We start from the raw sequence: 72,089 nt of genomic DNA, 5'->3' as shown, positions 1-72,089 counted from the left end.
GTTGTCCCCTCCTTCACGTGAAGATTTGGGGGGGGAGCCATTGTAGGCATGTAAGCAACCCCCCCAACAGATCTCAGCCATGGATTCCTCCAGTTTTTCGCCTCCGATCACTAGTCTTCATTCGTGAAATGGCTGCCTGGATACAGAGATTAGAAATCAGTCTTTCTCTCTCCTCCTCCTCTCTACTCTAAGAGGCTGATCACACACAGAGAATGAAGAAGGAAGTGGGATGAAGGATGCTTGTCCGAGATGGACTGCTCCAAGCTCAAAAGGATGCTGAGAGGCAATATCCAACACTGTTGGGGAATTGATGATGGGTCCATGGGCTGCCCCAAAACCATTTTTAATAACACGCAACACACAAATAAGTGGTATGCTCAATTTTTACGAAGAAAAATTCATTATTTTAATGTTTCATGATGGCTTTAATGATGTGCACATGGAAAGAAAATTTGTATGAATCATGTTTGAAGTATGTTTAAGGGCTGCACATGATAAAATACAAAACCTGTAGTTGTGCATGGTCGTAATTAATAATTTAATACCCGAAATGCGTCTTTTAAGAGGAAAAATAAGAGTTTCTTTTGTTTCGGGTTGGGAAATGGAGTTCATATGGGATGAAAAACTGATGAAAACCAGTGTTTAGTCTATATGCTTAGTCAAGACACATAAATAAAAAAATACCACATTTTTATGAGCAAATAAATGAGAGAAAATAGTAAAAATAAGGAAATTTTTAGTTTTTGAGCCTAAAAATTTAGAGAAAAATAAATTTTATGCTCGTGAACATATAACAAGGTTGAAGTATGAGGGATAAGCCTCAATCAAGCCTTATTTATATGTTAGAGTATGTTTTTATAGTTTTTTACATGAAAAACTACATAAAAATGAACATTACACCTATTCAATGAATGCAAAACCTAAATGGTAGGAGGGAAGAGGGGTTGCAAAAGTGAGTGGTCATCCCTTTAAAAAAATTAAATTTTGATTTATTTGATCATGCAAAGCATATAGGTCAATCATCATTTAAATTTAAGAGAGACTGGTAGCATGAGGAAACTCGATGCTAGTCTCTAGCAATGCCACAATTACGAGTAGTTTAAAAATCATTAAAGGATTGTTTTTGCACCTCATGTTGCTATTATTTTATCATAAAATATTTGAGCATGAGGTGTGTCATCCAGAATTGCATTATGCACATCACATGGTAACTCCTAGATGCATAGCAATCGATTGCCAAACATGTGACCTATGTTGAGTTGTGAGGAAACCCAAGCTGTAGGCTAGACGATCGAATCTTTAGGAAATTGTCAAGTGAGGAAATTTATATCTTGGAATGTTTGAAATAAATAAGAGCGGAGTGTGTTTGTATGTGTTTTATGTTAGAGCAGCGCATATTGGGGCCAATCCCCGAGGTGTAGGAGAGCTGCAGGGGGGCCACAACATCTAGCCGGAGAGGGGCGCCTCCTTTATGGTTGTATCACGATAGTGTACTACACCAAGATGTGTGGGATCTCCCTTTGAGGAGTAAGGAAGGGCAATCGTTGGACTACGTTTCACTACAAACGCCATATCTACATTAGCAATTAGGACAATGTGTCCCTTGGATGCTCCTGGCCACGAGGCCGTGTGGGGTTGTCTTGTGAGTGTTAGAGAGCCCTCGGCTAGTGCCTATAGCCAGTGTCAAGCCTGTTTTAGGTCCCAACGATGAGCTAATATTTGTGTGGCACTCCACCCCCATGAAGTCCTCAAAAGCTACAAAGAACATTTGCATAGCCCTATTCTCTAGCAGCATATAATCCCTTACATTCCATTCTATCGCATGCACCATATGCTCGTTTGGTGCATCCCTCGGTTCCCAATGCAACCATAGATATTTTCCTAAGCACCAAAACTTAACAAGGAAAATGATGAGCCAATCGAGTGCATAGACATCGGACTCCCTGCTATAGGAAAATTGTCATAGTGGCTCATAGATCTTGAGAGGAGCAATCCATGGCCTTCTTCTCCTTTCAAGATCTCCTTTTAGTCAATGCTCTTCTATGATATGCACCTCTATATCAAGAAACCCAATATTCAATTGAGAGCTAGCCTCACCATGCTAAGAATGAGTATTAGACCCCAATCAATGATACCCACCCTGGGGGTGTTATCTCTAGTAAAGTTCAATACTATATTATTGGCATGCAAGCTCAAATGGATGATGCTAGCACTATGTACAACTTTCATTTCATCCATGAGTGCATGGATTATATCTAGCATGTCAATGACACCTAGGATTCTAGCTTTCATGCTTGCATTAGGCTCCATGTTAGAATCAAGTTTGAAATTGTATGGAGGCTTGTGGAGGTGCTCAATTGTTCTCCTCCACTTGCATTGATGGAAAGGGCCCCACATGAGTATGTCATTTAATAGACCACTATTGAAGAGAGGGAAAACTATAGCCCAAGGGGCTTATAGGTGAAGGCCATGCATTGCACAATCCACATATTGACATTTTCCATTTTGTGCTCAACCTGGAATTGTTGCAACTTGGCATTATCAAATCCCTTGTACATTTTGGTGCAATATACTAAATTTGAAGGGAAATAAGAAATGCTCCATATAGTGACTTCCATGCACTCTCCAAAGGCACCTTGGCTTAACACCTTGCCAACCTTGAGTGCATCGAATGGGATACTAATTGTTGGTGCACATTGATAATTTGGCAATGTGCACATAATTCTACCCACCCTCGATGAATCAACTAGATGCCTTGTGAAGCTTGAGCTAGTACTACCACTTATGGTGGCCTTCAGTTGCTTGGGAAAAGTGGTTGCACTTGATGGGTCTTTCACCCGCTTTGTGTGCCACCTCCTCTTTCCACTTTGTTTTCCACAATATCAAATTCTCCTTGGCACTTGCTCCTCAATATCTTTTAACATCTTAAAAGCACATTTTCCAACAGTGTGTGACAGAGATGTAAATTATTCTCGATGTCACAAACTGCATCAGCAAGTGTGGAAGACCTTGTTGTTGCAATAGTGTGCGCGTAGCTGCACATGCCCCATTGAAAATGTCCATAAGAGGAATTTTGTTACTATTGAGATGAATGATATTTGCTCCTCCGTGCTAGCTCATATAGCCTGCACCAAGAAAATGTGCAATCCTTTTGCAATATTGAATGCTATCTTCCTAACTTATAAACTCTCAAGTCTTTATAGTGAAGGAAAATAAATGTGTAAGTATAATGGCAAACCCTAAATCTATGAACTACAAGTGAACTTCACTCAAATATAGGATTCTATGTATGAAAACTCACAAACATAACTCACCATTGACAAGTACATGTATATTAAAACAAAATGTTTAGAATATCCTACAGTAAAGGAAAACAAGCATTTAAGCATAGTGACAAGCCCTAAATGTATGAACTACGTGTCAACATCACTTAAATATAGGATTGTATGTATGAAAACTCTCAAACAATCTATGAACTACAAGTGAACTTCACTTAAATATAGGATTCTATGTATGAAAACTCACAAACATAACTCACCATTGACAAGTACATGTATATTAAAACAAAATGTTTAGAATATCCTACAGTAAAGGAAAACAAGCATTTAAGCATAGTGACAAGCCCTAAATGTATGAACTACGTGTCAACATCACTTAAATATAGGATTGTATGTATGAAAACTCTCAAACATGATTCACAATTGATAAGCACACATGTATGAAAGCACGTTATTATAATTTTCAATGAAAAATCACAATTTCATGGTACAACAAATGTTGGAAATGCCACGTAAATTGCATTAAGTCATATGATATTAAGTTCAGAAACACAATAGAGAGAGAGAGAGAGAGAGAGCGGAGAGAGAGAGAGTCATATTTCTATTTTTCATTTTAAAAACACAATTATATGCTACCAATTTTTTACAAAATAAGTGATGTTACCGTCTTTGTCACTTGACCTATAGCATCATTGGAATTTGCATGGCATTAAATGCTTGTGTAGTTGGTGTTGTTGCCTTAAGTTGTTGTTATTTATGTTCAAAACGAGAGAGAGAGAGAGAGAGAGAGAGAGAGAGAGTGTGTGTGTGTGTGTGTGTGTGTGTGTGTGTGTGTGTGTGTGTGTGTGCACCCTATTTCTTTCTTAAGATAAATAACTTAATTTTTAAGTGCAATTATATGAAACAATTCTAAGATGGTTGCATATATTGTTCAATTAAAAATACATTTGCATGATATCAACTGAAGTTAACTTAGAGATGCATATATTATTTGATCAAAAAGTACAATTATGTGAATCCACCCTTGAGTTCAAAAATGCAAGAATATTGCAATATTTCAAACAAAACAACACATAGGTGAGGACATTGCTTGGCGCTAAATACATGACCTAAATGCCCATCCCATCAAATAATACCAAACAATTAACATGCCAAGACACAAATTCACAATTGAGTGCCTATTTGAAAATCATATTTTGGCCCAATACACATCGTGAGACGACAAAGGTATCATGACATGTATATATCAAATACACAACACATGCCGATGTAGGTATCTCACAAGTGACAACACAACACATATATGCACAAAAACTCTCACATACAAGTAATGCATGAAAAGGGAAAACTGCCTCATGACATGCACATTGCATGAAAATCCACAATCTTCCCCTTGCTATGCATGTATACGAAGTGTATACACAGACACCAAATGAGTGATAGTAGAGGATTGTCTCTTCAATTCTCATGACATGCATATGCCAAATTCACAACGATGTTGACCAAATAGTCCCTTCTATCACACATATATGTGTATGTGTGCACATGTGCACACAAACATACATATACATTAAGTGGTAGGACATGATTGCCTCATGACATGCATATGTTAAATTCATAGTGCATGCCAATCAACATGCCTACCCTACCATTCACATTACACAATATGAGAGAGAGAGAGAGAGAGAGAGAGAGAGAGAGAGATTACCCAAATATAAATTAGAAATAAAGCCTTGTGGGCCTCCATGCCTCTCTTCTATATATTTTCAAGCTCATCGACCTTTTTGTCGGCCCCTCGGACATCTCTTTTATATATTTTGAAGCCCATCATGCTTTTTTTTGGGGGCATGGGCTATTTTTATATCTTAGTGGGCCCTCAAGAGCCATCCATAAGAACCACATTTAAAGTAGCATGATGGAGTGCTTGATCTCAAGGATCTATGAAAATTGCAAGTAGATACTTGTACTTTAGTAATACATTTACAAGATCCAACTATTGAACCTTGCATTGCCCTCTAGTATCATAAAAAAGTTCCTCAAAATTGCATACAAAATGTTAGGGAATGTAGCAATTTTACATTGCCTACTAATGTGGGGTACTAACCTTAATGCTTACACATGTTTTGTGAACACCACTCATGGATATTGATAGAATTGGTCATAGTCAAATTTTTCTTTCCTTGTAGCCCATGGAAGTTTGCTTGCACCTTTGAAACTTTGAGTCTACAATGTTCTTATCCTTCTCCATTTACACCAAAACTACTTTTTTCACAATGAAGTCTTCTCCTTCTCCACAAAGAAACTTCTACATGCCTCATCTACCATTACTTGTTCCTTATCTTTATACTACTTTAGTTCACGCTTACATACTTTATTTTTTTGGTCTTGCAAGGGTTTTTGATACATATTCCAAAGGAACTTGTGATTGCAACAAAGATTGATAAGCTTATATTACATTGGTTGTTGATAACATTGATATATGTGACTATTGTCACATCTAAGCATTTGCAATAACCTAATAGACCTTGTTCCCTTTCCCCAGCATAAGACAACAACGAAGAAATTGAATTAAAATGTGGCTTTAGCCTAGTGCTAGGGTCATGCCCATACAAGGAACCATCTATCCAAATATCAATATTTTTTTTCCCTCAAAAGGATATTGGGATGTTGTTGTTGCATGTAGGCCATGTTTACTCTAAGGGGTTTTTGCAATAGCATACTCTTCATCCACATGAACATGTAAATCCCCTTTCCTCTTATGGTTAATTACATCCATAAGTAGTCCCATTAGGAATATAGATTAAGAGATGAAATAGTTATTGATTTTCTAAGTTTAATATTACTTTGAAAGACTAATAAACCAAAATGGAGCATGAAAATGCTTGAATGAACATAATAATATGGTTAGGTACCTTTAGTTATGAAGAAAAGAAATTTGGAAAGAAGGAAAAATTTGAAATTTTGGGATTATATTTAGCATGCCCTCTTAACATGCCACCTAAGAGAAGTAGTGTAGCATCAAGCTGGTAATTGGACCTTGTGTGGGACCCAAGTACCACATGTCTGGAGTGTGAAAATGATACATTGGTTTGAAAATATTCTATTTGAACATGCAATATAATTGGCCATCTTTTGGGATTGAAAAATACATTTTTGTGATTGTTTTTTAAAAAATCTTTGTTAAGATAAAATTTAATCTATTTTGCTTATGTAGCACTTTTAAAGAGTGCTAGCATTATGTAACTCCTTTGATGGATCCCGTTTTGGAGGGTGAAAATGGATAATGTCTTGCTCCAGTAGCTTCACCAAAAGATGAAGTTAATTACATGGGGCAATGAAGCTAGGGTTAGGGCAGTTGGTGAAGTGTCTAAGGAATGTGGAAAATGAAGGTCGCAAATCTTTGGGTTGAAACAAGTGTAACTTTTCTTGCACCATATCATTGACATTAGGGATCTTTGGAAAATTGTATCAACCATGGACTTGTGGATTATAATGTGTATGTCACTTGGGGTAAGGACAATAAAGCTCATTTTTCCTCTTAAAGCTTTAAGTTATGATAGAATGCCAATGTTGCAATGTTATCCATCTCTAGGATAGTATATAGCCACTCTGGTTAAAGCTTTCATGTTTATTGTGGTTGATAATTTAAGTACTCGCCTCAACTTTCACCTGCTTGAAGTTGACAAACTTGTCGAAGGGTATCTTCTTTGTCCTATTGCTACCCCTTCCTTGCAATGCTCTTAGTTGCCTAAATTAGTGTCTGCATACTTCTGGGGGGTAGAGCCTTTCAAAGCTTTGTTTCATCATATGCCTTAAAATCAAGCACTATGACCTAATCTCCTTCTAGCACATGGTACTTTTTCTATAGCTTCATCTAGATCTTGTTGTTTTTATATCCCCTATAGTCAAAGGATGATCAATCGTTTTTTGAGAAGAAGCTTAAGGGCACTTAACAATCTTAGGTAGCACTCTTGCGCTTTTAGTGGCAACTTGATGTCCTTTTTGTGCAAAGCCATATGAGGCTTCTCCTGCTCTAACTATATTCTCAAGTTTTCCAATTGAGTTTGCACTTCTTTCTATTCTATTTTAATCTCTCCTAGCATCTTATCCTTTGCTTCTATTGCAATGTCTTTTCCCATCAATCGACTTTGGAGGCCTCACAGAGTTGATGGTTTGCTTGTACCATAAACCACTCGTAGGCCGCCTAAGTGTCTCCTAGTCTATCTTGGAGCTTTTATTTACCTTGAGGCACTTCCATTTTATCTCTATTAAGCTCCTCACATAGCACTTCTAGGGGTTCATGGTTCCCTGCTATGATTAGTATCAAGTTGGACTCTACCTAGCACAACTTGTTAGCTTGCAAAGTGCATGTGGCTTCTTCAGTGGTTCTAATATTCTCCAAATTGGTAATTTTGTTCTACAAGCCTTGTATTTGATATACTACAAGCTACTCAAGCACTTCTATGTCAAGGATTTGCAAGCTTTCAATTGTCTTTTCTTTTCCCTTACATGAGCTAATGTCCCCCTTCTTTACTATAATTGCTTGAATTTGTTGAACAAGTGTGTGGTTGATTTCCTATCTCTACTCAACAAATGACTGTAAAATGATCCTTTGACTATTTTGAGTGTATTCTTTGAATTGTTTTACTCTTGGAAAAGATGTGTTTACTATCCTCCCAAGTAGTCTTTCAATGGGAGATAACATCTATCATTTGGTTGTCGGGGATTCCTAGATCGATTAGTTTACATGCTAGAGCATTTCGAATATATTGTCAAGTTGAAGAAATCAATCCACAACTAGGATATTGATCTTCCTAGCCAAGTATATGGCCATTTGATAAATTGATTGGCAAGTGGAATATGGCTTCAATCTAGCTCATGACGGTGGCTTTGTGACACTTGTCAAGGGTACTACAATAACAGCCACTAATTCATTCTTGGTCATAGCATTATTTCTTACATGGCTTATAGTAAGTTCTTGCAACTAATTTGCATTGGTTTATCTTGGACCAAAGAAATTTTTTCAATAGACCTTCTATTCATTTTGTACGTATCATTGGCTAGCTAGGTTTGGTAGGATACAATAGCCTATTAGTCAAGTCTCCCTTACTAAAGGTAGGGATAATTTTGGCTCCAGAGAGATTTGCCTAAGGACATTCTATCAATAATTATCATTCCACATAGTCTTGATTTAGGAGCACATAGAAAAGCATTGGGATGCTTTTACTCTCAATGGTCATCATTAACTTGCACTTGCCTAATACTAAGCATGGCGAGCCTCCATATGGATCTAGTTTTGCATTAAATGGTATCAACGCGGGTTTAGCACCATCTATTCCAAGCAATGCCTCCCTCCCTCCCTCCCTCCCTCCCTCCCTCCCTCCCTCCCTATGTCCTCCTCCTACCCCCTCACCCTCTCTCCTCTCCTCCATCTCCTTTACCTCTCTTCCCCCCTCTCCTCCTCCTCCTTCTCACCGCCTCCCTCTTCTGACTGCCTGCTCCTCATGGCCCCCGTCGCCACCCACCATCGCACCCCACAGTCACCTTCCCTCCCCTCCTACTCCTCCCTCACAGCTCGCCACCACCACAACACCCTAGCTACTCCCTACACAACTCCTCCAGCCACTGGCTATAGTCCTACCCCGTTGCCTCCCTCTCCTCCTGCTCCTCCTACTCCTACCCCACTACTTCCCTCCCATCCTCTTCCTCCTCCTCTACCCCCCGCCTCCTCCTAGCCCCCTCTAGACCTCCTTTCCCACACCCATCAACCATGCCCCCCGCCCCCAAACATGTAACCCCCCCTGCAAGCCCATGTTCCCCCAGCCCCATGTACAGACATGCACCCCTCCTGCACACCCCTTTCCAAACCACCCAAAACCCAACCCACATTAACAAACTCACCATCCCCCATTCCCACGTTGGATCGTGTGTCCCTCCTTTCTACATGTTTGTGCATCTTCCCACACAAACTTGTGGATCGTTTCTTGTGTGTCCCTTCCAAGCTATGGTTTACATGCACATTTTTATGTATATACATGTGGATTTTTGTTGATTGCCATTCACATGCAAGGATGCACGTATTGTTTTGTCCATGCCATGGATTTTGAAGGTGTTGTTCACATGTAATGATGTCGATTTGAGTATCCACCTTTTGTCCCACCAATAACCAATTTCTAAAACACATTTTTAAAATTTATTTTTTTAAACTAAAAAAATAAAATGCATTTAAAAATGCAAAACACCTCTTTTTTTAAATAAAAAATAAAAGATTTGAAAAAATAAACTTTTAATTATTCCATTTTTTCTAAACTTAAAAATCTAAAAATTATATTAAAATTTTAGAAAATCCCTTAAAAACCAAATAAAAATCTTATAAACTATAATAAGTTATTAAAAGTGGAAAAATACAAATAAATCTAAAAAATCTACTAAATATATTTTTTAATGAAAATGTTTGACTATTTTTTAGAAATTGTAAAGATTTTGTATATAGATTTTACATATTTTCATTGGAGCTTTTAGAAAAAAACACTTTTTAAATGTAAATTTCCCCTTCAAATTGGTTATCTTAATTTTTTAGATTTTGAATAGTTTTCTTGTGATTTTTCAATAATTTTTCTCATTCAATTAGATTTTAAATTAATTTTTATGTGTTTTTAGGGTTTCTTTTAAATAATAATAATAAATAAGTAGGTAAAAGGCGAGTACAGGGCTACATAGCATGTGAACAACAATATTCCATCGCACAACGAAGACCACACGTGCATCCTCATGTTGTTTAGCTAGCAGTGATCGAGGATAAACGTTAGTCTCACAACCCAAAAACGAAACATTAACGACTCTCGGTTTACGGAGGAATCGACTTTCTTGAGAAAAAGCTTTTTTTAAAATCAAAATTTCCAAAAAAAAAATAAAAATCAAAACAAACCCACTAAAATTAGTCAAAAAAAAATTAAAATTTTCACCTATCGAGATTCATATATGTGTGACTTTATCACTTTGTTTTTCACCATTGTGATTGACCGATGTTTTTTCATTTATTATTTTATAAGAGGTTGACTCTTTTCTAGTTATCTATCTATTGTTTCCTTTGTGGATTTATGGCCATCGCGAGAGCTGAGGATTTGTGTCCCTATTGCCTTTTTACTGTCAAACCTTGCAAGTGTCCCATACATTGCCAAATTCTTTTCTTTTTTTCTTCTCCACGTGCACCCTCAAACACAATTAAATTTTAAATAAAATCAAGTCGAGGTTGCACTACCTGATAATGAACATAATATAGCCCATAAATTATAATTAAAATCAATCCAACCATTAATTTATAAGAGAATTCTCCGTTGTTGCATGAGCACATTGCACTCTAATCGCACTTAATTTTTAAAATTAAAAATGGAGCCTTGCTATTCGTGTGCATGTGTGCACTCGCTATAGACACATTAAATTGTAATTTAATGTGTGCACTCACTATAGACACATTAAATTGTAATATAAAATAAACCCCCATCATCATACATGCATGTGCCTTGCGCCAAAGATCATCTAAATGTAGCAATGAACTGCATTTTTAGAGACCCCTGTTAAGTTGTCTGAGTCTACTGACTAGGGCTAGGGTACATAATCCTGATTCACCTTGCATAAATAGGTTAAATAATTTACTACATAGTGTTATAACTTATAAAAATAATCCAAATAGCAATCACCCACTCACTACATTGCACCATGGGTTGATTAAATACACTTACATGAATGGGGTTTTTTGCCAAGGTTAATGTTCTTAGTTTCTACCTTTTCTATTTGTTAGTCTATGGTCCTATTATGAGTTTGTTATCATTTGTATTTGGTATTTGGTCAATGTAAGGGTTCACGATATACTTGATCTTTTATTTTCTTTTATGTGCCTAACTACAAGGTTTCAAGGTACCTGTTTGTTGCATATCACAAATTTATCGGTCACACTTGTACTACATAGGTCATGTCATATTTCTTATGTAGGCAATGGATTGTTTGGAAATTAGTCTGGTGTAGTCTTGTCAGTCTATGTTTTTCCCTGATTTTTTCTCAATGGTGATTTTTGTGTTGGTTTTTGTAGGAATTCCTTTTCTTGTCTTCTTGGTTTGTGTGTGTGGTATATCCTGCGTAGTCTGAATGGTGCTCCCACCAATAGTGGTTCAATATGTCCCACTATTGATTCACGACTACTCCTTGTTGCTAGATGCAGATTTTATTCATCAAGCTAGTCTCCATTCTTTTTTTCCCCTCTCTCATATTCTTGCCTGTGGATGCTAAACTCTATTGTTTCTTTTGGAATCCTATAAAAGGCATTCATGATTGGTGTATAGTCGTAGCTTTTGCTTGTCTTCTGCCAACATCAATGAGGCCTTCTTTTTAACCCTTTCTACTTCTCACGTCCCTAGTTTCAACTATTTGTTATCAAGTGAGAAGATGGTTGCTCTTCTTCAAAAGGAGACTTCTATCCCCTTGGTGTCCAACAAGGTCATTACCACTTCAGGGGTATTAGTGGCTAGTATCTCTTCTCCTATATGGAAGTAGTTATGCCGATTCTTACTAGATTGCTTATGTCTAGTAAGCCTATGCCAAAGTGCTTGTCCAAGGAGCTTTTAACTGCTTTTGTCAAGATCCTTGAGGGTGTGAAGTTTAATTAGGCATAGCTCCTTTTGACAAAGATGGGTTAGTATTTCCAATGAGTTTAGAAATGTCAGCTTAAAAATGTTTCTTATTGGGCTTTTCTTAAGAAAGTGATTATCCTTAAGGCTCCTCCAAGTGGTATTTATGTTCCTTATTCTAATGATACTCACGTGCAACCTCCAACTTCAATTCATTCTCCTCCTCCAATGCAAAAAAATATATGATGAGGAAGATGAACCTCCTACCAAGGTGATCCGCATGGACTCTTCTCGTCTACAAACTTTGTCATGTCCTATTCTTGTTCGTGATCCTTCTCTTGTACAAGCTCATGTGGCTGCTATTTCTACTTCGTCATTAGCACACCAAACTTTACACGATTCTTTGACAGGACCACTTTTTGATTGGCTTGTTATTTTAGGGTCATAGGAGACTCCGTTTGTATGTTCACATTTCTATCTTCAATTTGCTCGAATACATGCTCAATTAGAATGTGTTTGTGAGATTGGCTACTCATTTTTATTAGTATTTAGTTGTTATGCATCAATAGTTACATATAAATACAAGGAAGTCTATCTCTCCTCTTCTTATCAATCCTAATGAGAATGTATCAAGAGCTCAAATGGATGTGATGTACCATTTTTCTCAAGCCTTTCCGATTAGGTTTATTGTCCTAATGGAAAGAATGTATTGTCTCCAGTTTTTTCAAAATGTTCCTATCTATTTTGTAGATGAGAGCAAATCATTGGATAAATTAAAGCTTAGTATGTAGTTTAAAAAGAAATACCTTCATCCTCACAAGCAAGTGGATTATCTTAATTTTTAATGAAAACACTTCTTTTTTATCTCCAAATTTTTGGGAGGTTGCGCCATTCAAACTATATTGTCTTGTGAATGTGAGTTCAATGTCTTGTGGATGTTTTGTCTATGTGAGATGTGTATGTGTGTGTGTGTTATCCTTATCATGAGGAGATGAAGTTGGAGTTGAAGCATATCAAATTTGGATGATGATTAAAGATAAAGCTATGAATTTTGTGCAGATGAGGAAGAAAAGCTATTATATCATTTAATAGTTTGTTTTCTCATCTTTTATTAAGGATTGGTTAATATTAGTTTATGGTTTTCCTTTCATACATTTGTTCAAACTCAAGTTATTTTGTGGCTTGGATGGAGTTAGAGCTCATGGATTGAAGATGAAGATTTGTATGATTGATTGTTTAAAGCTTTTATTATTCTTTTTCCAAGGTCGTGAAGATGCTTCTTGTCTCAGTGTGGGGATATGTTAAGGATTGAAATGGTTGGATTTTTTTGTTGGCTTCTGGGGATTGAATGATTGATTTTGTGATGGGATTGATGGGTTTAAGTGGTTTTTTAGGTGTTTCGAAGTGTATTAGGATGGGTTGAATATGTTTGATTAGCTCATGATGGTTTTTGAATGATTTTTTATATGCTTACGTGTTTTATCTAATTACTGTTTGGTTCTAATGGGTCTATTTTGTCATTGTTTTGGTTTATTTTCTTTTTTTGTTTGAGAGGTTGAGATTGTGAAATATTGGGTTTGAGTGTGGTTGAGTATGTGTTGAATGGTTTTTTATGGTTTAGATGGAGCTATATAATTTTTGTGCTTTCTCTTGATGTTCTATTGAGCTTATGTTGATCTTCTGTAAGCCTGTGTTTGATGCTATCAATGTTCTAATGAATGAATGCTTAGCTTAGGGAAGTTTTTTAATCTTAGAAATGGAGTAATATAAGCTAAAAAGAGTTCTAAGAAGTGAAGATGTAGTTGATGAGGACTTAAGTGAAGACTGAAGTGAGAGTGACAATAGTGAGCCTTGAAAGGTCACTATAGTGTCTCTGGTGTCTCTTCATATCATGCATATCTCTTGAGAGGTGTATTCATGACCAAGAGAGAATCATTGTGTATTATTCTATTGTAATGGATGAGGATTATGATGTATAAGTGATTAAGAGCATATGTGTGCGAGAGATTGAGTGAAAGATAGTCATTTTTCTATGGAAAACATTGTATCTAATATGAGAGATTGAAGGAAGAAGACTATGAATTATGAATAATGGAGCTTATGTGATCATTTTTCATTCAGTCTTGGGTGTTGATTTGATTTATGGTTAGTGGATATGAAGATTTGTCGTAATAAATCCATGGGATAGTCATTCTATGATGTTGCATAGAGAATTGATGTTCTTGGTGTTCTTTTTCTTCTTGTGGTTCATGGTAAGCATGTCAAAGAACAAGCTCGCTGATGTGACAAGATAGATTTTCTTGTAGTATTTGTCCCATTTCTTTGGTTTTCTTTGGAGAGCTTCGTAGATTTTGTTAGATACAATTACTAAATGTGCTCAAGTACGAGCACATAATCCAAGCTTGAGACTTTGGCTCAAAGAGCACCATGCTAACTGACATAACCCTAAATTACATAGGCTTACTCAAATGATTTTGGCTCCAAAAGTATGCATAAACTGTCAAACAATGTCATATATGGTAGCCCCTATCAATTGTGCATACTGCCAAGCTTCAGTATACATTAGATCTTGCTAAAACCCTGTATGGGGGACAAAATTAGTGCTTTCGCCCTGTTATGACAATTTTATTACAACAAAGAAAAGGAATCCCTATGTCGTTCAAAATCTTCATAAAACCACGTATTCATATTCTAATAGTGTTCTATCATCCCCGAAGCACTAGATGCATGAATAAGATGCCTCTAAAGCCCTCGAACACCGTGGAAAACGTTTGTTACAATGGCTATCCTATTGGTTATTACTGTTATCATAGTAGTGAAAATGCAAGCCTTTGCTCCTCCAATTCTTCATAAAACCATGGATTCTTATTCTAGCAATGATTTAACAATAGTAGAGCATCATATGCATAAAGAAGATGCCCCAAAAGACTCACACTCTTCCCTTTAAGACATTTAATCAATTGCCATCCATCTCTATCACCCCTTTGATTATCTATTTCATTATGTTTAGCTCTCATTTGCTAATTGTTTTTATTTATAATAATTCTACCACATGCCACAGTTGAATCATATGCCTACAAATTTGTTCCATACCATTAGGGCCAAAAACGCTTCAAAAAAGGCACTTGCAAGAAAATGATTAAGTTGCTAATTAGTTGAGATTTTGGAAGAAACCACCAAATTCGATTGCTCATATGTGATTAATGAGAGAATATTTGATTCATTGAAGGGATCAGCTATTAATTGTCCTCGTCTTTTAATTTATATCAGAGTCACTTTTTCGATCATTTTTTCCTTGAAGCTTGGGAGATTTTGTATTTTTGAGATATATGCACCAAAATCAAATTCGTTTACTCCCACGTCTTCTTTTCACACACCACTCTTTCACCATTCTCTTCTTTGTGCTTACTTTCTTATCACTATGAGATTCATTTGTGATTGATTTGCTAAAATTTTTAGCAATACCTCTTCAAGTAATATAGATGTCTCATTCGATTTGTGGGTGGATGGAATTTTTTATCCAAAGGACCCTTCTACAAGTAAGCCTCCTCCTTTTTTTAATATCATGACTACGTAAGTTATATTGGAAAAGGTTAAAACAGGATGCTTGGCTATTGTACAAGGTTATGCTCTGCATCTTGCACATACATGGCTCAAATACATGAAATGAGAAAAGCATTATTAATTGCACAAACAAACATTTTTTAGCTAACATATAAGATTGATATTTTGGAAAATGCTAATGTCATTACAAGACAAGCTAGAACCCTTGAAGGAAACTCCAATAAGATTTATAGAGAGGAAGAGACCATTAAAAAATATAACTAGCTTGTGAGAGAGAGTAAAGAAAAGAATACTAAATCTTGCAAAGAAATATGTCTCTAACATATCGAGCATTAATATGTGTGTGTGTGTGTGTGAGAGAGAGAGAGAGAGAGAAAATCAATCTTTTAAAAGAGACCATGAATAATAAAGATATTTTTAAGATTCTTAAGTCACCTCAAAATGTGGATTTAAGAGGCCCAACTCAAAGAATTGGTAAAGGACTTAAAGGACACAGTAAAACCAAATGAAATTATAGAGACATATGATACTATGGGTATTAGTTGAAAAGATTATTATGCTACCTCTAGATTATGGTTTAAAAACCTTAAATATAATAGAATAAGTGCATTTGGGTTGGCTTAAGCCCTTATCAGTTGCAAGGACTGCTATGAATCATAAGATTCCACATGTTTTGGGAGAATACATTCATATTGAAGGGTCTATGCTATAAAAAATACCAAAAATAAAATCTATTTTTGAATACAATGTGTTTAACAATATATGGGTTGATCTAAGAAAAGTGTAGATTGCAGTGGTCCACATATATAGACTCATAGTAGAGGAATGTTATGTTGTTTTGAAGTTTTCATTGAAGTTAGATGAAGCATAGATTCAAAAAGGACAAAAGATGAAAAGAGTCAGTATTTGCATCATGAACAAGGTATTGGACTATGGCAATGGTAGATATCAAGCTCCAATGCATAAATTCCAGTCCGAAATGGAGATTTGGTGAGTTGGTGCAACTCAGGTACCAATTGAAAATCATCAAACATTGAAATTGTTGTTTACTCATACAGGTATTCCAAACATTATTAAGTCTCAAAGTGAAGGAGAATGGTGGTTGATGGGGTTAGTAATTTTAATGTAGAATGGCATATGAGCGTTGACTTAAAAACTATCAAATGTATGCTTAGAATATGTAATGGGACAAATGCAAAATATCCTTGTGTTTATTGCATGGGAAGTGTTGGGTCTAAAGATTGGAGCAACTTGTGCCCTGGCTGATGTCCTAATGGGAGGCTCAAAAGCCAGACGCTTTTTAAAAAACCATATAAGAAAATAGGTAACCATTACTTGGGAGTATTAGAGAGAGTTGTGTGGGATAACAACAAATATTGCAAGCACAATGTAACTTGCATTTCTAAGGATGGAGGTTTGGAGACACCTCAATGTCTTTCTAAAGCTCCTCAAGCAACAAAAGACAACATATGAAGATTTCAAATGTTCAATTACAAATCTTATTCAAGCAATAAAAGAGGCATGGGGAGAAAAAGATATCACGTTTTATTTGATAAGAGAATACTTATTCCAAGTTTTCTTTGATAAATTTTCCAATGGTGTAAAATGATTGTTACTCTCTTGTATTTGCAACATATCCTTTATATCCATGGGTCTTTCTTTATGGAGGAGCAAGTTCCCCTAGCAACTTATAGCAGCCAAGGCATGGAAAAATCTCACTATCAAGCATGTATAAGTCTTTTTCAAAGCACAAGACATAGAGAAGGAGTTACGAAAAGCAATGCTCTTGAGGAGCTATTCAATTGGTTTTTTGGATGATAGCTTCAAAAGAATGAATCCTAAAGATGACAATGAAACTTGAGAATTCATAGTATTTTTCAAGATAGAAAAGTACAAAGGTAGATCTCAAGAGCTTTTACATCTTCCTCCTCCTCATGGATCTTTCCTCTATAAGATAGAATTTTTCTTTCTCTTGTAGCCAAATATGGATTTTATATCAGTTTGATTTGCTCCCAAAGCATAAGATGAGAGGACCAAAAAGTATCCTGCTCTAAAAGTAGAGAAATCAAGACCATAACAAAAAATCATAATCGTTATTATCTTCTCCAAAAACATCACCTTGTGCGCATTATACGATAACCCAAAGAAACCAAGTAGCCTTGTAACTACCTTAATACATACATAGTATAGGCCATGTTGCTTCCTCTAAGAAGATGTTATGAAATACTAAGAAAACATGAGGATCAATCCTTGCCAACAAGTAATAGCCAAGTGCAACATATTTCAATGAACTACCACCAGCTCTCGACCCTTTGCCCCATCTCAAGAAGTTATCAAAATCTTCAATCTCCAATTGCAAAAAAGATGAATATCAAATGAAAGCTGAAATCAAATATATCAATGTATCTTATAAAATCAGAGATAATAGTACCAATGTGTTTTAATCATGCTCTAGCTTAGTTGGATTCCGTATATTAATTGATAATGATGTCTCATTGGTATCTTGCAATTCTTTAACATATTCCAATGACTACTCTCTTCCAAAATTGGAAATTTCAAGCCGGTCTTGAAGATGGTTAAACTCCTCATCAGTAATCCCCAGCTCTTTCTTAGCATCCTTTACCTTGTTGAAACAAAGAGAAACGGCATCCCCTCCATCAATAAACTTGTCATCTGCAATTTTAGTCTCCATTTTAAGTAACTCTTCATTGGATTCATTTTCGAAATCAACCATGCCATTTGCAGCATCAGAAGCCTTTGCAATGATTGCTAAACAATAATCCTCCCTGAGATTAAAGAGCCTTTGGATGTCTAATAGTAGTATGTATTTCTTGTCCTTAATAGGAAAAGTTGGAAGACGAGAAACAATATAGAAAGAAGGGGAGTCAAACACAATATCTACATTTGCATGGCTTTCTTCAATAATGGTCTCAGCTTTGAATTGGAAAATATCTATTTTGTCAGCAATATATGCTTCTTGCTGAGGGTCCAAACATTCCTCTGCATCCTTCTCATTTGCCACCTCATCCAAAAGGCAGAAGCTAGAATAATTTGCTACCTCCAATTGTTGTTATTCAAATTTAATAGGATATTTAACAAGAGTATATACAATGAATACAGTTGCTTTTGACATAAGCTTGCATTCCCTAGAATGAACATAACAAAACACATCTGTTGCACAAAACTTGTCGAGAGAATGAGCTCCACACTTGTGAACAGTGACTTATCTGAAAGTGAGGTCCCAATAGGTATATGAAAATATTCCTTTGTATCATTTTCAACCACAAGCAATGCTAGAACTTTCAAACTCAGCAAACTCCTTCAAAAAAAACAAAAAAAGTAGGAATTCACCACATGGTCAATATCCCAATCAAGGTTGAAAATATCCTTTGCAATTGCATAGTAAGATAACTCCATGCCATTCTAAAGAAGAAAGTCTAGGAGCATTTGTAAGGGAGAAACCTTTGTGATTTGAGACAATCCAAGAACCCTTAATGGTGACTTACCTTTGCCTGGAGATTTCTTAGGCATTCCTGCACTCACTACAAAGTAAGGAGAAGAAGCAGAGGGAATTTCAGGAGCAAAGGCAGCAAAAACTAAACCACTTGACCCTGAAGACAACCTTCTTCTTTTCCTCTTTGGTGTGTCTACATCTACGAAGCCTTCAATATCTTTTGCATCAAACATTGTATGCTCCATGATACGGTGCAAGGAGAAGAACCCGACCACACTGAAAATGTGTCCTCGCTTTGTATTGTAATCAAGGAATGTTGCTACATACCTTATTAGTGTTGAGGACCACCTGCTTGGAAGGACGATCAACTTTACCTTCAATCTTCTTTCTAATGGATGTTACAAGTAATTCAAGAACCTACTATGGGTTTGCTTCTATCCCAAGTTTGTTAACCTCTTCAATGTTAATTGAAGATTCTTTCATAATTTGATTTATGCCAAAGAAACAATGGACTCTAAAGAATCCTTGGGAAGAGATGAGGCTTGCAAACTGAAGGGACTTGGTGGCTAGTGGATCTCTTCTATCATTAAAGGTGCATTAAGGCTTAATAAAGATTCATTTAACCACTTGGACCTGTGGAAGCTAGCTCCCCTGCATGAATGCAAGGAGCTAAACACCCTCCTGATGGCCAAGGTGAGTAGGTGCACTCAACAAAGGTGTGAATACCTAATGAATCCATGAAGTTGGACTATGCCATTGTTGTGGTTGCTAGGGATGATAGTGCAAAGATAGAGTAGAGGTTGTTAGAGGATCAATGAGCCTTCAACCAAAGAAAGAGAATATCGTTGGATAGCAAGCATGTACTTAAGAGTTCCGCTGGTCTTCTCCCTATCTCAAATCAAGCAAAGATACGTCGATTATGCTCTTTGTGGCTTGTATATGTTTTTTATGGGAAAGCCTCCTCTAAAAGAGGAATATGCATGTTGGTTTAGTGCTTCATATGGGGCCAGAGTGTCTCTAGTATAGTACTAGTCTGTTGGTAGGGGATTTTTTCTTACTAGCCAAAAGGGACTTTGTGCTTGGCTCAAAAGTAGGCTACAATGGCAACCTTGTCTATGTGTTGCCATGGTGAGGGGATTTCAACCCCAAAGAGGTGCTTCAATTGGAATGCCTAATCTGGGTCAGCTTTCCTAGTCTCCTTGCATGGTTGGATTGTGAGGTTGCTATCCTTGCCAATGTGCTTGGTGAAGTTCTGTATTCCCCTATGATTGCAATAATTAGTGGAGCCATTAAAGCAAAGAAGCAAGCTTGTGTCCTATGGGACATGAGAAATCAACCCCCTAAGATACTCCATCTTTGTGACCCGAATGGAATGGAACTATGGGTGGATATCAAGTTCTCGTCCTTCCTTGATGCATGTTTTATTTGCAAAAAGCAATCAAGCCACTATACAAGAGACTATCCCAAGGACACAAGGAGGTGAGCGAACCAAGGGTGACCAACTAGAGAAAGCAAAAGCAAAACCAAATCCTACTAGGGAAGAGAAGAAAGGTAGGAAGCACTCTAATGAAGGGAAAGGGAAAGCTAAAGGCAAGAAAACAAATGTACACAAAGGCAATCAACCATCACTGGCCCTAAATCTCCAAGTCTAATGGTGACGAGAAAGAAAACATTCCTCCACAAAAAATAAAGGGGAAAAAGGTAGGAGAAAGAAAATTTCTCTCAAAAAACTGGCTAGCAAGCTGCTTGTTGATAAGAATTTCTATCGCATACTCAATGAAGATGGTGAGAGCAAGAAGGGTGAGATCTTTATCTATGAATAAACCATATATTGAAATATTAATAAGGTAATGTGGAACATCAAACATATGGGCAATGACTTGAAGGAAGATGCAGCTTACGTCCTAATAAAGAAGAGGAAGCCCTATGTCTTAGCAATTCAAGACGTGAAGCTTGGCCTTGAAGAATGCCAACTCTTTTACAAAGGATATGTGGTGTTTGGAGGTTTCTGTAGGCAAGGTAGTAGAGGCATTATCCTAATGGTCCAACAAACACTCAAGATGACCCTACTTGCTACTAGAGGTGATGGTAGCCCAGTGGGAGTTTCTATCAAGTTAAGAGGTGATAAGTTGGTGGTGGCCTCCATCCATGGGCACAATGCATTTGCTAAAAGGTTCGGCCTTTGGATTGAGCTCGCAAACGTTGGGATTGAAGAGAATGCAATATTCTTGGGCAATTGGAATATGACTCTGTGAGGCGAATAGATCTCATGGGGGCTATACTATGTCAGTCCAAGAAAAGGACATTTGGCATGAGTTTGAGATCTCCCAAGATCTTATAGATGTTGCCATGGCCTTTAACGAAGGCAACCAAACTCATTTCACATGGCACAATAACCAAATCGGCCATCATTGGCGAGCCGCCAAGCTCAACCATGTGCATTTGAAACATGGTGCATGGTGAGCTGCCCTAAATGTCTACTTTATGATGCTTATTGATCATGCTCTCTCTAATCATCTTTCTCTACCTTTTGTATGCTTAGATTGTGTGCAAATCATGTAGAGAACAAGGGGTCTCCATTATTTAGTTTCAATGTTTCCTTTTTAGGCAAGGAGAGCTTCAACAACCAACTTAGTTTGGTCTAGATTGAAAATAGGAAGCCAGCTAAGCGCCCCAATATAAGTTAAGCATGTTGCATTGGGGCAATCACTGTAGTGGCCAAGAAACATGGTAGAGATCATGCTATTGCTAGGAGAGAAAGGCATGACTAATGTGAGTACATGCAAAAGTGCATCATGTTGGCTCTTAATGTTTGTCCTGTTGGCTACGTACTGCATCATCTTCTCAAGGAGGTGGAGTGTTTTCTTGAGAGTCTGCAATAATGTAGAGGGACAAGTCCTCAAAGATAGTGCAAACATTGCCAAGGCTTTTACCAAGAATGTCTCTACCATTGAGGGCTCCAACTTGGTCGAGCCTTCTAATTGCTGTTACAAGCTTGTAGATTTTTTTAAATCCAAGCAGAGGTCTCCTTCAACCCAAGGACGTAGCTTTGCTAGGTCGCCCCTTTTTGGTAAAACTAAAGCATGGTGTAGACGATGGCTAAAGGGAAGTTTCCTAGGATACACAGCATCCCCATTGCGGTAATCAAGGATTGTGGCCAGTTTGTTTAATTGATCTTTGTATATTGATGAACAAAATCAAGATTGAATGTGAGATGCTTGCGATGCGAAAACAAGGATTGATTAAGCTAATGCCCAAATCATTAGATTGGGTCAAGATGGGAGGCTAAGCCACTCACAATGCTTAGTTTGGGTTACAAGATTTATGCTAAAGCTCTGGCAAACAAGATCAAAGTTTTGATTGGGAAGGTTGTCCACCCTAAATAGCATGGATTCATTCGACATAAGATTCACGATGCCATCTTAAATCTTATTCTATCAATGAACCATGCCCTCTTAGACACAGACTTTGTCCTCATCAATATGAATTTCGAAAAGGTGCATGATTGCATTAGCTAGAAATTCATAATGGAAGTTATGGAGGTAACTTGGAGGTAATGGGCTTTGGCCAAGCCTTTCTCAAGATTATTAATGTCTCTTTTTTCCAATGCTTCAACTATCGTACAAGTCAATGGCATATTGTCATGCCCCTTAGACATAAAGAGGTCTATTGGGCAAGGTTTCCCAATTGTGCCCCTCTTATTTGCTCTAATTATAGATCCATCGCGAAGGACTCTCGATTCAAAGGCTCAAAGGGGTGCCATCAAAGCTTTTCCAATCCTTGGAGGAGAACCCCTTTGTAATGCAATTGTTTGCAAATGAAAACTCAAATTTAGTAGAGGCAAAGAAGCAATTAGTGACCATAGACATATGAGGCATTTTATGAGGTCTCCGGCTCGGTGATAAGTCCGATGATAAGTCAAGCTAAGACTAAGCTGGTATATTTGGGTACTAATGAACTCCCCTCATGCTCTCTCCTTCTTAGGACAAACTACTTGTTATCAAGACCATGCTAGCCTATGTTGTCACCTTTTTGGCAATGTTGCTCAATTTTAGTGGCAGTGCTTGGGGAGATGATATTTGTTTGCATGCTATATGCCAAGAAAGTGGTCACCCAAGTGGACACGTATCCCATGGTCTCTCATCACAACTAAGCAGAAGGAGGTGGATTGGGCAACCCCCATCTTGCTCATAAGGCCCACATGCTCTTATTCAATCTATTCAAGAGGATGGAAGTACCTCAACAACGATCTTTGTTAGTTAACCTACTAGCTTGCCTCAAATTGGATTGATGCATTGCTAGCATGCACTAAAGCTAAAATTCCATAGTTGCAAGAGGCCCACAAGTTGGTACAAGCATGGCAAAAGATTCTTGAATATTCTAAGTGGATGAGGGGCCCAAGACAAGAGGGGAGGCTCCTTGGTAAAGGAGCTCATATGGACCTTCAGGAGGTGTGCGACCCCTCATGCAAACCCATTCAAGAGAAACCTAGAGTGGCAAAGAAGCTCCTTGTGCACAGATCCTAGGCTAGGAGGTCCACCCCCTCAAGAAAGCTGAACATTATATTGTGGTGCATTATGACGAACAAACTACCTACTAGGGAGAGGCTAAGCAAATTGATACCGATACACCCATTATATGGTGAAATTCTGGCGACTCTGAAAGGACGTGTAGCAGCGATGCGATTCAGCTGATAGGATTTTTATTAACGAGTTTCGAAAAGCTTTCGGAAAGGTCTAGGCCTAAGAATGCTGCCTCAGTGAAAGCTACGTCTCCATAATATTTACTACTATTACCTGCGCATTATTGCAAAAGCAACGGCCTCTATGCTTCCACCATCAACCTCATCTTCACTCCTCTTCCTCTTCATGCGAGCTCCTTGGTGATTTCTTTGCTCCGTCCTCTACAACGCTTGCTCCTCTTCTAGCGGGCTGCTTGGAACCCTCACAATGTAATCAATACAACCCTTAGTAATGCTCTAGACATTATCTCCTCAGAAAGGATCAAACTAGGAAAGGAAGAGGAAGTGGACTTGAAATGTTGTCATGATGACACAGAAGATGCATGGAGACAGTAGGCCCTAGCTTGTTGAACACGCCCCTGAGATACACCCGCCCTTCATACCCACATAGCATACCCTTCGTACCACTTCAATGTTTTGATAACTGCCATTCAGTATTTCTCTGCGAGAAATTGCTAAATTACCACATTGCATGTGAGCCAAAAAAGCTCCCAAATCTCCCATTCTAACAGCATGTACCGCTGGTCAGCTCCATGTTTTATGGGGTGTCAAATTCCTTTCAATCACAACTTCTAAATGAAATGGTGTTGCAACATACCATCTGTCAAAAGAATGGCAGATTACAAAGGAGATTAGGCTGAGATTTCTACTCTCGCAAATGATGTCAATTTGGATCACCATTACAAAAAGAAGGAATGAGAAACGACAAGCAAGTCCTCCATCTTTGCTCATCTGTGCCATGAATGAGCTTGCAAGACTTTGCCAAGTCCAAATGAAATCACCGAAATTCAGCCACTGAGTCGGATTTGAAAATCATCTCTTCCAACCTTTTTCAGATACTCAAAGTGCGCTGCCAAAGCTTCCAAAAACTGAAACAAGAAGTCCACACATTTCGTCAGATAAGCACCTGAATGGTTGACCTTTGCTGCTTGGACAAAAGTTGTCAGTTCTAAGAATATTAGCCACATACAGATGGAAAGCACTTGTATGGAACGTTGAATTCTTTGCATGTGTCCCTCACTATGGGCTGTATGCTGCGATAATGCAAGTGGCATACTCCTGGAAATAGATGGTGCTCAATCTGCAAAAAGTTCACAACATAATCCATCAGATAAAAGTGAGTGTTAAGAATTTTCTTGTGCAATTTGTGTTAATTTAGGAAGCCTATGTAAATTGGAGAGCATCAGAGTCTGGACCAAAGCCTACATGGCAGGAGCGATGTGATGAAGGCATAAAACATTAAAGATATAAAGCTCTAACAGAAATAAGCTGATGTCAGTCACAGAACTACTTCACCAGCACAAGCACATCTTTCAACTTGGCGATCCACCTGAGGCATTTCCTTCTTCCAAGTCATATTCAACTCACGCTGATGAGAACAAATTCCAGTAAAGCACTATCTAGAATTGTGTATCCAAGCAGTCTCTGTAGATGGTTCTCTTTCGACTTTATGTTATGGCTGTTCATTTTTGAGCATAAGGGACTTTGAGGTACTGTTGTCAGTGACTTGTTTACTCATATAGCATCTTCCTGTCCAGTTTTGGATATGCACGTGTTTGAACATCTTCCTATTAGCAGACTATCCACAACTACAAATAGATAGCTAACTTGAATAGTGAGTGAACTAGGTTGTACTTGAAATAGCCTCCAAGAAGATGACATAAGATGGTCACATTGATATAGATGAAATGGACAACATGCTAAAAAGAAGATAACAATGGTGGATTCTGCACCACAAAAGTGGTCCTAAAACAGTTTAAAGACTCGAACCTTTGTTCCACATTATAACAATTTATGGGCATCTAAGCTCCCATAAATTACTCCAAATATGCTCGGAGCAACTTTGAACAATCTAATTAATGGCATTGCGGAATCTTAGGTCCTTAGACTGTCCAATGTGCACAACCTCTGAAAAGCTTGCGGAAGCATTTCATTAGAAAACCTAACAGTTTGATGTTTCACTTCAGATCTGATTCAACACAGTATTGATAAGTAAGTTCTATGAAGATTAAAAAGGACTCATGTTTTTGAGATTAACATAGTGTGAAACTGCAAATACCCCTATTTAAAATCAATCAACCAACCACCAACCAACCCATCCCCCCTGCCAAAGCAGAGGGGTTAAAAAAGCTCTCATTATTTACTCCAAATAGACTCAGAGCAATCATGACTAACTTTGAGTGTGTAACACAGCCGACAGAATCTTCTTGAATGATCTAACTAATGGCATTGCATTTACATGTGAATCTTAGGTCCTTGAACTGTCCAATATGCATGATCTCTGAAAACTTGCTGGAAAAACTCCATTAGAAAACCCAACAGTTGATATTTCATTGCAGATCTACTTCAACACAGTAGTGACAAGAAATCTAAGATCTATGAAGATTAAAAAGTCTTCCTGTTTTTTAAATTAAAATAGTGTGAAACTGCCAATGCCCCCATTGAACCAACCACCATCCCCCTGCCCCCAGCCCGCCCAGCATTTCCTATAGATAAGGTGGACTTGCTAGGTACCTGAAAGTTGAGTCCCCCACTTATATGAGTCCACAAAATAGAATCGGTGCAAAAATTACAGGAGGTGCTCACCTGTAAAGTTCATACACAGTGACAAAAGAAGATGACATATTAAGTTATTAGAAAACCATTAGGACCAAGTACGGAAACGCAACCAATACAAAGACCAAAAGCACCTACTTGCAGGCTGTCTTGTTTTAAGCTTTGACAAAATAAGACTGTTACTAGTTAAAATAAACATTGTTCGATGGAGGAAAAAGAGACACATCCTAGACCCATGACTCTGATTGTGATCAGTTAAAATAACACTAAACGAGAAAGACAGACCAAAAAAAAACAAACGAGTACTAGTGCACCTTGGACCTTATCAGTTTTATCAGCTAACTTCAAGTCACTATCCTACAAATTCTATCACCATCTTCAATTGGATTAAACTGGTTTGAGAGGCAAAGCAGCATGAATTTCCCTTTCATCTGATGACTTTGGAAAAACACTTTCCACAGCAACTTCACCTCATAATTTGTTGTGGTGACTGTCCTAAGTTGTAAGTACTCTCAGCTGGATCTCAAAACTAGAAGAGAACGAACTGTATTTGACAGCTTTGAAACACTACTTCCCATGGCACCCTTATCTCATCTTTTTATTCTGTTATGTCTCATAAGTGGTAAGTACTCTCAGCTAGATCTCAAACTACTGGAGATCCAATCACATGTGCCCCTAGTTATCTCAAGCTCATCGTTTGTTTTCAAACCCAATATACTACCATCAACCTCAGCTGCCATCTTTGCCCCAATTAAAATCAATTCCCTTGTGGATGATTTTGAAGAAGTTTTTTTCTTCTCATAGTTTGTGTTTCTTCTTTGAACAAAGATATAGATAGTTCACAGTACTGAATGCCCAGAGTTGCACAAAACGGCATCTTTGGGCCCTGAAATGGAAATGCTATTTTGAAAACATCTCTGTATCCTAGAGTGCCTTTTTTCCATATCTGTGTTGGTCGATGTTCTTGTTGTCTTTGTTTTTTGTTCTTTTCCTTCTTATTTTCGAGAAGCGATACTTGATATTTTTGGACTTTCCTCAAGTCCAAATCTGAGGCCCTTCAAAGATTTTGCAAGTGAGGACTACAGTGGAGAGACAACTCACAGGGCACCCACACAAGTTGGATAATGACAAATGTACAGAAAGGGAGATACATTGAAGATAAACCTATTCTGAATAGGTGACATTGACACTTGGAGGTCCACTAATGTTTCTCTTTGCTTTGAGTTTAGATATCATTTCATGGGACAGTAAGAAGCCACGTACGGTTGCTCTAGCTTCTATACAGGGAGAGTACAAGGCTGCTTGTTGAACAGCCCAGCAGGCTATATGATTGAGAAGGCACCTAGCAGTTTAAATGGTCATCTTTTCACAGGGACAGTCACTTTGCACACTTGCTTGGCCAAGTCACAAATTCAATGTTTTATGTATGCACAAAGCACATTCAGGTCAAGTAGTTCGAGAATGTACCTTGGACTGACAATTAGAGCTTTTGCATTGTCCAATGAGGTATAATGCAGCAAATATCTTCATTTAAACTCCTTAGGCATTCAAGCGCCCAAGATCTGAGAGGGGCAGTTAGGAATCTGATCAACTCTGATTTGTAAGCCCTAAACTGAGTCAGTGGGGGGACATTTTGCGGGTGAGGAATCTGTGCAGAGACAAACAAGCCACAGGGGGCCCATGCACATCGGATATGTACAAGGAGTTACAATGAAAGGATGGGTGCATACAGAATAGGTGATCTACACTTGAGAGTCCAGTAAATGTTTCGGTTTTACTTCGAGTTTAGGTATCATTTCATGCAGCAAGAACAAGCAGCCCACGGTTGCTCTATCTTGTACATAGTTGGACTACAAGGCTGCATATGCAACAGCGCAGAAAGCTATGAAAAGACTGCTAGCAGTTTAAAGGACAGCATTCCAAGGGACAACAGAAAGTCCTTTGCAACAACCAGACCTGATTGGCCAGATCACAAGCCCAATGTTTTGGACAAGCACAAAGCACATTGAGGTCAAGCACTGTCATGGACCTTGGATTGGAAACTGTAGCTTGTGTTGTCCAATGAGGGATAATGCAGTGGATAATGCACTTCATACAAGGGCTCTAATTGTATTCAAGCATTTTCATCACTTATGCAGTCTTGTTTGTCATAAACTTCATCTTCACTTGCATTTCCAAGAATTAACTTATGCAGTCTTGTTTGCCATAAACTTCATCTTCCCTTGCATCTCAAAGAATTAACTTTGCTTGATCTTGCTTCCAATCATTCTGACAGCACAAGAAAATGCTGATGACTTTGTTTATGATGTGTGGAATGAACAAAATGCTATATAAAAAGCTTTCCTTTCATCACGACATTAGTGTGCTAGCTATTAATTTCAAATGCCTTATTCTTAAGAGTCTTTTGTGTGCGTGGCCACAATTACAAGACTCTGGTGGGACCCCCCCAGCATCCTACCAACAGCCATCCCTTCATGGGGCAACCAAAGAAATAATTCAACCTTCCAAGTATGTCATATCTGGAACAGAACTGAGCAAGCAATCTAACTTCTCAACTATACCAAATCTCTCAGGAACATTAGAGATGTCCTCATCTTCTCCAATGCTTTGTGGCTGTCAGATTACAACTTACTCCAGTCAATCTCAACCTTCTTCCCAAGGCAAGAAAACTGCAGACGAAAAGGTAGCAAGCTAAATCAGGTGAAAGAAAGGGCTCCACAAACAACCATACTAGATGGCACTAAAGCCTAGAGATGTATCTTCTCTTCTGCATCCAAAGACAACATCAGCTTACAAACTACAAATGCTATCCAGACAATCCCCACCATCTAAATCAACCTATCCCCCAATTCCAATGTCCAAGTCTGAAAGTATATATGTCCGAGTCATCTGCTCTCTCTCAATTTGCAGACTACAAGCACAACCTTGTACTTTGGATAGGTTGTCAGGACTCGATCAAAGTATATATGTTTTTGGAAGCTTTTAAACATCCCTCAAATAGACAATGCTTTCCCACACTTGACATTACTCTTCACTAAATACATGGTTGGATGTGTCCGTGCAATTGAGAATAGCACAACTGTACTTGTCAGAAGACACATCAGCAGTTCAGGTCACTTATGCAAGGCATTATGACATTAGAGGCACCTTGGCATGTACATTGATAGTGTGAATATTGCACATGTATGAGGAGAAGGCAAGAGGCTTTTCTAACTACTTGGGATTCAGACACCTTCTTCCTTTTAAGGATTTCACACATGGTTTGGGATTGCAGAGCACCAGACTCGTTATTTTGACAGCCCTTGTACTGGAAATTTTTCCTCAAGGGCGTCCATCCTGGGAGATGCCGATTCCCTTTGCTATTCATTTATTTGGAAAGTATTGTGCTATTTGTAGACCTTAATGATTCCATTCATTTATTTGGGGAGTATTGTGCTATTTGTAGATCTTAATGATTATAACTCAGAGGTTTTAATAGAATATTCTTCGCTAGGTGGAAAAGTTAAGGAAAAATAAAGAACGATAGAGAAAACAAGTCAAAGGTCAATTTACCTGCATAGCTGCCCAACCTTTTGGTACTCTAGGGATTCCACTACTCAATTCCACAACAGGGAAGGCAGCCTCTTCAACAACATGTGCCACTTGAAACATTAGTGCTAAAACCCAGCCTGCAACCAGCTACACATACCAGAAAAACAAAAAGTTAATAATAGAAAAATTGGACCATAAGTTGGTAAAAGTCAGAAGGATAATTTTGCTTGAGACTGATATACCTGACTGACAAGATACAAGCAAAGCACCCATAGAATACTATGGCAGCTGAAGACGAGGGGTAAAGCAAGCATGTAGATTCCATAAAACAGTTTTCCTCCCCAGAATATGCAAGATTCAGTAGGAGTCATCTTTGAGAGCTTCACTCTACAATAGTAAGATCGTAATTTTCCAAACATGAATTTCTACAGGAGACAACGTTACTCTCAACCAGACAACAAGTTGAAATTTGATCTGGAGCAAAAAACTTACGAGCCAATTGATCTGCTGATGTAAGCTGTGAAATCATCGATAAAAATACTCTTCAGAGCTAGAAGGCCATAAAGGCATGCCAAATACCAATGCTGTAAGGAATCAAAAGGGAATTATCATAATCAGAGAGAATATAACACTGGCAAGTTATCCATTTGTTCAGTATTTTCTGAGAAAGCAGACCTGATAATAATGATATTTCTGTCTCGGTTGATAAGGTGTTACCCTTCGAATATCAGGGTCCTTCACCCCTAGTTGGTAAAAAGATCAGCTTGATGAGCAGGCTTTTGTATATCAGGGACCTTCAATAGAAAAGAATAAGCAGCATTCAAACATACTCACTTATATCTGGATCGTAGCCATCGACATTTGTAAAGCAATGATGCCCAACAACATGTTGTTGTCTCCACATGAAACTGCTTTACACAAAGTCACCTCTTTGTTAGTGAGTCATGATCCCATCTCAGATGCTTTTTAAAGGACTTCATCCATTAATTCAACAGCAAGAAATTAAGCCAACCTGCTAGCACCAACACAATCCAAAGAGGCACTCATTAGGTACCCTAGCCAGCACCAGTTTGAATATGCACCTGTGCCAAAAAACAGAAGTGAAGATCAAATCACGAGTTACACTTTGAAGATGGAGAACAAAACATGGTAAGATATATCATCATCAACCCACCATGATTGGCATCATGCTGAATAGACAGACCAATCTCAGCAGCCAAAAATCCTGTAGCCATTGCTAATACAAAGGAAGCTCCCAAGTTTCTACTCCAGTAGAAGGCCAAAAAATAGCACAAGAAATATGCAACCACTATAACTAATGACTTGATAAACATGTGGGGATGCACCCTTGGGTTGATCTGATACAAGACAGAAAAGGTAAGAAACTTGTTATATTTACTTATAGCAGAACAGTCATCACAAGTATATGCATATTCCCACACCTTCTTCTTCTTGAAATAAGACTCCACACGTTGCTTTAAAGTAAGATAAAAGTCCTCTCTGCCTGCATCTTCATAATTGACTGCACTGCATTGGCTGTTTTCAGCCATTTTAACCTCTCCGATGCAATACCGTGACAACATATTCCTGAAGAAAATTTACTTGTGTCCATTATTCAAGCAATGCAATGGTTTTGAATGTTGAAAGCATTTTCAGAAACAAAGCAGAGCATTTTTATGCAACATGACAAGCTCTAAATAAAGTCACAATCCTTAGCAATCTGTTACTTTCCATACAACATTTACCAGCTAAACTTGGTGACCATCAGAGATACTTTGGATGGTATTAGATGGTATAATATAATGACACAATGATAAAGTCTGATCATAGTCCATACAACCAAGTCCACCAAAATAGAACCATGGATACCCAAGCAGGCAATCAAGCCACCACTAAGGTGCCTAAGAGAGAACCCGATGTGAAAGTTGATCGTACCAGCTCCTGAAAATAGAGAAGAAACATAGCATATCTCTGTGTCCATCATCAATGTCTCGCAGTTGCATCTTGTCAAAAATGCCTCTGAACATATGTGACCATGGATTCCCCACCTTTGGCTAATCCACCAAAGTGCCCCCTCATGTGAGCTCAGACGAGGAGCCAATCCCGCTCTCTGTCAAATACCAGCCCATCATGAACCGGGATGTCAATCCCAACTCCAAGATTTGAACTTGCCAAACTTCGGTCGATGCGTCAAGGATGTCCCTCTTTGGAACCTATGCACATGTATGCGTGGATAGATGCGGCTCACCTGCCCCATCTCACCACCCTCTAACACTCCCTCTGTGGTTGTCTAGCAGCTGGTTGACATCCGTCTTGAGTTGGGGCTGATAGCTGATAGGACATTACTGCACGCACTGCAAGAAAAATAAAGAAAGGATGCACAATATGGTGATGTATGCTTGACCAAAAGAACATCCACCCATTTTACCTCTATACTCTTAATTTCTTAGGACTCACGAGGCCCTCTATTTATATGGAAGGTACATATCGAAGGTTCTCCCGAGCTCTAAAAGTGAAAGTTACAGATCTAACCCAATGTTGTTCCAAAGACTGCCCTAAATAGGCTCATGACCTAAAACACGATGATGTCCTAGAACAATAGTATAATACCTAAAACAAAACAACATCTAACAGCAAGGGGGAGCTTTGGTTTTTTTTTTTTCAGAGCCCACGAGGGGGTTGAGGGGGATCCAACATGCACACAAGGCATGACACAAGCAGTATCCACTGCAAACAACGTAAAAGATATAGACATCAAACTCACTTCCTAGCCGTAAATACAAATGGACTCTTCCCCAAGCTTGGGAGCTAGCAACAAATTGGGTCATGTGTCAAAAGTGATGCAGCAATGGAAGTATATAAACAAGTGTTGAAATAAACTATTGAACACAAGACAAAAGAGAAAGAAAAAGAGAACACTGAAGAACACTAAGAGAACTTGAAGATGTGCTCGGGAAATGGAATCCATATACCAAACACGAGACAGTCGCGTGGAACAGTGAATCACTAGTTGCATGGGCACTAGCACTAGCTCCTCTCTCCACCAAGGTAAACATTGACTCTCCACCAAGGTAAACATTGCATCAGGTCAGCCAGCAATAAATGCCCAAATATGCATCATACATGCCGCAATAAAATGCCTAAAATAGCTAGTAATACTAGACATGGCCCAAACTCACTCATGAGCTAATAGACTGCTAACACCCTCTCTCAGATCATGGGTGATTTGATACAATAGCCTAATCATAGTCCATATAACAAAGTCCACCAAAATAGAAGCATGGATACCCAAGCAGTGGATGATTAAGCCACCACCAAGGTTCCTCGTGTTAGACAGTCATTTCCTGGACAGTCATACGACCACAGTGCCACGTCAGCAAAATACGGCCAGAGGACACGTCAGCAGTCACAAAGGACATGTCAAAAGTACGTCAGGGTGCCACGTGGCACTGGCACAGTCGGACAGTGAAGTTATCGTTTTCTGCATTATTTTATTCAGTCAGCTGCATTTAATGCAGCCGACCTGCTGCTGGTCATTATTTCCTGATCAACTATTTATAGTCAGATTGTGGCACATTCTCAGATATCATTCTGATCTTAAGATCTGTCAGAGTTGGTCTGCTGAGACTGACTGCACTCGCGCTGACGGAGATTGAGGTCTTCAAGGTGGACACACACGCACGCAGATACTTCCTCTGCCCCCGTGTATATTTCTGCACTCTTATACAGCATACTACACTGCAGATTTCCTGTGTTACACTGTCTCCTTTTCTTTCTCTCTCTCTCCCTTCTCTCTGTGTTCACTCTCTCTCTCTGTCATTGTCCTACGCTTCCGCATCGCTGCACTCTGACATGGTATTAAAGCGGTGAAGATGGACTGACTGACTGAGTGCTGAACCTACCTAAAGAGGAGATTTCAGCACAACACAAGGCTGCGTTTCTAGGATTCGAGGGCGAGCGGGAGGGCTGCATAATGGAGCAAGGCTGAAGCAAGCGTGGGCGTGCGGAAAAGGAGTCCAACTAGTGAATTTGTTGTAGATTATTGCTGTTCGAAGGGGAGGAAGGCTATGTTTTAGGCCTTCTACTACAGATTTTACCTTTTCATTGCCTCCGGCGGGTGAAGAAGGTTCGGACAGCAGAGGAAACAGCCCTAACAGGTTGTGTTTATACAATCAAAGGGGGCTGATTTTGCGTTTGTGCAGGCATTGCAAATGAACATGTCTACAGAGACTGATTTGGAGTTCCAGGCGATCATAGACAAGAAGGTGCTTGTCCTACCAGCTCTTCAATGGGATCAGAAGCTTGATGGTGACAATTATCACATCTAGCGGATGATGATGTTGGCCATTTTGGAGTCTTATGATTTAGCAGAGCTTGTGATGGAGGAGATTAACAAGCCCTCGGTAAAAGATGAGTCCAAACTCTTTTCCAATGCTCGTGCGGAGTTGGCCAAGGCCCAATCTCATTGGGACAAACTGAATGCCAGGATACGTTCTTTTCTTTTTCTATCTTGCACCACAACTATGATAGCTCACATCGAGCCCTTGACGGTGGCTTGAGAGATATGGCTGGAGCTTGACCAAATGTACAACCGGATGACCCTGATGAAGAGGGTTTCTTTGGAGATGTAGATGTAGACCTTGTCCATGAATAAGTCTTCTTTGCTTCAAGATCACATTAACAAGCTTCGGGCAGCTTCAGATGCAGGTTCAAAATGCGAGAAAGCCTATTTCCTCTGAAGATATGGGGATCACTTTACTGTCCCAGTTGCCGCCACAATTCGGTACCCTTTTATTCTGCTCTTATTGCATTAGGGCGGGAGTTGACTCTTCGATGGGAAGAGTTGGTTTCTATGGTCTTGAACCAAGAGGAACAATTGAAGGAACAGAATGCTTCCAAATCGAAGGCTTTGATTAGTCAAGCCTCTCAAAAGAAGGGAAAGGACCAAAAGAAGGAGGAGAACAACAAATCCAAGAAGGACAAGGAGAAGGAATCGACTTGCCATATTTGTGGTAAGACTGGTCATTGGAAGAAGAATTGCCCCGACAAAGACAAGAAGGACACCAAGAAGAAGGACACAAAGGATTCTGGAGTGGTGGCTGCACCCTCATCAGCCGCTTTTCTACACTTAGCAGTCATTGAGGACTCTACATCGAAGACTTCTGATGCTGCGATGACAGCTCCCCATGCTCAAGGGTGGATTGTGAACAATGGTGCCTCACGGCAAATGACTCCTCCTCCCGTTGGTGTTGCCCATTTGCGACCTTCGCGTGGGTAGATTTTCATTGGAGACAGCTCTTTTGTGTCTATTGTTGCACTGGGTGAGATGCAGCTTATTCCAGATGGACGTGGTGGTACCCACACTTCCGAGGCGTTGCATGTGTCAGGCTTGGGGTATCATTTACTTTCGGTCCATAAGATTTGTTCTCTTGGTCTCTTGGTGGAGTTTGACAATGATACTGTTCGAGTCCTTGATCGTGAATCGAGGAAGGTTCTCTCTGCAGGGTATGAGGAGAATGGCATCTACAAATTGAAGTCTTCTACAGCTCTTACCTCCCAGACACAATCCGAGCTATGGCATGCTCGGTTTAGCCACCTGAACTATGAGTACCTTCGGAAGGTGTCACGAGGGTCATTGGTCCGAGGGTTGCCCGATATAATAGTGAGCCATCAGCCATATGTCTCCTGCATTCGATTTGTGCGTAATGAGTTTGCTTGTTTTTGTGCAGATAGGGGCATTCACCAGGAGTTTGCTAACACCAACACTTCTCAAGAGAATGGCATTTTGGAGCGGAAAAACCGCAATGCTATTGAGATACGCACACCATGATGAAGCACCGACAAACACCTCAGTTTCTGTGGGCCGAGACAGTGGCTACTATAGTTCATATCCTCAATCAATCTCCCACTTCGGCCGTTGACAGAATGACACCTTTTGAGGCTTACTTTGGGACGAAGCCAAATGTCTCTTATTTCAGGATCTTTGGGTGTGACGCTTATGTCCACATCCCGATGACACTTATGTCCACATCCCGAAGACCCAGCGTGACAAGTTTAAGGCGGCTTCCCGATGACAAGTTTTTGTTGGCTACAACTCTCAGTCCCAAGGTTATTGCCTATTTGATCCCGTCAAGCGGGATGTCTACACGAGCCGAGATGTCCGGTTCATGGAAGTTCCGGCCATAGATGGGGGTGAGGAGCACCCCGTTCTTAGAGATCCAAGGGAGAGTTGGGCTCCCGAGACAGTTCCTTTGGAGCCAAAGTCTCTTGATGGAGATTCTTCTTCTAATTCAAAGTCTTCTCTTTCACCGCCCACCCCAGTGGAGCTACCGCCGGTGGATGTTTCCAAGTCTTCAGCAGATAGAGAGCAACGGCCAACCTCCTCATTGGGCCCGTGACACACTCCGAGATTCAAGGATCGAAGGGGTCCCTGAGGAGTAAGAACCGCAGGATGGACCGCGAAGGTCACGAAGGAATCCAGCATATTCTACGGAGCTTGTTTGTTCTAACTATTGTTTGATGGCCCGTGTTATGCAAGATCGTGAGCCCATTTCAGTGATGGAGGCTTTGCAGTTTGACCATTAGCGAAAGGCTATGAAAGCCGAGTTGGAGGCTATTGAGAGGAATGGCACTTCGTCTCTTGTGCCTCATCCCTCTCACAAGAAGGTGATTGGCGTCAAGTGGGTCTTCAAGACCAAGTACCTTGGCAATGGTTCTTTGAACAAGCACAAGGCTCACCTTGTTGCTAAAGGTTTTGCTCAGCACCCAGGCATTGATTTCCATGATACTTTTGCCCCCACTGCTCGTATGGCGACTATTCGAGCTGTTTTTGGCTTGGCTGGCCATAGGAGATGGCCTGTCTATCAATTGGATGTAAAGTTAGCCTTTCTCAATGGTGACTTGAAGAAGGAGATGTATATTGAGCAACTTCCTGGCTTTGGATCCTCAGATGGGAAAGTCTACAAGTTAAAGAAGACCTTGTATTGCTCAAGCAGGCTCCGTGTGCATGGAACGAGAAGATTAACTCGTTTCTTCAGTCAAAGTTGGGATATCAGCGCTCCAAGGCTGATCTGCAACTTTATATGCACACTTCCAAGGCTCATTGTGTGCTGTTTATGTTGTATATTGATGATTTGATTCTAACAGGGGATCATGCACAAAAGGTCCGAGCGACCAAGACAACTTTACATCAAACGTTCGAGATGACGGATTTGAGGCTTCTTCATTTCTTCGTGGGTCATGAGATTTATCACTCTCAAAGGGGGATTTTCATCTCTCAGCAGCGATACATTCAGGAGCTCTTGGTGACTTTTGAGATGGAGACTGACCATTTCTACTTCTATGGATCCAAACTAGAAGGCCAATTCACACTCCGATTCTCTTGTGACGGATGCTTCTCACTACCGTCAATTGATTGGATCCTTGATTCGGCTTCTCAACACTCGTGTTGATCTTTGTTTTACTGTGGGTTTGTTGGCGGGGTTCATGAGTAAACCCAAACAAGTGCATTGGTAGGTTGCCCTGAGGATTCTTCGGTATTTGAGGGGGACCTCTGACTTAGGGATTTCTTATCCAATAGGTACAGATGCTTCAGCTCTTGTTTTTGCAAGTTGGAGTGACTCGGATTGGGCTGGCGATGTGGACCACCGGCAGTCTACTACAAGTTACTGTTTTACCTTGGGTACAGGTGTTATCTCTTAGAGTAGCAAGAAGCAGCCCACGGTAGCCCTTTCTTCTATTGAGGTGGAGTATCAGGCTGCGTTTTCTACCACATGTGAGGTTGTATGGCTTCGGAGATTGTTGGAGGAGCTTGGCTGCCCCCAAACTCATCCAACTCTTCTGCGGTGCGACAATGAGAGTTGCATTGCCTTGGTACAGAATCCTATATTCCATGCCCAGAAGAAGCACATTGAAATCCAGTATCACTTCATTCAGGAGAAGCTTTTAGATGGGACCATTGATGTGGAGTACTGCAAGACAGAGGATAATCTTGCAGATTTGTTTATAAAGGCACTTCCCTATGCTCTTCTTTGGCAGCATTCCAAATCCGTCAGTCTTTTGGCCTATCCAGGATCTGAGAGGGGGTGTTAGACAGTCATTTCCTGGACAGTTGTACGACCACAGTGCCACGCCAACAGAGTACGGCCAGAGGACACATCAGCAGTCGCAGAGGACACGTCGACAGTACCACAGGATGCCACATGGCACAGGTACAATCAGACAGTGCAGTTATCCACTCGCTCAGTTTTCTGCATTATTTTATTCAATCGGCTGCATTTAATACAGCCAATCTGCTGTTGGGCATTATTTCTTGACTGACTATTTATAGTCAGATTGTGGCACATTCTCAGATATCATTCTAATCTTGAGATCTGTCAGAGTTGGTCTGCTCAGACTGACTGCGCTCGGGTTGACAGAGATTGAGGTCTTCAAGGCGGACACACACGCAAATATTTCCTCTGCCCCCGTGTATATTTCTGCACTCTTATACAGCATACTACACTACAAATTTTCTGCATTACACTGTCTCCTTTTCTCTCTCTCTCTCTCTTCTCTCTTTGTTCACTCTCTCTCAATCTTTGTCCTACGCTTCCGCACCACTGCACTCTGACACCTCGGAAAGAACTTGATGTCAATGTTGATCATACCAACTCCTGAAAATAGAGAAGAACCATAGCATGTCTCTATGTCCATCATCAATGTCTTGCAGTAGTATCCTGTCAAAAACGCCCTTGAATATATGTGACCATGGATTCCCCTCCTTTAGCTAGTCTGCCAAAGTGTCCCCTCATGTGAGCTTAGATGAGGAGCCGATTCTGCTCTCTGTCGAATACCAGCTCATCATGAACCTGGATGTCAATCCGAACTCCAAGATTTGAACCTGCCAGACTTCGATCAATGCATCAAGGATGTCCCTCTCTAGAACCTGTGAACATACTTGTATAGATAAGACTTAGTTGTCCTATCTCACACCCTCTCGCACTCCCTCTCTGGCAGTGAAAAGTCGCGAGGGATGACAATATCACCTACACTAGAAAGCAGCAAAGGAAGGAGCTACCAAGTCCTTCCCTCGATCTGAAAAAGGAAATCCCTACCACGCCTTGGACTTTTCCTTGGCCAAAAGATCAAAGTCGAAGTCTAAAAAAGAGGATGACTCATCAAAGGAGTCCGCATCCCGCTTCTTCTTCTTTTCCTTCTTCTTCTGTGAGGCTGCTAACTCCTTGAAGTCCTTCTGCAAGTGGCCCTTCTTACCATAGTGATAACACTAGGCCTTCAACTTTTTCTTCTTGTCACTCCTCTTTGAAGCTATCAAAGTCTCACCAAAACCTCCATAATGAAACTGAAGCCTCCCTTGTAAACCCAAAGATGCCTTAAGCTCAAGCAGCATCGAGGAAATATATGTGAAGCTCACAAGTATAGATAATGTCTGTGCCCGCAAAGCATTCACCACTCCATCAAACTTCAAGGGGAGCTTGTGGAGTACTATCCCTACAAGATGTGCCTCTAAAAGGATAAACTACATGTGTCAAAGTTGGTCCTATACCTATGTAACACAGAACAAAAATGATTGAATGATGTCCTTAGACTCAAACTTCATATGTTGGAGCTGTCCATAAAGTGTCACTAGACACGTGGTGGAAGGTGTCTCATACAACATCCGAAGCTTTGACCATATTTCTGAAGATATCCTACAGGAGGTAACTGCTGTTAGAACTTCTTTATAAATACATGAATACATGAAAGAAAAGCAAAATAGACATGTGTATCATCCGTGTCCCATGTAAGCACAGCTTTCTCATGGTTGTCCTCATCAAAATCTTTAGAAATTGGAAAAGGACGTTGAGGACGTGGAATAGCTTCACACACAATGTACCATAACCACTTCTACACAAATCAAGCTTTCGTGACAGCACTCCATATTAGATAGTTAGGTCCATGTAACTTATCATAGGTAGAAGTGCACAGAGGAGCCAAATGGAGAGGAAAAGAAGAGAAGATAGAGGAGTGAAGGTATGCAAAGAGAGAGAGAGAGAGAGAGAGAGAGAGTGTGTGTGTGTGTGTGTGTACAGCCAACCAAACAGCAAAGACTGAACAATAATAGAGTGCACACGCTGTATTCACAAGCTGATCATACGGAATTGACTACAAAAAAGGGAAAACAGCCAACAAACATTGTCAAAAAGGTAGCAAATGATGTCGCCCAGCCTGCAGAGACATTAAGTTCAGTAAATGCAGCAGCTGGAAATCAAAACAAGTTAATCAGCAATAAAATAATGCAAAAAATCAAAACACAGCCTGCTAGACCAAAATGCAGCCGACAGAAGGCTGGGACCAGGGCGATGGGCAGCAGACAGCAGAGTCACCAGGTTGTAGACACTGGGCAGCAGTCAAGAAGGGTTGACAATCAGCAGGGGCAGCCTATAATCAGCAGAAAACAGCAGCAAGAGCAGAGATCCTGAAATCTGATACCATGTCAAGAGCGATGCGGCGATAAAAGCATAAACAAGTACTGAAATAAATTGTTGAACACAAGAGAGAAGAGAAAGAAAAAGAGAACACTGCCAAAGAAGAGAAATCAGAGATGTACTCAAGAAATGGAATCCATATAACAAACACAAGACAGTCGTGTACAAAAATGAGTCCCTGGCTGCATGGGCACTAGCATCGGCTCCTCTCTCCACCAAGGTATTCACTGAATCTGCAAGTGATGAATGAGAGACTGTGGAGGAGGAGCTTGAACAAATAGGCCAGAAAGAATGCAAATAATGCATCAAGTCGGCCACCTCTTTGTTGGAATGAAACAAGTCATTTATGTCAATTGGTCAATCATGATCCAGATTACATCATAACCTCAATTCATATGAAATAATCCTACTACAAAAACCATAGAAATGATACTCCACTTCTCATTTGGAATTTGTAGATGTAGTATCCCCACTCGTTTGTCATATTGTTTCATTGGGCTCACATTGCAAGCACTCGTGTATGTAAGACTCAACCAAAGTCTTCATGTATGACTAATAAAAATATTGAGTAACGAAGGCCAAAGTTCAATGTATGCAAGGATCCCCCCCACGCTCATTTCATCAAACAATCATATAAAACCTTTTTGCAGATACTCTCATCATCAAGCAAAGATACTTTTCCTCGTTTAAAAAATAATCCATTATGAATGAAATAGTTGTTTACCATCTCTCTTTGTAGCCACCTTTCGGATATCCCATCCTAGACTAATTGTTAATTTCTATCAAAGCAAGGATCATTTGGCAATGCCCCTTAAGAGAGATAGAAATCAATCGAAATTTTAGAGAAATATAAAGCATTGACTTCACAGATCTAACTTGGGGCATCGGCAATCATATTAATTATGCCTCTCTAGTCTTGCATAAGCTCGATCCATTTCACCTTGCAGCCACAAAGATCAAGTCGAATCGCGAAGCTACTTTAGTGAATGGTGGTCAATCTAAATAATAAATTAAGCATCGTATAAATAATAGCACCAAATCTTAACTGCATGGATGACCACCAACAATTCCTTCTCTTAAGTGACATAACTTGTCAAGGCATTCTTGAGCTTATGGCTCTGAAATGTGCTAGGTTAGTTATCCTCCTTAAAAATGGTACTCTAGCATAGTTACTCAGACTTGTATGACCTTCAAAAGGTTTATTTGGTTCAATAATCTTCATTGGTGCAATAATAACCAACTGTTTCAATACTAGGAAAAATAGATCAAGCTCAGGAGTCCAAACAATCAGTAGACTAATGTGCTTCTTCTTGCTTCAAATACCCTTAAGCAAACATATCAAGGGCCCAACAATATGCACATAGTCCTTAATGAACTCCCAAAAGAAACCAATTAAACCTAAGAAATTTTTTTTTTACTTTATGGTCCTTAAAATAGGCCAATCAAGCACTAATCGAACCTTTACGAGATCAATTTGTATGCATCAATGGAGATATAAAATCTCTATATAAAAAAAATCACACTTTGATAGTTTTACAAACAAGCGTTCTCGACTTAAGAGAAGTAAGAATCAAGATGATGTTTGCATGTTTCTCAAACAACTTACTATAAATGAGTATACAATCGAGGAAAACAACTATCAACTTTCCGAGATAAGAACAAAATAAATCATTTATCGTCTACTAGAAAGTAGTAAGAGCATTTGTTAATCTAAAAGGAAGGACCAAGATCTAATAGTATCCATATCGCATATGAAACATGGTCTTTGGGACATCTTTTGGAGCTATCCACATCTAATGGTATCCGAACCAAAGATCGATCTTGGTGAATTAACATGCATCATAGAGTAGATCAAAAAAACCGTCCATCCGAGAAAATAGATTCTTGATAGTCAATTTATTAAGACCTTTATAATCCACGCAGAAGCACATCATGTCATCCTTCTTTCTTAAAAAACGAACACGTGCACCCCTTGAACAATAAAGCCTTTTGCAAGATAATAGTGAGGCAATACGACTATAATTTCTGTAAAGAAAACCATGCAAAATTAACAAATAAAATTATTAAGTTGCCTAGCTATCTCATCCTTCTCTTTCGAGCTAAATCTATACAGTTGCCGAGGGAGGGGATAGCTATTGGGCAATGTCTCAATCTCATGATCTAATACACCACAATGTGAAGAAAACTGCGAGGATTTGCACTGAGGAAACATAAAGTGTATGACCACGACAGAAACACAAAGAGACGGACACAGACATAGAAAGCAAAACTCAAACTCTAAACCCAAAACTCAAAACTCAAACACAAACAGAAGAGGGGAGAGAAGAACACAACTTTGAAGTGAATGAATATTGCAAATGAATGTAAAAGTGTACAGATACTCAAGGGCAGAGCAGTGTGTCAGAGAGTGATGTCCACCGGAGACGGATCCAAAGTCTATGACCACCAATCGAATTGTAAGAGAGAGGAATCTGCAAAACGCTAACACCAGAGACTGCTGGAGACAGAGGCGACAATTGCAAAAGGGTGTGGTGATGTCAGGCAGCTCCTGATGAGTGCAAACGCAAGGGAAAAAATGTCACTAGATGGAGGAGCTGCAACTACAGTTGCTGATGGAGGCCCAAACACACGCAACTGGAGGGTGTGGAGACTGACACCTAACTGATGAAGATTAAACGCAAGCACCAAATGATGGCAGAGAAGCTTGCAATGACAGCTGGAGGCCAAACACAGCCTAAAAGGAGATACCAGAGACTGGGCGATAGCTGGAAGAAGGCGCAGGGTATTGCAAGGCTAGAGGGGCTGCCACGTGTGAGTTGACTAATGGCTGCAATTTGCAAAAACGAGATGGAATAAATGGAGGACAGCATATCTATTTATAGAAAGTTTGGGTCCTCTCAAATGGGATTGTGCTTATGAGACAAACACTCTCTAGGAACGCATTTATGTTTAAAGAACAAGTTTGATTCATTAATTAAGTACGTTTTGGGGCTGCTTAAGTAAAGCTAATGCATTTTTAGCTCAACACCCCCTCTCAGGTCCAGCAACAATGCCACGAGAATGAAGGCCAAACAAGCCCTTTTTCTTTATCTTTTACCCCAAGGCGTCTCAACCCAAAGCAACCAGAGCATTGGACAAAGGGTGCACGTCAACTGCCCAATGGCCTACTAAGACTAGACTACTGAGGCAATGGTTATTTTACCAAGGGAGCCCAAGTAATCACCCCAGAGAGGACAGGGCATTGGACAAAGGGTACACATCGACTGCCCAATGACCTATCAAGCCCTACAAAGGCGGATAAAATCAAGTATGGACCCTTTTTTTTTAAAGGGCTTTTTAGATGTGAGGAAGTTAACATTTAAGTGAGGGTTTCACATAAGTTTTCGTCCTATTGAGTATCCGTGCCCCTGACACAGAAGAGTAAAAAAGGGATGGTCAAACCCAAGACCTTCACAAAACAAGCATACTATCCCTACCATCACTGGGTGTCAATGATGAAGGAAAATATGATGAGGGAGTATGGTGATGTGGTGTCAACAGCCGCCAACGGAAACAACTTAGGATCCGCTCAAGTGGTGCTTTGCACAATAAGATGCAAAGTATGCTACATGCTGAAGAATGCTCATGCAATAAGTGTCACTTGGATAGTGTCCCTCGTGGAAAAATTATTCACTTGCCCAAGCGCCCAGTACAAAGATGATGAAATCATGCAATGAGCAAAAATGCTTGGAACTAAAACCTTCACAAGAAAAGAATTTTCTCATTGAGGCCAAGATTATGAGAATCACGTTCCAACTTGTAATATTTCCACACAATAAAAAATTAGTTGGTTAGTTGGAAAGTTAGTTAGTCAATTAATAAGTTAGTAAGATTACTAACTAAAAACCAACTAAGGTAAAAACTAACTAACATTAATAACTAACAATTTTTATTTACTGGCCATTGGAGGCATCCTTTATTGAGCATATACCCTTTTGGCAAGTTGTATAATTGTAGGCACGACTCCAAATAAACTGGATGTGTGCACAAAGAAAACCTATTGTCTACTATATCTATCAAAAGCTTACTATAATAGGTAAATAATAGTATGGCTTGGAGGCATAGTCGTATCATAGCTACTTAATAGATTCTAGTATTTACATCAAAGAATAGTGGAGACAGTCCCTCCTCGTAGGGGATATGGACACACCGTATTGTACCCTAACATATAAATACATTCTTTTATTCTTTGTGCATCATCACAATCTGGTACACCTATCTTTGCATTCACTCTCTCTCACTCTCAACACTGCTGCTCTCGCTTCTGTCTCGCACTCTCATTGCACACTCTCCCCTTCAAATTGGTATCAGAGCTTCAGTGAAGGTGTGTGCGCTTCCCGAAGTCAAGGCGAGTCAATTTCAGCTCGCACGTGCAAAGAAAACAGCAGGTCGTTTTTCAGTAAACGACTGTGCGCACATCGAGGCAACACATTTCAGCAAGTTGCCACCTCCCATAGGTCAAGTCGTCAGTTTTCTAGCCTGCATTCACAATTTGCAGCAGGTGACAGCCAAGCGGCAGCAGGGACAGGTTTGCACAGGCAGGCAACAGCCTATACAAGTCAGCGTGACTGCAGATGGCAACCGCCAGGCAGGCGACAGCAAGCAATAGCCAGACAGCAGCTCCCAGACAGGTGACAGGCAGGCAACAGTGGGTGACAATCTGGCAGGTCACACAACAGTAAACGAACAGGCAAGCAGCTGATACATCACGTTTTTGACAGATTTTGTCATTTTTTTAATTTCCTACAAGCAGGCCCCCTACTCAATGACGGGGGTTCATGCGTGCAAGCACAATTTTCAAATTTGTGCAGATTTGTGCCCAAAATTTTGGGGCTTTTCCCAAATTTGATGTTGTTCATGCATAACGGTGACATTTGACCCGCAAATTGCAAAAATTGTGCACATTGGCTATGAAATTTTTGGGGTTTTTCATGTATCAGTGAAACTTTGACTCAGCTGAGCCAGATTTACTGACATTGGTGCACATTTGGACCCGAGAAATTTGGGGCTTTTGCAAAATTTTGTGAAATTTTGCTAATTTTGCCCGTTTTATGCTTTCGGAAACATGTATTAATGCAATCGGGGCAGATTAGTTAGTGAAATTTTGGGGCTTTTGCCGAAATTTGTGGATTTTGGCAAAATTGATGTGACAAATGCACTTTGGGAACAATGCTGAAGCAATCTTGGTGCTGTAAGCAGTGAGATTTATCTCCCACTTGTGAGATTTTGGAGAAATGCAGCTACTAGTGCTATGAAGGGCATACCTTATGCATCAGCTAGTGGATCTTTGATGTATGCCATGGTTGCAACTCGTCTTGACATTGCTCATGCAGTGGGAGTTGTTAGTAGATTCATGTCTAACCTTGGCAAGCCACATTAGGAAGCAGTGAAATGTATCTTCAGATACTTAAAAGGTACACAAGAAAAGTGTATATGTTATGGAAAAGGTACACTAGAGTTGCAAGGATTTTGTAATTTGAATATGGTAGGAGATCCTGACACTAGGAAATCTACTAGTGGGTATGTCTTTACATTGGCTGGTGGGGCTATCTCTTGGTATTCAAGGTTGCAGAAAATTGTGGCACTAAGTACTACAAAGGCTAAATATATTTCAGCCACAGAAGCTTCTAAGGAAGCTATTTGGCTTGGCCATTTGGTCAAGGATCTTGGTCTTTCTTCACGTACTCCAATGCTTGGTTGTGATAGCCAAAGTGCAATATATCTGGCTAAGAATGCCATGTTCCATGCACGTACCAAACACATATATATTCGGTACCACTTTATTCATGATGGTCTAGTCATGCTGACTAAGGTCAAAACTCAAGATAACCCTGTAGATGCTTTCTCGCTAAGAGTCTTGTAAAGGCTCAACATGAGCATTGCATCCGTTTAGTGGGAGTTGGTTAGCTTAAAGGTACCACTTCGGGCCCTTAAGTGGAAGGTTGTTGGGAGTAAAGTCCCTTCGTCTTTGTGTATAAAGATATACAGGTGTAAACACACCATTCTTGTACCCTAACATATAAATGCATTCTTTTATTCTTTATGTACCATCACAATCTGGTACACCTATCTCTGCATTCACTCTCTCTCACTCTCAACACTGTTGCTCTCACTTCTGTCTCGCACTCTCCCCTTCACGAGAGAGATGTTGCACGATCCACCTCGAGAGGGGAAACCTCCATGCTAGAAGAAAAGCAAGCACTCGTAGGATGATGAAACCATCAAAGGAACAGTGCACATCCCCACGTCTCTAGCCCAAGTAAGACCAAAGCAATCTACAAGTTAGCCCTACACTGCAAGACCAAACTCTACAAAAGAGATGAGAATCTACAAACACAAAGGTCAGTGGTGAGATGCTCCAAAACAAAACATAACAGAGAGAAAATCTAACTGAAAAGACAATGCAATGAATGTGTATGTGAGTGAGTAAACGCAGCGGAAGACTTAAGAATGGAAAAGCTAAGGACAATGAGTCCTATGGGCCTAACTCTAAGAGTGCGAAAAATGGATGCTAGACTGACCTAGGGTATCCTAAAAAACCTAGAGACATGGTAGTCTAAGAAGGTATCCACCATCGCGTACATCTAGTAGCAAGGCTCTGCCAAGGAAACGCCTGACGAGGTGGAGAGGAAGGTGAGATGGATGCATGAAGTGCAACGGGATAGGGATCTGCATACCAATCAACTAGTCCCTCAAGGGTAGTGAAAGAGACTGTCTGCTGCGGCTATGCTCGGGCCACATGTCCAGCAACAACAACGGGTGCTGAAGGAGCAGATGAAGCAGGAGCGAAAGGCGTAGCCCCACTAGATTGTGCAATCGCAATGGTCTGCTAAGGCCTTCTAGGTGCAAGACCTTGGGCCTTGGAGCGACACTCCTCATCCACATGGCCTGCTCTCTAGCAGTGTGTGCAGAACCAGTTTTTCTTAGGGAGTTGCTACCAGATAGGTCTAGATTCTTTAGTTCCATCTGAGGAAGAGGAGTCACCCTTCGATTGGCTTGCCTTCACATCTTGCGAGTTCTTGACACTGTTGGTTTTCCCTCCTAAAGAAAAGGCAACCAACCCCCTTAGCTCTGAATAAGGCTGTGATGAGGATTTCTTATAGACTTGATCATGCAGCCTCGCGTAACACAAGAACTGGCACTCCAACTCGTAGAAGGTTGGCAATCAAGGCTATGAGATGATGTGTTGAATGAAATTGAAGTATTTTTCAGGCAACCTATTCAAGAAGAACGTAGCCTGATCGTCATTTGACTTTGGAGAGCCAGTAGTGGCGAACTTGGCGAGTAGCCGCCTATATTCAGCCAGCTTGACTTTCAAATCATCCCCTTCCTTAATAGAGAACTCTTGAAGCTCAAAGTAGAGATTTATGCGCCGAGTACGATCTTGGGCCGCACAGCGGTTGAGAAGGTGATTCCAACACTCTCACGCGAGCAAGAAGTGCTGTAGCTGAGAGTGAAACTCAAGAAGCAATCCCTGCATCAGCTCAACATTGGCTATGGCATTGCGGGCTCTCCATTGACCGATGTAGTCGCGATGAGCTAATCGAGGGTTTGGCATAAGCTCTAGACCAATAACGAGGTCCCAAAGACCCTAAGACTCAAGCACTTGTTGCATGAAATTCGACCAAGTGGTGAAATTCGACCCATTAAAATAAGTATTATCCGTGAAGGCATTCTTGGCCATTGCAACAAGAGTGGTAGCACTCGGAGATAGATAGTGTGAAAAAGTGTAATGGGGGTAAGATGGGGGAGTGGAGTGCACATGGGAATGGGCCCCATAGTACCCACCAAGCATACAGGTAGTGTGCAAGGTGGATCCATAGGTAGGGATGGACTGGGCATGGTAGCCGTATGAGTAACCCATGGTGGAGATGGGATGGGAACACGTGGAGCAGAAGATAGAAATCCCTGCATAGGTGTAACCCAAGATAAGTGGGATGACGTACCATAAACCGAGGATGAAATCGCCTACATTTGAGTGGTCATGTGAGAGGTGAATTTGGGGGTAGTGAGGGAGATGCCCGTCATAGCCGTCCCAGGTGCTATGGTCTGCTCATTTGCAGAAAGATGAGAGGCACTGTGTTAAAGGGTAGCATTCCCCCTAACGAAGTACCATGGTGCAAAGAGGTAGAGAATGGGGTAGAGAAGGAGAAGGTGCTAGGAGTGGAGATGGAAGATCCAACCCCTAGTGTGTGTGAAGCGGATGTGGAGTGTAATCCGAGATTTTAAAAGCATGAAGAGAGATGATCAAGGGTGGAGGTAGAAGAGGGTGGGATGGGAGGAAAGCGAGAAGTGTGTGTTACATGCTCAAATGAAACAGAAGCTATAAATGTACCTAAAGTCCTTCTACTTCGTGAGCCCCCTCCATTCAAGTTCACATACGCAAAGCCATCCGAAACCTGCACCTCAAAAGAAGAAATAGCCAAGGGTTTTGATTCATTCAACTCAAAAGGGTTATACCAACCTGACACTCGACCTAGCTGAAATGATAAAGATGGATCGCCATACGCTCCAAATGCCATATGTCCTCCATAATCGAAGAGGTAACCAATCTCACCAACCGGTCCGAATGTGATAACAAAGCTTGTAGGAGGGGTGTAAACATTACCATACTTGTTGTGATAGCACTCCTCAAAGTCCTCTGTCATGTTAGTGAAATTTGGAATTGGAGTAGAAAAAGAAGATAAAGCTAAAAGTGGAATGTCGTCCTCCTCACCGAACCAATAATGCCGTCTCAGGGTCTCCAGTGATGGAGAAGCCTCATAGGACATCATAGGAACTGGAGAAGAAGGTGTCTAGGACATTGTGATTCGGTTATGAGTCGTATTGTGTGCCTTGCACAAAGACTAGCTCTCCACAATATCCGCAGGATACTCTTTACAAGAGCACTAGCTCTGATAACATGTGAAGAAAATTGGTAGGGTTTGCACTAAGGAAAAACAGTGTACGACCATGACAGAAACACATAGAGACAGACACAAACATAGAAAGCAACACTCAAACCCTAAACGCAAAACTCAAAACTCAAACACAGAAACTCAAACACAAACAGAAGAAGAAAGAAAAGAACACAACTCTGAAGTGAATGAATACTGCAAATGAATGTAAAAGTGTACAGATACTCAAGGGCAGAGCAATGTGTCGGAGAGTGACATCCACCAAAGACAAATCCAAAGTCTATGACCACCAGTCGAACTATGAAGAGAGAGGAATCTGCAAAACGCTCACACCAAAGGCTGCTTGAGACAAAGGCGACAATTGCAAAAGAGTGTGGTGATATCAGGCGGCTCCTAATGAGTGCAAACGCAAGCAAGAAGATGTCGCCAGATGGAGGAAGAGCAGCTACACTATCGCCAAGCTGATGGAGGCCCAAACGTAGGTAGCTGAAGGGTATGGAGACTAACGCCTGGCTGATGAAGATCAAACACAAGCACCAGATGATGGTGGAGAGGCTGGCGATGGCAGCTGGGGGCCAAACGCAGCCTGAAAGGAGATGCCAAACACTGGGCGACACCTAGAAGAAGGCACCAAGGCACTACAAGACTGGAGGGGCTGCCATATGTGAGTTGATTGATGGCTGCAATCTACAAAAACAAGATGGACTACATGGAGGGCAGCATACTTATTTATAGAAAGTTTGGGTCCTCCCAAGTGGGGTTGTGCTTATGGGACACAGACACTCTCTAGGAACGCATTTCTGTTTAAAGAACAAGTTTGATTCATTAATTAAGTACGTTTTGGGGCTGTTTAAGTAAAGCTAATGCATTTTTAGCTTAATACACAAGACATCAAAAGTCCATAAAGATAATTTGTACGAAAAGACATCAATGAATTCGTGTAACAATGGATCCAAATTCTAAATCACACAAACATTATTATTGAGAGAAATAGAGTTACATTGTGCCACTAATAATTGAGTTTTTTTAATTTAAAAAATGTAAGTAACAACATTTGAATCATGAAAACATTTGCCAAATTCTAAGGTTGATATCATATGTACATCAGATTCAATGATCTCAAAGGGTGGACAGTCCTCAATCACATAAAATCGGCCATCAAGTTCAAAAGAGACTACATGAGATATATAGTCTACTAATAATGCGGAATATCTATAAAAAAACCATGGCACACCAAGAATGACATCCACATAGTCTAACACATCAAGCAAAAGTCTAAAGGCTAATCGTACTACTGGATTTAAAAATCCAATCTCAACCCCATCGGATCCCAATGATCCATGATCAAATGTCTATATATCAAACTCGATACTCTCAATTGAGAAGAAAGAAATTTACAAGTAGAACCATTGTCAAATGACATTGTACCCAATTGGCCGCAAGCAATCCTCTATTGAAAAATCAAAAGATATACATAGAGCTTCCACAGTGTTAAATGACACTTTGGTTTTTACCTTCTTGTTTTGTGAGCAATATTTGTCTCCACGGAAGTGCCCTATCTAGTGGCATGCGAAGCGACAATCCTTCGAACCATCCTCGCTATAAGTCACCTCACATTTGCCATCCTTTTTCTTCCATGACTCTGAAGGTGACTAATAAAAAGCTACTGCTATAGAGGATTTGGTTGTCTTAGATGTGAAGCCACCACCTGACTGCCCCTACTCACAATAAAGTGTTATCAAAATTCTTTGCATATCTATAGACATCCTCTAAACAATGCAAAGGGTTGTGTAGCACTTCATTCTACTAGTTCAGTAGTAACCCATCAAGGTAGCATATGTAAAGCAACGTATGTGAATTATCCAAGGCCTTTGTTTTATGAAGTTGGTCCTTGAACTCTTATCAATACACTTGGAAGGTCTTCTTCTCCGTATCCAATTTGAATAGCTTGTTGAAGTCTTCAATCCAATCGTCCATCACAAACTACCTCCGAAACCAATTAAAATCTACCTATGTTTCTAGATTGGTGCATAGCTTGGCCTACCAAGTGTATGTCTTTCCCTAAAAGATAATTCATATGTGTCCGATGCATTGAGTATCAACGAATTAATAAATATCGAAATAGGCCATCCATTTGGCCAATCATGGGTTGGTGTTCATCTCATCACGTTCTTTTTTCTCCCCTTGAAAGGGGTCACATTGGAATTGAAGAGGTAGCACTCTCATGGCTACAAGTACAAGCAAAAATTGGGAAGTGCATAACTTGGCAAGTTATTGCCACACTTTCTCCAATTGGGCTGATATAGCTGCCTCTAGGAACAGACCTACATCCAATATCAAGGAGAACGAGTCTTCAAAGAACACTTATGTTTATGTTTACAATCAAAGGTTGATCAAGCATCCTCCATGTATTAAGGGTCACTCACACCCAGTGCGTCAAAGTGAGTCATGTCATGAGAAGATAGTGGTGTGGAGAGATAGAGAGGATAGCAAGGGCAAGATAAGAGACACCATTTTGTAGCAAGGACAAAATGTTTGTGAGAGAAGATGTGATAGATCCGCAATTGATGCAACATTGTAGTGGTGAAGACATTGTCTGCATTTGACAATTATTTTTTGTTCGGGGCAAAGGCTGCTAGGACTGACAAGATCAAAGTATTGATGATTTTGATTTTTCCCTTTATTGCTCAAAATTTGGTTGGTAAAATTATGGTCCATTACCATGTCAAAATGGAGTGTGTCTGTTATGCCAATCTCCACGTAAAAAAGGAGAATAGAAGACTAACACAATGCAACTTTAGGTGTTCAACACTATCATGGCGAAGGGCTACCTTGTGCAACATGCACAATCCAAAAAGGCACCAAATGAATGTGAATGCCTGCCTGGCCATTACGCAGCCCACTGCCCTATGATCATTATTATGCAATGAGCCACCTTGCCGCCTCACACACCATGAAGGGCTGCTCATCAGCCCAAAGCAAACCACCTCATGCAGCCGCTCAACTGCACCCAGAGCCACCTCATCACAAATGGGTCACTTGGCCACACACTTTAACACATCTCTTCTGTTCAAAATTCTCTCTTTCTTTCTCTCTCTCTCTCTCTCTCTCTCTCTCTCTCTCTCTCTCTCTCTCTCTCTCTCTCTACACTATAGCCATAGATTAGACAACATTAATGTTAAAAAGACTACCATTACCAATAATGTTAACATTGACATGAATAATAACACTAAAAATAAGTGACAATAACATCAACAAATGTTAACGCTACGATAACCATAAGCATTGCATTAACATTAAAATTAACAATCACATTGACATTGGATGTCAATATCAAAAATAACTCATCAATGCAAATCCAAGTAACAAGACCTCAGCTATCAATGATGATCCACCATGGCCTTGGAATGGTAGCTTTCCAAGCCCCAATCAACCATACCATTGAAGACACTTTGTCACAACACAATATCAAAAAGGATTTGTATCCTTTCTACTATTTTGCATATTTAATTATTAATTAAATTTATTTCAGTTGCACTTGCTAGATCTAGAGAAAAGGGCATTAGAGCTGGCCACTGATGAGTGGTCACAGGTTATAGTGGATCCATGCACTAGGTTTAAAAAAAGGTAGTGGACATTTCCAACCATATGACCCGATTGAGCACTTATGAGTGGAACTCAAGCCTATCAAGGTCAAGCTCGCACACAAAAAGGATTAATACCTTGAAATGTGAATTAGATCCACAAGAACGAATAGTTACAATTAGCAAGATGGCATGATCATAAAATGTTTGCACAATGTGCATGTGTAGGCTAAAAGCTTAAAATGCACATATCTTTCCATAGAAAATTTATATAAAGATGACGACATTGTTTTTGTAATGTACTCATAGAGAGCTTTCACATAACATCTAGGGGATCCATAAATTTTAGAAGCCTCAAATTGGCCTAAAAATGCTAGTCCTAAAAAGAAGGGATGACATTCATTCTAAAAATAGTAAATTTTATGTTTTGATAGCACTTACTAATTTTGGTTATTTCTATTCTTGATAATACTCAATCCAAAAAGGAAGACCATAGAGAAAACTGCCATGATACTTATCCAACAAGCCTCCAACTATCCTACCACTTGTCACACCTCACGACATGTGCCCAGACACTTGTCTTGTGCTACTCCACTTTCTCTATTTACACTAGCTCTCCCCTTTTCCCTATAAAGAGGGCTCCTTTTTCCTCATTGTCTGTCAATTTTCTTGGCTGTAAACTATTGTACGACAGTTGAATATAGCCTAAAGTTGGCTCCATCCATCTCCATTATCATCCTCCACTCCTCTATCATCTAATACCTCCATATTCCCTCTTCTTTCACTATTGTTGCTCAAGATAGCACACCTATAAATTCATTATAGCATCTTTGCGTACTCTTCTTCCATTTTAAGTATTATAAGCAAGCCATGTTGATGTATTGTTGATCAACAATAAAGAAAAGCTAACTTTACCTCTTTCTACTCTCACCTTGTAAAGAAATCAAACGTTTTTATTACTTAGTAAGTAATACATATATGCATACACAAGCCAAGCTCTCATAGCAACACTCTATATGAGATAAGTCCTTTAAGTTTTTCTTTAGTATTGTAGCATGGAGGAGCCATTTAGGTGAGATGTAAAGACGATAAAGTAAGGGGTATGAGAGAGAGAGAGAGAGACACGTAGAATGAACAACCTGATACCACAAGTTCAACAATTGAAGCAAAAGAAAGACAGTTTAGAATAGAAAGTAACGAATTTGAAAAGCGTATATTGATAGAAGCACAACCGATGCCTGTGATCCTTCAATTGAGCTCAAAAATGCATTACATGCTGATTAGCCTCTTAAACAACCCCAAAACATGCATGATTAATTGAAAACTCAAAAACGGGAAGTGGTTTAAGATAGTTTCTTTGTAAACCCTAATTTGGAAGCATCCATGCACATCTATAAATGTGAGAAATGGCACCAACTATGGAGGAGAGAGAAACGAGAGACGGTGACAGTGAATGAGCTAAAGCAAGAGAGGAGTGTACTTGCTGAATTGAAAAATAGAGTGCAAGTATAACTCCACTTTAGGTCATAGGTTGACCTAACTAGCCTTCCACCAACTAACTAGAGTTAGGTTTATTTATCTAGAGCCTAGTGTCACTACTTTAAGTTTCTAAGACACTAGATATACATACCCTACATTGACACTTTAATACACCACTGCAATGGTGCTCCGACTATCAAAAGAATGGGCAAAGGACCCTCCAATGGTATATGTAGATTACCCAACAATCTACACAGCCGTATACATTTCACTGTTGCCGTGAACGCTACCCTATACTCAACCTCACAAGACGAGGTAGCCATTGTAGGCTATTTCTTACTTAGCCATGAAGTGCATAAATGGCCCAAAAAGAAGCAGTGTCCACTAATAGACTGCCAAGTGTCTAAATCACCAGTCCAATCTGAATGAATGTAAGCCTGTGAAAACTTAGTGCCAATGACAGCCCTGCATCTGATGATGGAAAGGCTAAGATGGCCAAGATTCCTTATGCTTCAATTGTTGGTAGCTTGATGATGCTATGGTTGCTACACGTCCTGACATTGTATTTGCGGTGGGAGTGTTTAGCAGGTACATGGTACATCCTGGCAATAAGCATTGGGAAGCAATGAAGGGTATCATGAGATACCTCAAGGGCACAAAGGACTTGTGCAACTGCTTTGGGAAGCAAAAGTCATCTATTGTTGGCTTCACGAATGCAGACTATGTTGGTTATCCTAACTGCAAGAAGTCTACTTCAAGATATGTTTTCACGTTCAAGGGGGGGCAGTCTCTTGGATGTCCACACTGCAAAAGTGTGTTGCATTGTCTACTACAAAGGCAGAGTATATGGTTGCCACTAAGGCATGCAAGAAGGCTTAATAGCTTTCACGTCCGGTGAGAAAGCTTGGCATTATGGAGGTTCCTATCCTCCACTATGATAGTCAAAGTGTTATCATGCTAGCACGGAATCTTGTCTTTCATGCAAAGACAAAGCACACAGGTAAAGTATCATTTTATCAAGGATGTACTTGACAGCAAGAGCATTAAGCTTATCAAGGTACATACCGATGATAACCCTGTAGACCTTCTCACAAAGGGTCTTCCAACAGAGCAGTTTGCTCATTGCCGCTAGATGATGGGGGTTGGATAGTATATGTGTATTTTAGCTTTGTATATATATAGACTTAGCTGATTCTTTCCTCTATCTTCAAGCACGTTGCCTTTACGTGGGAGGTTGTTGGGAATAAAGGATCACCGTGCCTTTTACGATATTCAAGTATGCACGCATCCTTACACATGTACTATATATATATATTATCAAAAACCTGAAGTGGTACTTAGAGATTGTATCCGCATCGAGTCTTGTGCTCTCTCTCTCTCTTAGTCTACTTTGCACTCACTCTCTCTCATTGTGCGAACCACAGCATTGCGTGTCTCAATCCGCACACGCTCACTAACACTACTCTCTAACACCTCCTTGGTCCATCCACCTTTTCCTTAATAGTTATAGTCATATGATTATTTTAGTCATAGAGCGACTTCACTCATTACGGCAATGGTTTTTCCGATGGCATGATTACGTGTTGGTGAAGTTTCTCCTTATCATCTGAAGACGATACTTTCTTCTCCTCAAGAATAGACACACCTCTTGGGACGGATTCATAGTGGACTACTTCACCGGATGATAAAGTGAAAGAACTTGTATTCTCCTTCTTAATTGTATATGGTTACTCCTTAAACACCACATATGCCTCGCTATGATCTTCTTGCTTCTTAGTTATACAATAGGGCATTTCTACCCTCTCTCGGTATTCTACAAGATTCGTCACTTATCTTCAACATTGGCCTCCCTTCCCTATTGTATCTTCTCCTTTGCATTACATGATTTCATTGTCTTTGTAAAGGGCACTTGGATAAGTGAATAATTTTCCCACGAGAGACACGATCCAAGTGGCACCTGCTACATGTGCATTCTCATCATGTAGCACACTACTCTATGCATCTCATTGTGTAAAGCACACATGGGCAAACCTGAGCTGTCTCCACCATCGGTTCTTCACCACCTTATTGTCACCTTACTCATTCATCAACCTTTTCCTTGTCATCAACGCCCTCGAGTGGTTGTGTTAGCTTGGTTATTTTGTGATATATTAGATCTACTCATCCCTTTTCATTCTCCCCATGGGGCATAGTTACTTAAAGCCACAAACCATATCTATTCTCACCCAAAAAAAAAATCAATGTGACTCCATTTGCCTTTGCAGGACTTGATAGGCCATTGGGCAGCCGATGAGTACCCTTTATCCGACGCCTTATCCTCTCTAGAGAGACTACTTGGACGCCCTTAGTGAGAAAATCATTATCTCTATAGACTATAGTCTTGGTAGGCCACTAGGCAGACGAGATGTACCCTTTGTCTAATGCCCTAGCTACTTTGGGATGGAACACCTTGGGGTAAACAAAAATGGACTTGAGCTTTTCTCCAAATTCATTACATCTTGATTGGCTCTTTAAAACATCCCCAAAACAGTAAATTACCAAAAGTTTCATTAAAGGAGGAGCAGTTCTAGAGAGTTTCTCTATCCCCTATATACAAAACCCTAATTTAGGAGAATCCTTTTGCGTCTATAAATAGACAAGTTGCCCACCATTCAACCCCATCCTTTGTGCAAGTTTCTCACCCTTGTATGCAGATTTTAGCCTTCCACCATGTGGCTGTCCAGCCTTCACAATTTCTGCAACCATCATACCGTCTACTCCTCCAACTGCCTGGTTACTACTTCCTTGCTGCCGCCTACTGCCTGGCATTCCTCCATTGGCAATGTTTAGACCTCCACATCCATCATTAACTCCAATCTACCCTCCATCAATTGTGTTTCAACCCTATTTGCCATTGCCAGTCATCAAACACCCTATTCTAGCTTGCATTTTCCCTCCAACTACCTAGATAACACATGCTCATCATTTGGCAACTCCTCCAGGCTTGCATTTAGCAAAGGTAATGGTGAATATAATTAGAAAGAGCCTTAGTTTAATCGCAGCAATAAGGAGGTGAAGTGACTCGAGGAAGCATCCTACTCTTTTGGGAAAAGGTTTCCACAACCTAGGGTTGCCCTTTGGTGCATCCTAGCATACCCTAAACATCATGTAGTTGGCCTATGTAAAGAGGCATTGATCAATAGGTATTAATTGTCTTACTCTATCTTGCCCTCATTTGTCGTTACAAAGGTTAACCGCATAGATCTGTTATAATTGCTTACCTAGCTACAAAAGTCTTTTCCACTAGTAGGGATGTTATAGTCGAGGATGAAGTTACAAATGACTCTATGCAAAAGGGTAGGAGCTCAAATAATAAGGTAACTGTATAGAAATACTAGAACCCATTGGTTCAAGGTAGAACAAATGCATTCGAGTTAAGTGGCTTGTTTGTACTATCTATGGTACATGAAGTACACATCTTTCTATGGAATGGTTTTCTGAGTTTTAAGATATCGTAGCTAAGAGTTGATGCTATCGTTTAAACAACAAAGAATTATTAATTTGCTTCGTAAATCAGATGGACGCTTGAGGCAATTAAAGATAAAGAAAACTTGAAATGTCTAAGCCAGCAATGAATTCTCTTTAAAATGTCAAAGACAAGATTTGAGATTGCAATAATGTCACATGGATCACGGACCTTGATTGATGGCACTGTCAAAAACAAGATCACCGCTTGACCCAATAAGACATGAACACAGACCGTGATGCATCACTATGGAGACTGCATGGTTTTAATCTTATAGTGAGAAGTGCAAGAGCAAGCATCCGTTACCTAACATAGAGCGGGTGGTAAGAATCGAAAAGCTGAGTAGAGTCTTTTCCAGCATTCACGTAAATAAGTGCCCCTCCGGGATGATGAGGAACCCTGAAAGGAATAAGGTGAGAAACATATAGTAAGCTCACAATACAAAAAAGAACTTTAGGCAATGAGCCTACCAGGACGTCACATCATAGACGCGGCCTTGAATAATTAACCAGCAATCCTCCGGGCTGCTGTGTTTAGAAACTTCCTGGGGGCTGTAGAAAGCCCTTCCCTCGTCTGCTACGGTGGCCTCCATTGGCGCGCCCAAAGATTTGAAGAGCATTCACTGAAAGTGGAGTTCTGTCTCTACCTGAGGAGGAAAAGACTCGAAGTTGATCAGAATCAGTCACGGAAGCTACTGATAAAAATCAGATAACGAAACAATCGTGCATAATGCAGTTCTGATGCGGGTAGAAAGAAGGGACGATCTGAGGATGTTCTGAGACACGACGAACCTAAATTACTGAACACAGAGGCAATGTCAACTTGTGCTATGGCAAAAAAAAAAAAAAAAGCAAAAGCAAAAGAACACAGGTCTGATGAGACGAGGTTTAACTGAGCAAATCAAAGCAAATGAGAGGATAAAGTGCATTACCTGGCAAGAACGAAGGACAGCAATGGCGTCATGGAGGCGAGAGAGAGAAACGCAGAGATCAGAACGAATGCGTGATCTCAATCAAAGGAGCATGAGCAGAACCTCAAAAACGGAGCGAAACGGCAAGCCTCTCTCTCTCTCTCATGGCACAAACGCCAGCAACGATGGTTGAGCCTGGTCCCTCTGTATATATATGTATATATATTTTTTTACTTTTATTTTTATTTTCTGTCCTCGCATTCTGACGAGGGGGAAAAAAAGAGAAAAACGATTTCTTCTCTTTTTATATCCCGAGAAAAACCTTCAGTTTCTGTCGTAATATTCTGATGGGATTTTTAAAAAGAGTGAATAAGAAAACATGTGGGCCGGATGCTGCCACGTGTAAACGACTTCATCCCCACCGTCCGTCCTTGTCATTGTTTGGCATCGGCCTTGGTGAACGTCTTTTCACTGAAAAAAGAGATGTTTGGGCCCACTCGATACCCTCCTGAGTTGGCAGGCAGTCATTCATACTCCTCAGAAATATCAAAATCAGCCATAATAAGTAGTGTTCCCTGACCCAAGTCACAAGTAGCTCACAAGTCACTTTAGGGGAAAATCTATGTCATCCAAAATAGCTAGGGACCAAGGTAAGGAGGCCCCCAATAATGTTGCAATAGTTTAATGAGAGAGGTACCAATCCTATGGCATGCCAGGTGCCTTCTCCACCTGTGGATGGTAAGTTGTAAATTTTGGATTGGCCAGCCCCACTTCGTCGTCGTCGTCGTCGTGCTTTTGCAAATAAACCCCAACCTGCATTCCTTATGCATCCGTTTTTTGGACCATGTAATCCCTTTGATCTCCTTGATCATCCCTATTTTGTGCATCACATAACCTCTATACTTATATTAGTATTATATTGTATATATTATAATTAACAAATTTCACAAACCTAAAACCAACCCTATGTGTCCACTATCATCCATACACTGCTCCCCAAACCTCCTCTTATTTTGTTAAAGAATGTGTGTGTGTGTTAAATGATTGACGAATTTCACAAACCTAAAACAAATTGTATGTGTCATCTATACAATGCTTCCCAAACCTCCTCTTATTTTGTTAAAGAAATTAAAATTTAAAAATGCATTAAAGATTACAAAAATACTATTGCCCCCTAACCTAGAAATATCCAATTTCACAAACCTAAAACCAAACCTATGTGTCATCCACACAACGCTCCCCAAACATCCTAAATAGAGGGATTTGGACAGGGGAGAAAGCTCTTTGATTTGGAATAGGCAATGGAAAGTGTCCAAGATGCAAAGTTGAGATTGAATCTATTTCTCACATTTTCTTGCATTGCAAGTACAAATAAAGAAGCATTGCTCATGCTATACACAGTCATTAAGGATTTTCACCCACAATCCATTTCATGGAAAGAACTTCTTGGAGAATCTAACAGATCACCCACTCTATCTTGGGCTTTCTTTCAAGCTCTCTATCTCTGGAACATCTAGTGTCAGTGTAATGATGCAATGTTCAAAGATGCCTTTGTTTCATTCATTTTTCAACTAAAATCGGAGTTTGTTTTGCACATATGCTCAAACCAACAAGGATTGATCATACGTTTGAAAGCCTAGATACATCAAAGGAGTGAATGGTTTGAAAGACAATTGGCTACCACTCAAGTCATGGCCATTGCTCAACTTGAAGCTCAAGAGCTCAATGTCGTACTTGATACTATTAAGGATGTAGCTCGCACACACTAAAAATGTCGTCCGAACACATGCCATCACCTTTTTGTAAATGCATCTCTCTTCCTCATTTCACTATATTTTGAATGGTTCTAGATTACTTGCACCACTATAGTGCAATGATAAGTTTCACTGCTCTATCGCTAAAATTTCCCCAACCCTTATGTCATCCTTTTGTGGCACTATTGCCCTTTATAGTGTGATATATGGCACCTCTAGCTAGCTCATCCTTAAAGCCAATCATTGAGAGCAATCAGCTGCTACTGGGAGGTGCTCTATTTGTGTGTATAACAAGGTGTTAGTCACCTATATGTATGGGGTACTCCCTCTGCTTAGGTAGTACGTAGGACTATAGTTTAAAACCATGTCTACAAATGCATTTGTTAGATAAATCATTTCGTATCATCTAGATGCTCTTGATCGTGAGGCCATGGGGGTTGTTTGGAGAGTGTAGAAGCCTAGCTGGAGCCTTAGAGCTAGTGTCGAGCCCATTTTTGGTCCCTACACTTTTGGAGCAAGGTTGCTTTCTTGATTAATCCCTCGATGTCCCTTTGATGAAACAAAGTCCTAGCAGTGAAGAGTGATTGCTTTACTAAAGAAATTGGAATCCTAATGCCCAATTGAAAACCCTAATGTCTCACCTCTCTCACCCTTATATGAACATGCATTTGTCTACTACATATAATTTATATATCACAATGAGCAAGTTATGTGCTTGTGGGTGAGTGGATCCTATTAGAAGAGCAAAACATACAATGGAAGAATGAAAGAACACATGATTGATGAAAGAGACAATGCACAAGATGTAACTAGGAATAGGAATTCACTATGATAAGAGTACAATGATTGAGCACTAGCTCACACACTTCATAAGCTCCCTCTCTCCATACCAAGAATATGCAAATAGATGAATGGATAATGGAATGTGGCCACACTCCCTCCTTTTATAGATACAAATATCAGAGTTGTCCTACCACAAAATAGGCTAGCCAATTACCAAATAAGGAATAAAGAGAGTGCATGTAATAAGGCCATGGGTGTCCATGAACCTGTGATATAACCACGTCTAACACCCTCTCTCAAAGCATATGTGAACAAGCAATGAATGAGAGCAGCTAGGATGAACAATGGATACTTTGATAGTGTGCATGTTGCTAGATGCGCCTCAATAAGAAAGCACCTTGAATAAGTCCAAATGCCATAATCCCTCTCTGGAGACAAAGTAGTTGAGGTAGCCACCTTGCACCTCTTGTAGTCACACAAGATCCATGGATAGCTCAGTGTGACACCACAATTCCTCCACTATAGCATATGCATGCACTTTAGATCCCCTCATGCGAGACCACATGAACCCATCATGTCACTTGTCCCAGCATGAACTTGGCACTGGATACACCAATACAAGGTTTGGATCACCAAAAGATGTGAACTGAATGACACACACCAAATCCACCCACAATGAAAGAGCATTAGCACACCCTCTCTCCACCCTCACACTTGCCTCCTCTAGCTAGGAGCATGTGAGAGCTTGCAATATCACTAGAAGACCACTTCATGGGTCACCTTGGCCACAAAGTGGCCTTTGATAACTTAATCTCAGAATCTAAGGATGAAGTATATGTCTTCTTACCCTTCTATTTGGATTTGGTAGCCTTCTTTGGACAATTCTTAGAGAGATGGCCCCACCTCCCACAAGAATAGCAATGAGCACACTTCTTCTTAGTCTTTGAAGATACTGCCAATGATCTCTTAATATCATCACCATGTACTAGAACCTTTCATTGTCCCTATATCAAAGATTCCTCATCAAGTAAGAGAGACATGAGATCATAAAAATAAAGATTAAGAGTAGAAACCCGAACCCTCAAAGCTTGAGCCATGGTATCATACTTTGGGAGGAAGCTTAGTAAGAACCAATGCAAATAATTGAGAGGAGGTAAGAGATTCCCCCAAGATGAGCAAGTGATTGTGGATAACCTTGAACCTCAACTGAAATTCTTGCATGGAGTCTCAAGAGTTAAGCTTGATGTTATACAATTAACCTTGGAGGGTGATAGCCGTCACGGAGGATTATCGCTCATAAAGCTCCTGTAAATTATCTCAAACTTCAATAAACATCTCCAAGGTTTGAATGGTAGAAGAGACTGTTAGGTGAAGCAAGATTTCCTACGTGGTAAAGGCCTTGGCTTCCTTACCTTCCCATTCACAAAGCTCCTTCTAAAAATCTTATTCATCCTTCTTTGTCCACTTTGAGGGGGTCAATGGACACTCCGGCTTGGAATTGAAACCTATAACAACTTGCCATAGATCTTTCTACACAAACCAAGCCTTCATACATAGCTTCCAATGAGCATAATTAGAGTCCTTGAGTTTGTCGTTGATTAGTACAAGGGGGTGACATGATGATATGAAAATGAGAAAGCGTACTCACATAATTACCTTGAGAAGGAGAGAAGAGTAGGAGGAGTGTGAAAAGCCTACAAATCCTTGAGCTCAAACCAAAATACAATACTCATATAAACCGCCGCAAATAGATGCCACATGAACAATCCTTTAAAGAAGTTAAAGAACACATGAATACCATTGTAGTTAAACAAAGGACTCGAATGTAGACGATGCCAAGTTAGAGCACCTGGCGCACATCAAAATGTGACGATCAGAGACGTACAGTACACTTCAGTCCACGTGTCAGCCACCCCCATAAGATCAACGTGCGATAGGCACATCAATGAAGAGTAGGTCAACAAGAACTGTAGCACATGGATGTCAACACAATGTCAACTGCAGGTCAAGTGCAAAGTACACCAGCACAATGGCAAATGTCGTAACAACAATCACACACATGACAATCGAGACATTAGGGGAGATTTGAGGTCTTAAAATGCCCTGTAATAGATCTTAGAGAAAGAAAATATTTTTAAAAATAAAAGAATGGATTTTTTTAAAAAGCTTGTATTTTAAAATAAACATGTTTAAAATGGTTAAAAGATCATTATCATGATATTCTCATGGCTCGTATCAAACCTAGAAATGTAGGCCGTCGTAAAGATGATGATGAAGACTGATTTAATAAGGATCCTACCTTCTCTTGATAGAAGTGAAAGTGAATATTCAATTTAAATTTTTTGATTTCTCATTACCTCCCTCCATTCTCATTCTCTCTTTTCCTTCTTATTCTCCTTGGTTGCTTACTTATTCTTCAACTATTTTGAATTCACACAATTTTTTTATTCATAGTTTCAAATCACATCTTTAGCTATGGATCAATCATCCAATGATCCTTGTAACACTGGTAAAAGAGCAAAAGAAAACACTCTTTTAGAGTCCATGAAACATGTGTTTCGTTTTGAAGGGGGGGAAAAATAATGATATTTGGTTGGATGGAAGATTACACCCAAAAGATCCTATAAAAAATAATACTCCTTTTCATAATAGCTCTTCACTAATTTGGTTCATTGGTGATCATTATAATGGATTTTTTGGGCTATACACTTAATCTTATTGTAGAAAAGGATGTTCTTAAATTGGAGAATCACTTGTTAACAAAATATAGAGATGAGTTGTTGCAAAAACTACAAGATTGTCAACAGAAGAATCTTTCATTGGAGAAATGCATCAAAGCATACCAAAGAAAACAAACTAGTTTAGGCCTTCAAAATCGACAAAGATCTCTCAAGAATATTGAACATCTCAAATAAGGAGGAGGTGGTTACAGTAACAAAATCCAAGTAGCAAGGTAAGTTATGATGTTGATATTTTTTAGGTCTCTTCTTCAACCAAATTCAAATGAGAGGTGCTTCAAAGGCACCTAAGTTTTGTTGTCATCTCTTGCCCTCAACAATGCCAAAGGATATTCTTGATAAGAAGTTCAAAAAAAGTAAAGAGACAATGCTCGGATTCTTTTATTAGGCATCATCCTTTAGATTCTAAGCTGGTGCACAAGACTTTGGATAATATTGGTATTAGTTGGGATGCATGTACACAAAATTTCAAGCTAATGCATTCAAATATAAAACAAGGTCAAATACAAAATTGTTTACTTCCAAGTCCATCTATGGTGAAGACTATTACACAAAGAGTCAATGGTAAGGTGATGGAAGTTTTGGGTGATTCTTTCCATTTCAAGGCCAACTTCAATAGCAAGAAGAAAGAGGTTGTTTACAATGAATTTAATAACATATTCCTTAATTTTCCTACCTTGCAATGTTTGATAATCACATTCTATCATTTGTATTTAGAAGAGACACAAGGAGTAGCCAGGTTTGTTAATAACAAAATACTTTAGGCATTTAAGACATGGAGGAGGAAGAGTCAAAGCAAACCATTTACTAGAGGCCTTTCACTGGTTTTATAAACAAATTTGGTATAAATTCAAGCTTAAAGATACAATCACATCATGCGATGTATAATCTTTGGCAAAAACCATACAAATCTTTACACAGAAAATGAAAGAGGGATATCAACATTCTTATGTAAAGTAGAGGTTTTTAGAATGGTTACAAACTAAATAAAGAGAAGGCAAAAGAGATGGGTTTTAAGAAACCCTCGATTTTTTAGAATCTTTAAGTTTAACTCTATTTTGTAGAGAAATCCTTGGATTTATCCCACCCATTTCCATCTCCTACATGGGAGAGTAAATAGGAGCTAAAGACTCCAAAGTATTCAACTCTAAACCCACTACAACTAGGCATGTAGCCAAAAACCCTTATGGCTTCTCCCTTCTCTACCAAAATTACTTCTCAACTCCTCTATTGAAAACTTAAGATCCAATGACTTTATAAATAGCTTTTAAAGCCATCATTGGAAAACCTAAAGAGCTTGCGAATTCGTTGTGATGAATTTCAACAATTTGATTATTTAAGCTTTCAATATAGCAGCCAAGTCCTTAACTTTTTCCAAGCTTCAGTGGCCTTGATGCCAGGAGGCATATTCCATGGTGGATTCTGTGAGGTTTTACGATGGATTTCGTAAAACTATATGTATTTATCAGGGCTCGTACACAAGGTGGATTTCTTGTGCGAGAAGTTGATGAGGATGCATGTCCTTTTCGGGCGTCGAATTAATTTAATGTGCACGTGGGTGATTCCATAGCGTGTGATTTTGCAAAATACATATTTAAATTAATGGACGTTTATGAGTTTAGAGTGCACTCGTATTAAATTAAGGTTAGGACAGAGTTCCAACCTATTTAATTATTTTGTAGTTGAAGATTACTATGTATTCACTTTTGTGGGTTTTATCTTATTATTTTCTAATAATTATGAATGCTTCAGTTGATATGTAGAGCATGCAATGGTGGCGTCGGGAAGCATTGGGTGATGACGTGTATTTAGATTACCTAGAAGAATTATTATTTTTTATGAGGCACGTCTTATCATTAAAGGCATAGCGTCAATATTTATTTAGGCGCACTCGGTTTAAATATTTCATTATTGGACATTGTGTTCAAGCACAACTTGACTTTTTGGACGCCCAAACGCTTTATTCTTTATTTGAGTAAAATCAAACACAAAAGCCAAAAGCATGCTAATTGCAAATTGGGCTATTTTTGAGCTTGGAGATTAATAAATTTATAAATGCATGCCTTGTGAAGCGCTCACACAAGGTATGGGGGGGAGATTGTACCCAATTTGTCTTTTTATTTCATGTTGTGCAAACCTTTCTTCTTACTTTATGAGTTTTTGTAGAGTTATTTGTTCTTAGGGACCTTCCGGCACTCAGTACGCGCGCATACAACATTCGAATTGTGCATCAGTGGTATCAAAGTGAAGTTGAGATCAAGGGCTGCCAATCACTTATCATCTTGCGCGAAAGCAAAGCTCTTGGAACGAACGGGCTCTATAGGCAGTACCGTCAATACCAACATGTTCCTACTAGTGAAGAACCCTCTGTTGTGCTATTAGATTGCAAAGGACCACTCCTAGGAGGCAAAGGACCATCACTCAAGCTCCTTTGTCAAAACGTTTTTTCTCAAAGAAGCAAAGAAGAACATTTCAATTAGTTTGGAGCTTAAAAAGCTTAAAAAGCTTAAGCTTCAGAAATCTAACGATCCATGGTGAAAGGACATACTGATCGTCGATGACGTAATAAAAAAACTGTTATTGTCCTGCACGCTGCCAAACGACTTATTAAAGTTTTTTCTTTAAAATCTTAAAGCTAAGCTTTAATAAAGCTTAAAAGTTTCATTTATAATCTTCTACATAGCAGATGTTCCTATTGTGATATTCTCAAACCAGCCTTCAAACCTCATTAAGCCTCTATTCACACCTGCACTTTGGCAGAATTGAATTCCAACAAGCAGACTGTCACACACAGTCTATACGGAAGAATTTCTCGCTTGGAAGAAGATCGGAAGAAGACTATCATCAATTTTCGTACTTGCGAAAGAAGCAAGATCTCAAAAGCCATTTTTTAAAAAAAGCAAGCCTTGTAAACCCAAATTTGAGCTACGTTCATCCTTCTAACCAAATTTCGAGTGTATGAGGTTGTTTGAGATTTTTGCAAGATGTCCAATCAAAACATGGAAGATTTTATGGCCGAAGGTGATTTGCCAGAGCCGACTTTTGAGCAAAAATTGGACCTAATCATGATGCAACTTCAAGAAAAGTGAATAGCACGTAAAAAATTACAAGCACAATTGGCTACACTTCAACGATCCACTGTTGATTAAGACGGAGCACAACCAGAAGATGTTATTCGACGTACAATTGAAGCAACACTCGATGCACAGTCTCTCAGAAAAGAAGCCAAGATAAGAAAATGAAATTTCAAATTTCATACTTTTAATGGGCAACGTGACGGAAAAATTGTTCTCGCTTTCATCAATTAGTTTGATGATTATTTCCATGAAGAGCAATATGCTGAAAAAGATAAACTTAAATGCGACACTAACCATTTAGTAGACAGAGCATCATTATGGTGGACTGTTGTGCACAAGAGTGTTGATTGTCCCTCTACTTGGGAGGCCTTTCAAAAGAAATTTTCACAAAATTTACTTCCACCTCAATTCCATGAAAAAGTAATTAAACGGTGGGATTTTTTGCAAGAAAGAGATCGTGGATCCATCTCGCAATACGTTGAACGTTTTTGGAGTGCCTTACTACAACTTCTAATGCTTGAAGATGTTCCTAAGGCGATCCACAAGCGCAAGTTTATGCCTGGTTTGCTTGGTCACTTCTATACGGAAGTGAATATGTTCAAGCCAAATACTTTGGAGGATGCGATTTCTTTAGCGCATGATGTTGAAGACAAAATTTGTAGACGAGAAAAGCGACTGCAACAATTTTCAACTAATGGTAACTTTGGTACAAAGCAATTCAATTCTAACTTTCGAAGATTCAATCAAAATCGCTTTGTTCCTTCTTCTTTTTGTAAATCGTGGACTCAACCTCTTACTTTACCATCAAACACAAATTTAAACCCTAAGCCTTCTCTTCAACCAAATCCCAACATACCCAAATTTCCAGCCATTACCAATAATGTTTCCAAAGCAAAGTCTATAGTTTGCTACAAGTGTCAACAACTTGGACACTTAGCAGTGAATTGTCAATCCAAGAAGCAAGCTGTTCAAATCAATTACTTGGGAGTTACTAAAGACGAAGACCATGAAGATATGCCAGACTTCACTGAAGATGATGATGATATTAGTGATGTTTTAGATACTTTACCAGGTATGCCAAATCCTCATTCATTATTAACGATGAAATGTTTTGTGCATGGTCAAGAAAAGATTGTTTTGCATGATGATGGAAGTACGCATGATTTTATTTATGCAAAGTTGGTAAAAGAATTGAATTTACCTACTGTATAAATGCTGTTCCAACTCATTATTGCATAAATGCTGCATTCTTAGGCACTAGATACAATGGTACACAAGAAGTTCATGATTTAGAAATTAAAATTGGCGATTATGTTGAGTGTAGAAATTTCTTGGTTGTGCCTTTGCAAGCTAGTGATATTATTTTAGGAATGCCTTGGTGCCACAAATATAATCCCGACATAGATTATTCCACACATTCCATGGAAATTTATCTTAACGGAAAACAAATCACATTATATGGAATGCACACCATTCATAATTTTCTCATGCTTAGTCACACACATGCTAAATGTACATTAAGAAAATGTAGCAAACCATACTTAGTATGGGTGAATGAAATTAAAGCTAAGGAAAATTAGATGCATTCTAGGTATGCACAATTTCTTTCACAATTTAAAGATTGTTTTGTTGTTGATTTACCCCCTGGTTTACTAGCTACATGTCCTAAAGATTATAAAATAGATTTAATCTCAGGTTCTCAACCACCATGTAAAGCATCTTTTAGACACAATCTGATTGAGCAGAAAAAAATCCAAGCACAAGTTGAAGAACTATTGAACCAGGACTTATTAGGCCCAGTAGTTCTCCTTTTGGTACACTTGTCCTATTAGTTAAGAAGAAAAATAATACCTATAAGATGTGCATTGATTATCGTGCCACCCTAAACAAGATCGCTATTAAGAATAGATAGTCGATTCCTAGGGTAGACGACCTCATGGATAAACTACAAAGAGCCACTGTTTTTAGCAAGATACATCTCAAATCTGGATATCATCAAGTACGATTGGATACACTTGACATTTTCAAGATTGCATTTAGAACTCAATTTGTTCATTATGAATTTCTTGCTATGCCTTTCAGTTTGACCAATGCACCAGCTATATTTTTGAAGTATTAGAATTGTGTAATTGTTTTCTTTGATGATATATCAGTTTTCAATAAGAATGATAATGAGAATTGTGAACATCTATCTTTGGTTTTCAAATTGTTGAAAGAAAATCAATTGTATGCTAACCCTGACAAGAGTGAATTTTTTCAAATCCAAATTGAATACTTAAGTCACATTGATTCTTTTGATGGTATTCGTGTTGATCCTAAAAAGATATAGGCAATTTTAAATTGGCCAAATCCTAAAAATGTGCATGAGTTACGTTCTTTCTTAGGTCTTGCCAGCTTTTATAGAAAATTTGTGAGAATTTTTCATTGCTTGTATTACCTTTGACGAAATTGTGAAAGAAAGGTGTTGTGTATCATTGGTCTGACAATTACCAAAAGTATTTTAATTTACTGAAACATGCTTTAACACATGCACTTATTTTGCAATTACCTAACTTTACTCAACCATTCTTTCTAGCAATCACTGATGCTAGTGGATCAGGAATAGGAGATGTCCTCATGTAAGATTCACATTCCATAGCCTATTCTAGTTGCAAACTTAAACCCTTTGAACTAAAGTATTCTATATTTTTGATAAAGAATTATTAGTTGTAGTTCAAGCCTTACGTCAATGGAAATACTATCTAATGGGATCCGAATTTATGATCAAAACTGACCAAACAAAGTATCAAACATCTCCTTAGTCAGCCATAAATTTCTAACCGTCATATTAAATGGGTTGCTTTCATTCAAAGTTTTCATCCACTTATCCAATATCAACCTGGAAGAGAGAATGTTGTTGCCGATGCATTAAGTAGAAGGCCAAGTATCTATAATATTTTCGTTCTATCTTTTGATTACCTTATTCCTATGAAGGATACCTATGACCATGACCCCAGTTTTGAAGCTGTTTGGAATAAATTAGTTGCTAATAATTAGATTCCAATTGATTCTTTGTCTTATTCTGATGGATTTATGTTTTATGAGAAAAGATTGTGTGTCACTGTTCCAATTAGATCATTTGTGTTCCACGAAATTCATTGTCCTCCATATCAAGGCAATAGAGGTATTATTTCCACTTTAAGAATATTGATTAAAGATTTTTACTGGCCACAAATGGAATTTGATGTTTCTAACTTTGTTTCTGAGTGTTTAATTTGTCAAAGAGTCAAGCGACACCATGGTAAGCAATATGGTTTGTTAATGCCTTCACCAATTCCTGAACGACCATAGGAACATATTTAAATGGATTTTATAACCGGTTTGCCTAACACACAAGCTAATCATGATATGAAATGGACTATAGTAGATCGATTTAGCAAACAAGCATATTTTCTACCATGTAAGAAAACATTAACTACATCTCAAGTTGCACAATTGTTTTTGAAGACTATTTTCACTAACCATGGTTTGGCAAAAGTTATTATTTTTTATCGTGATTCTAGATTTTTCAATAAATTTTAGACTACTTTGTTTGCTAATTTGGGCACTAAGATTGATTTCTCATTTGCATTCCATTCTGAAACCAATGGGCAAATAGAAGCTACCAACAGTATAATTCTAGATCTTTTGCGTGCATACACAATTTTAAAAGCACAAACATAGGACACACACTTGTATCTACTTCAATTTGCATACAATAATACACCACACACAGTTACACATAAAGGAAAATTTGAAATAATTTATGGACATAGATTGCCTACACCTGTTACATCATTGTCAAACAAAGTTAAAGCTGCTGACGATATTGCCAATATGCATACTACTAGTTTTGCTGAAGTTAAAGATATGATTGCAAAAGCCGAACAATCATACATTAAACAAGCTAATAAGAAAAGAAAATCCATGAGTTTCAATGTTGATGATTATGTTTGGTTACGCATTGAAAAGAGAAGATTGCAAAGTGTTGAGAAACACCCTGTTGTTAAATTAGCATCTAGATTTTATGGACCTTTCAAAATAATTCACAAGATCAATGACAATGCGTTTAAATTAAAACTACCCCAACACTGGAAGATACATAATACTTTTTATATCAATTTACTACGACCTTTTAGAGGCGAATTACCTGTCCACCCTGTCTATGAAAATCCTCCTTTGTTAGAAGAAGAAACTGAAATCCTTGAACCTGAAACTATTCTAGGCACTGACTTTATGACCACTAGAATTAGCAGTAGATATTCTAGATATTTGGTTAAGTTTAAAAATCATCCTGTTGAAGAGGCCCAATGGATGCATGCCCGTGACCTAAGTGCTTACCCCTTATTGCTCGCTCCACATTGAGCTAATAGCAATTGAGGACAATTGCTATCCCACCCTGGGGGTATGATGCCATGAGGCATATTCCCCGGTGGATTTCGTGAGGTTTTGCGGTGGATTCCGTAAAACTAGAGGCATATTCCGTGGTGGATTTCGTGAGGTTTTTTAGTGGATTCCGTAAAATGTATTTGTTGGGCTCGTACACAAGGTGGATTCCTTGTGTGAGAAGTTGATGGGGACGTGTGTCCTTTTCGGGCATCAGATTAATTTAATGTGCACGTGGGTGATTCCATAGCGGGTGATTGCACAAAATACATATTTAAATTTCTGGACTTTTATGAGTTTAGAGTGCACTCATATTAAATTAAGGTTAGGACAGAGTTCCAACCTATTTAATTATTTTGTAACTGAAGACTACTAGGTATTCACTTTGTGGGTTTTATCTTATTATTTTCTAACAATTGTGAATGCTTCAATTGATGTGTAGAGCACGCAATAGTGGCATTGGCAAGCACCGGGCGATGACGTGTATTCAAATTACCTAGAAGAATTATTATTTTTGATGGGCACACATCTTATCACTAAAGGCACGACCTCAATATTTATTTAGGCGCCCTTAAAAATTAAAGCGTTTGACAAACATTTATTATTTTGTATGCTCATATGCATTCGATTTAAATATTTCATTATTGGACATTGTATTTGGGCACAGCCCCGACTTTTTGGATGCCCAAACACTTTATTCTTTAT

At 39.4% G+C, this 72,089-nt stretch overlaps 1 protein-coding gene across 1 annotated transcript; it reads right to left on the bottom strand.

The window, feature by feature from the left end:
• Positions 1 to 24,066: 24,066 nt before the first annotated feature.
• Positions 24,067 to 58,818, bottom strand: LOC148032255 (acyl-lipid (8-3)-desaturase-like). Its single transcript, XM_087682904.1, has 14 exons — positions 58,650 to 58,818; positions 58,189 to 58,364; positions 58,025 to 58,117; positions 31,191 to 31,335; positions 30,923 to 31,106; positions 30,761 to 30,830; positions 30,583 to 30,656; positions 30,424 to 30,491; positions 30,241 to 30,332; positions 29,991 to 30,135; positions 29,770 to 29,895; positions 26,176 to 26,247; positions 24,632 to 24,742; positions 24,067 to 24,530 (listed from the first exon to the last, which is right to left on the bottom strand). The coding sequence occupies exons 2-14, from the start codon at positions 58,335 to 58,337 to the stop codon at positions 24,450 to 24,452; spliced, it is 1,410 nt and encodes a 469-aa protein (XP_087539030.1). The 5' UTR covers positions 58,338 to 58,364; positions 58,650 to 58,818; the 3' UTR covers positions 24,067 to 24,449.
• Between the last annotated feature and the right edge of the window lie 13,271 nt (positions 58,819 to 72,089).

This window comes from Lygodium microphyllum, chromosome 8 (assembly GCF_053477565.2).
Source record: "Lygodium microphyllum isolate KBCC chromosome 8, Lygodium_microphyllum_v1.1.10, whole genome shotgun sequence".
Classification (NCBI taxonomy): Eukaryota; Viridiplantae; Streptophyta; class Polypodiopsida; order Schizaeales; family Lygodiaceae; genus Lygodium; species Lygodium microphyllum.
Note: the sequence above shows the minus strand (reverse complement) of the source record. Positions and strands in the feature narration are given on the sequence as shown.

Coding starts and splice junctions, on each gene's coding strand:
- LOC148032255 (XM_087682904.1), bottom strand. CDS start 58,337: ATGCTCTTCAAATCTTTGGGCGCGCCAATGGAGGCCACCGTAGCAGAC. Junction 58,118..58,188: donor GTCTATGATGTGACGTCCTG/GTAGGCTCATTG, acceptor TATTCCTTTCAG/GGTTCCTCATCATCCCGGAG. Junction 24,531..24,631: donor CATACAAGTGCTTTCCATCT/GTATGTGGCTAA, acceptor TTCTTGTTTCAG/TTTTTGGAAGCTTTGGCAGC.